General features: G+C 37.9%; 5 protein-coding genes, 1 long non-coding RNA gene and 1 pseudogene across 6 annotated transcripts; 5 read left to right on the top strand and 2 right to left on the bottom strand.

The window, feature by feature from the left end:
- Positions 1–33744: 33744 nt before the first annotated feature.
- Positions 33745–36847, top strand: LOC132616750 (uncharacterized). Its single transcript, XM_060331395.1, has 2 exons — positions 33745–34979; positions 35655–36847. Exons 1-2 carry the CDS (start codon positions 33897–33899, stop codon positions 36705–36707), a joined length of 2136 nt encoding a protein of 711 aa, XP_060187378.1. The 5' UTR covers positions 33745–33896; the 3' UTR covers positions 36708–36847.
- Positions 36848–40344: 3497 nt separating this feature from the next.
- Positions 40345–44719, bottom strand: LOC132618923 (uncharacterized). Its single transcript, XR_009574385.1, has 3 exons — positions 42992–44719; positions 41745–41811; positions 40345–40665 (listed from the first exon to the last, which is right to left on the bottom strand). It is a non-coding gene; the product is annotated as an uncharacterized LOC132618923 (long non-coding RNA).
- Positions 44720–45480: 761 nt separating this feature from the next.
- Positions 45481–46497, top strand: LOC132619789 (uncharacterized protein PB18E9.04c-like). The gene has a single exon (XM_060334583.1). The coding sequence runs from the start codon at positions 45481–45483 to the stop codon at positions 46495–46497; it is 1017 nt and encodes a 338-aa protein (XP_060190566.1).
- Positions 46498–46533: 36 nt separating this feature from the next.
- On the top strand, positions 46534–47373 carry LOC132619787 (uncharacterized). Its single transcript, XM_060334582.1, has one exon. The coding sequence runs from the start codon at positions 46534–46536 to the stop codon at positions 47371–47373; it is 840 nt and encodes a 279-aa protein (XP_060190565.1).
- Positions 47374–49057: 1684 nt separating this feature from the next.
- Positions 49058–50803, top strand: LOC132619169 (uncharacterized). Its single transcript, XM_060334127.1, has 4 exons — positions 49058–49252; positions 49333–49445; positions 49546–49658; positions 50566–50803. Exons 1-4 carry the CDS (start codon positions 49201–49203, stop codon positions 50669–50671), a joined length of 384 nt encoding a protein of 127 aa, XP_060190110.1. The 5' UTR covers positions 49058–49200; the 3' UTR covers positions 50672–50803.
- Positions 50804–51503: 700 nt separating this feature from the next.
- On the top strand, positions 51504–53420 carry LOC132619786 (phenylcoumaran benzylic ether reductase TP7-like; annotated as a pseudogene).
- A 1175-nt stretch (positions 53421–54595) lies between these two features.
- On the bottom strand, positions 54596–58869 carry LOC132619785 (uncharacterized). The gene is made up of 7 exons (XM_060334581.1): positions 58305–58869; positions 57407–58070; positions 56833–57280; positions 56078–56462; positions 55365–56011; positions 55042–55271; positions 54596–54608 (listed from the first exon to the last, which is right to left on the bottom strand). The coding sequence occupies exons 1-7, from the start codon at positions 58867–58869 to the stop codon at positions 54596–54598; spliced, it is 2952 nt and encodes a 983-aa protein (XP_060190564.1).
- Positions 58870–72089: the final 13220 nt, after the last annotated feature.

Raw genomic sequence — 72089 nt, 5'->3', positions numbered from 1 at the left:
TTTGAGAAGGTTTTTCTTGAAAACCTTAGGATTGTATAGTAGAATCTTCTTTATAATCTGTACATGGGTGTTACTCCTTGTTAATATGATGGAATAACACTTGGGGTTTGAGAAAGAACTCACCTTAGGAGATTCGGGGTAGTTCTAGTGTCTTTTCTCCTTAAAAAGTCGGCAAAAAATGAAGTGGAGTGAATAATTTTCAAAAAAATCACGATCTGTACTTTATAGCCATGTCACCACCTGCGACACAACCTGTGAGATGCAGGTGTGACCTGACGGACACAGTCCCACTGCAAGTTTTGCCAGAGAGGCACAACTTTGGGCATTCAACTTGCGACACGACATGCAAAACACAAATCGGTAAAACGGTCATAACTTTTTACTCGTAAGTCTGTTTGAACTCCACCTTTTAGCGTTGGAAAGTTATTTGAAAAACCTACAACCTTCATATTTAATATTTCTCAAATTCCCAACGGATTTTCACGAAATCAGGCTGGAAGACAGACCTATCGAAAACTTAGTCGATTCTATCGAATCTTATGCACCTCACTATCCGTCTTGATTTCAAAACAACTATTTCCACCCAAGCTTATCCTGATGGAACTTCATATGGATAAAATGTCATATTAATACTCATTTAACATATTCACACCTAACTCGAATTTGCGGAGTGTTACATTATCTCCTCCTTGGGATCATTCATCCTCTAATGATAGGTCATGGTTCTCATGGACGAACATACATGCCTTAAGGACATGGCTGCGTGAATTCTGGACTGAATGTTCACTGAACTGAATGAATTACTAGACTGAATAAATACTGAACTGAATAAGTAAGCTGAATGAGTACTGAACTGAATGAATACTGAACTGATTGAGTACTGTGGACTTGAAGATTATAGCTTAAAGTCTGAATACAGAGCTGACATGAATATATGAGTGATGAACTGACATAAATATCTGAGTACTAGAAACATGAATGTTATAGCATGAGATCTGAACACTAGAAACGTGAATGTCTTGACATGAGATCTGAAGACTAGAGACGTGAATGTTATAACATGACACTGAATGTACGGCGACCAACTCTGGTGGAAATTTTAGCTCGTAAGCCACTTGACCGGTCCTTCATAGGATCCTGTATGGTCTAATATATATGGGACTAAGCTTCCCTTTCTTCTCAAATCGCTTGATACTTTTCATAGGAAAAACTTTGAAGAAACTCCCAATCGCTAACATGAAACTCTGAATCTCTACACCACATATCTGCATAGGACTTCTGGCGACTCTAAGCCCCTTTCAAACGCTCCTGAATCAATTTAACTTTTTTTTTCCTAGACTGATGGACCAAGTCTGTCCCTAGCAAGTCTATTTTGCCAACTTCATACCAACCAATAGGTGATCTACAACCTCACCCATACAAGGCTTCAAATTATGCCATCTTGATATCGGCATGATATCTATAATTAGAAATAAACTCAATGAGAGGCAAATGATCATCCTAATTACCTTTAAAGTCTAGGACATATGCTCTAAACATGTCTTCGAGCATCTAGATATACGCTCTGCCTGACCATATGTCCGAGGATGAAAAGCAGTATTGAGATGTACCTTGGTACCCAAACCTTTCTAAAGGGACTTCCAAAAATTTGTTGTGAACTGGACACCTCGATCAGAAACAATGGACACTGGAATCCCATGCAATCTGACAATTTCTTGAAGATACAATATGGTGTAATCTTCTGCTGAACCAGTAGTCCTTGCCTGCATAAAGTGGGCTGACTTAGTAAGTCGGTCCACAATCACCCAAATCGAATCATGTTTCTGAAATGAGAGAGATAACCCTATTATAAATCCTATATTTATCATCCCCACTCAAGAATATCTGTATTATGTGCTAAACCACTGGGCTTCTGATGCTCGGCTTTCACTTGCCTATAATTGGACAATTAGTCGAATAATCTGCTACCATTTTTCATCCCACCAATAAATCTTCTCAAGATCATGATACCCTTTCATGGAACATGGGTAGATAGAGTACCTAGAATTTTGTGCTTCTGACATGATCCTCTCTCTAAGTCCATCGACATCTGGGACACATAATCTGCCTCGGTACCTCAAAGTACCATCATCTTCCTCTTGTTTGAAAGTCATTGTCTTATGCTTGTGAATCCCTTCTTTCAGCTACTGTAAGTAGGGATCAGTAATCTTTCACTTCGGCTACTAAAAAGGATTCAGCTCTGTTCTAAACAACAACTCGACCATTTTCTGAGTCTAAGAGTAAAACTCCTAGGTTTGATAAATGGCGAACTTCTCTCACCATGATTCTCTTGTCTGACTCAACCAGAGCTAAACTCCCCATACTTGATTTGTTTTTGAGGTACTTCCTAAAATATTCATAGGACTGTTGTGTGCTAAGTCTTTGACCAGCATCTTGAAGAATAGAGTCTCGTGCAATGGCACTACCCTGGTGACACATAATTGGGCATGACCTTATAGTTTTTATGTGATCGCTAAATTGAATATAACTGGTCTTGCCACAAGTCGATCGACGATCATTCTATTCACTTTGAGTTTCTTTGTACAGGTGAGGCACATTCCTTGCGGCGACTATGTTGTTATGCCCTCATTACTGAACTGAGGTTCTTCATATCTTATGCTAACCCTTCGGGTTTTCAAATATTCAACTAGACCTGCTAATGATGCACACATCTCTCTCTTAGATGAATGGTTAAGGTCTTATAAAGGTTAAAGGTCTTATACTTGCAAATCCTTCTCTCTTGTTAGGATCCGACCAACTTTCCTTATCTTTTGCAATTCTTTGTACTTTACGTCTCTGATGACTCATCTTTCGACTCACTTCTGAGCAACCTTCCTTACTAGGAAAAACTGAATTACTTAGATGGACTGGGAACTAATGTATTATTAACTGGCATATTCAATCTTAACGACTTAACTTTGCTCCTATTGTCAGTCTTAGGGAGAATCCCTTTTTTCTTATAACTCTTTAAGACTATTCTTCTGTGGTTTTCTCTCTTACTGCTTAGCTAATTTTCTTGTTCGACTCTCATGGTACTTCGGGTTTAACTTAAACTCATTGGGTTTTAACACACATTCGGTGTATATAAACTGTTAACCACTCACTAGTGTTAACCTGACTAAGGATATCAAATCGTACCTCTACTAGCTGTGTTGAAATTTCTAATTCATTGTATCTACTCAAAACTCACTATTCTTCTACTAACCACCTGCTAGCATTATGTTCTCTAATTTTGCTCTTAATACCAAAGTGAAGCATAATGTTATTTCTAACTTCCCGGATCATCCGACCCTATTTTACGGTCATATACTATCTTTCCTCAATGATAGATATGGAACAAGCTTAGGGAAATTACGTCTCTCTTAAATGAAAGATTGAAATACCTACCCCCAAACTTTCTATAAACTTTAAAATCATGTCAAACTATACACATCTGGGTAAACACTTAATCACATAACCTAAGAGGGAACTACTAGATCTTCTTATCTTATAGTAATACCTACTTGTTGTTGTAACTTACTTACGTAGTACTTTCTAGTTCTGATCTCAATAAACTTGAACAAATTAAAATTATTACCTGAAATTCAATATTGTCTGCTCTTAGTTCTCATGTCGTACACAATCTCTTCTTAGTCATGTGCATAGGCTGTACGACAAAATATACATTTTTGAAAAACAAATCGAGACATTCTCGAATCATAGGTGATTTTCCCTTAGGCTCTATTCTGCTCAAAACCATAATGATCAATTTATGCCTGCTGCAGATAAATTCATAACGGGCTTCCTCGTGGGTTTTTACATTAGGGTGATCATCATTATACTTGTGGCGACAAATGGGGATACGTCTGAGTCCTAACGACCTTCTAAAACATACAAGCAGTTCTGACTTCCACCTATATTACCAGACTTAGCTACATTCCCGTCTTGGACTTGAGAATTATGGGGAGCTGCTGAATTTGCTGACTGAGCCACATTACCTCGGATGCCCTTGTCTCACTGATCAGAAGTCTCTCAAATAGTGACCCCGCTAGCCACACCCAAAACACATATCCATGCCTGAAGGATACACCCCTTGGTGTCTCCTATCACATTTGTTGTACATAGGATTCTAAAAATCTCTGTGGCCCACACTGGTCTGTGACTGAGAGTTTGGTGCTCTGAAACTCCATTTCTAGCTTAACTGACCTTTCTGATCATATCGGGACCTCGGGACTGGTGCACTGGCTGTAGATGGAGTGGGTCTTGATGACCTCCTATCGAAAAATTATCTACCTCCACCTCGCTGAGATCCTCCATGGCTAATGTTTCCTGTAGACTTAGCTTTTTTGCTAATTTCTCTATCTTTCTCTTCTTGCAATTTCTCATTCTCCTTCCTTAAGTATGTTGCTATTATTCGACTTTCACATCCATGATACAATTGCCCCTTCTCGGGTGACATGCACTTTATTCCACTTTCAATACCATCTCAAGTCCCATTCGTTACTATCTGACACTTAACAAGTTTACCCCAATGGTAATCATCCTCACTTGGACCTTAGATTTCTTACTCATTGTTTGCGCATTCGGTACATACGAAATTCAATAGAAAGAGAAAGTTGCTTAATGATCTAAGCTTCATGGCACGATCTAGAGTAGAAAGAACTGAGACAATCCTGAATGTCTTGGTAGTTAACCATTTATATGTCTAGACGGCACCCACATATAAAGGAAACTCCACTGGACACGGTTTCATAGACTCCCTAAGACACTTGAACCTAGGCTCTGATACCATGCTTTGTCACGCTCTCAACCATGACTTGGGCGTAACACAGCACTCGGTGCCTTGCTGCATGTGACTGAGCGAGCCACATGGCTTGCTGAATCAAAATGGGACATGTACTAATGCGAAATATAAGTTAAAATGTGAAAATCTGAATAAAGCATGGGGTTTGAATAAAATACTGAATATTGTCTGAAAATGTAAGGACGAAATAAATCTAAAAACATAATAAGTACTGAGCCAACACGGGCTATACGACTCTGAACATCTGACATGACATGCTAGACCAGTCCACGAAACCTCTGAACATGAATCTGAATGCTAAACTATTTACCGGGACAAGGCACCCAACATACCTCTACTACATGACATGGCTTGACCATAAAATAAAGAGAACACCCTGAATGAAATGGGGCTCACCAATAGTTGATACGAGAAATCCTAGCGTGCAGATCCGTCGTTATGTAAATCAATGCCTGCATCGTGAAATGCAGGCCCCGAGCAAAAGGGACGTAAGTCATTAGAATTGTACTTGTATGTAAAGCAACTGAATGAAAGAACCTAAGTAGGGTGCTCGGGGAATGGGCAGCCCAACTCAATAACATGGATACATGAACTAATCTGAAACTGAAACTGTAACTGTATACTGAAACTGTCACTGTAAACTGAGTCTGTAATATAAACTGAATTTATACTGTAAGCTGTAATTGAAGCAGTAAACAGTAAGTTGTAACTGAAACAGTAAACAGTAAGCTGTAACTGAAACTTAGACATGACCATGATCTGTATGATCAAGTTGTAAACTATGTAAAATATTTTTAAGTATATATATATCAGTGGGAGAGCCTTAGTAAAAATTACATGTAACCACCACGTGAGCACGTGGCGTCTGATCTATGCCCGATCAGCTAAACCACTGCATACCTTGTCGGGGTATAAGACATGAACATGACATGAATGGATCCATACAATAATTTCACAATGGGTAACAGGAGGGAATCGTCCTTACTGGGCAGAACGATCTTTATACTATGCTGGCATACATAGTTTCAGGCTGTCTGAGCCTTCTTGGTAATCTGTACTACTCCCAAAACATGAACATGGATAATAGGTGGCTTCTGAGCCCATGGTTTTCAAAACATAAGTTATAATATAGTTCATAACATGTATACAGAATATAGTTTTCATGAGAAATGGGATTCATGGAATATAGCAATAATTGTTCATATACATTTTCGTGTTACATGCCTGAAGACTCATGGAAATCAAGGTATGAGTATTCATGGATTACATAATGAATTCATGATGCTCAGAAATCAATTCATTAACGAAATATGAAGTTTGTTATTTGAACTATAATAACATTTAAGCTTTTCATAAAACTAGGGCATAATACTCATAAGGATGAGACATTCGTGGAAACATGAACGAACATGGTGTGGAGAAGAACAAGGGTATTCCCACACGTAGATAGAAGCCCTACAAACCTCAATTCTGGCCTTTAAGTGTACCACAACTTTCGTCACGCCTTTCGACCTTAATCAATAGCAATAAATGTAAAAGGGAATCAATGTTAGTAATAGCACTCATGTTTTGGTCATCTAAGCATTTTATCAAACACTTGATGGGCATGAAGCTCCGCAACTCTCATCAATGTTGTTTCTACAACCGACAACCTATTCTCTTACTCCTAGATGATTCTACAATCTCATATAGATTCAATTTACATCATTCTTCATCACCCATAAGATAAAAACAACCCTAAGTCAACAATTGAAATATATAATCGGTCATACTTTTCTTCTATCATACATATCAACGTATATGTCAAGAACTTATATTCCATAATCACCAATTCAAAGCTATAATTGATTGTAATAGGGAAGTCTTACATACCTTAATTTCTCCCAACACTCAAAGAAGAACCCAACTTTGGAGAAGAATCCCAAAAATTAGGAACTTGAATCCTTGAAAAGGGTTTTCTTGAAAACCTTAGGCTTGTAGAGTAGAATCTTGTTAATAATATGTACATAGGTGTTACTCCTTCTTAATATGATGGAATAATACTTAGGGTTTGAGAAAGAACTCACGTTAGAAGGTTTGGGAAGTTCTAGGGTCTTTTCTCCTCAAAAAGTCAGCCAAAAATGAAATGGAATGAATAATTTTTGAAAAATTCACGATCTGTACTTTTATTGTTACACCTCAAAATAATTCACGTCGTTTGCGTTGTAAGTAAACTAACGTAAGCCTAGATAGGTTATGGGACCATTATAAGGTTAAGGAATACTTTTAACAAGTGTTAAGCAAGTGTCTAAAGGTGCCGAGATCAAGCGAATCGAAGAAATAAAGTCTGTTGAAAATTTGGAAAAACTTAGCAGAATTTTGGACAGAAATTGTTAGTCCAACTTGAGAGAGATATATCTCCTAGAATATGAGAAGTTATGGAATGAATAACCTATGTAAATTAAAGTTCAGTGAGTCTTCTTTCCAATGCAACTGAAAAATCACAATTTTGAAGTACAGGATGAAAGTATGGGACGTACTTTGAAGGACGGCCCGCACTTTTTGCCAGTCCAGAAAGTTGAAAAACGGTGGAAACTTCCTATAAATTGATTTTCAAGACTTGGGGTCATTTTATTTAATCAAAACATATCCCTAATGTCTCTCTAAGCTCTCTCTAACACCTATAAACACCCCAAATAATTTCAAGAGAAGATAAAACTCCAAAATCCGCAACTAGTTCATGAAAAGTGATTGTTCTTGCTTCTACTTAATGTTGTGGTGAGTTTGATCATGAAGAAAGTTGTGTGAGCTGAAGTTCTTCAAGTATAAGGTATTTTCTACATCTTATCTCTTATGCTGAGTTGATTTAAAGGTTTAGCAAGTCTTAAAAGTGAAAATAGTTATAGAGGAAAGGTCATAAAGTGTTCTGTTGTAGTTGTTGAGTTCATGAACTATTTTGAGCATGTTGTGGATGTGTTGTTGAGTTAATTTCCATGTATATGGATGGTATCTAATGTTGTTGGTGTGTTGATGAGATTATTCTCCTTGATTGGGAAGAAAAGAAGTGTATATTATTATTGTATATTGGTATACTGTGGTTTGTTTGGTGTATATTCTTTGTATAGGCAGTGAAAGGAGGACTTTTGTAAGCTTTTTATTGTTATTGTGGTTTGTTGTATATGTTGAGGTGATCGGAGAGTAAGGGGAAATGCTGCCTGTTTTACTTTGGAATCAAGTTATTGTTGATATACGTGATATACTAGCACCATCTAAGTTTATATATGTATTCCTGGTTATAGGATTGGCGTGCTAGTTGTGATTAGCCTGATTGTTGGATTGCTTGGGCGACTTAAGGTATGTTAATGTTGTCCCTTTCTTTCTTTTTGGCATGATCCTTTTGGATAAGAGGTACACGTAACGTTAATCCATAATGATTCTAGTCTTGGAGTTAGGAATGATCCACTTGTTTCATGTTTCATGACGATATCTTCAGAAAGTCTTTCTTTAGATCCAGTATGGTCTCCAGAGTCACTTGTACTCCTATCACGTATATATATATATATATATATATATATATATATATATATATATATATATATATATATATGTGTGTGTGTGTGTGTGTGTGTGTGTGTGTGTGTGTGTGTGTGTAGGGGTAAGGGAAAGGTGACGGCGTTATATACGCACTACCACCTGATCAGCTGGTTATATGATAATACGATGATACGATGATGATGATGATGATGATGATGATGATGATACCCACAGAGTCCAATACGATATGATGGGATGCCCACAGAGGCTTGACAGGTTTGACCTCATGCATGCATGCACAGTATTCATGCATATCATTAGCCCTCAAAGGCAATTCAGATGCACAGTATTTATGCATATTATTAGTCCTCAGAAGTAGTTAAGATGTACAGGTTTATTCACTCTCATGTTTCATGTTACTCGCATGTCTCTAGTATGCTGTTTTTTATGTCTTACATACTCAGTACATTGTCCGTACAGACATCCTTTTCTGGGGGCACTGCATTTCATGCCCGCAGGTCTTGATATACAAACTGACGGATCTCTCAATAGGATATCAGCTCAGCAGACAGTGTTGTGGCACTCCACTTGCTCCGAAGTTGCTTTGTGAGTAAGCATGATTGCATATGCATTTGCACGGGCATGGCGGGGCCCTATCCCGGCCACATTATGTCATGTACTCCAGTAGAGGCTTGCAGACAGTGTTTTCAGTTAGATGTATGTGACAGCCTTGTCGACTTGTATATCATGGATCAGTACGGTTATGCATGTGTACATATATCTTTTGGGCTTGTGTCATTTACAGCTTATGATATCTATGAGTTAGTATTATGGCCCACTCAGATATGACTATTAGTTGCATGTATGTTCTGTGGTTCTCGGTAGGTTAGCTCTGGGAGCCTGTTATGGCCCTCCAGTTGGGTCGTGACAAAAGTGGTATCAGAGCAGTACGTCCTAGGGTTGTCTACGAGCAGTATCCAGTAGAGTCTTTTTTATAGGTGTGTAGCGCGCCACACTTATAAACAGGAGGCTGCAGGGCATTTAGGATGGTTACCCTTCTTTGTATTCTAGATCGTGCCATAGAGCTGAGTCATAGGGTGTAAAATCTTCAACCCTAACTTCTGTTGTTTTACAGTTTCACGACAACTTCTTCAGAAAGGACTACGGGTGATTCGAGAATTGTAATGATGATAGGGGAGGATTAATTTACTCTTTAGGGGAGGACCCAAGTGAGGATGTATCCTCCATTGAGATGGACCCATCTGAGATCATGTCTTCTATGGAAACAGACCCGTCGGAGATTCAGGATGAATCAGCGTTACAGGTATCATCGATTTTGATAAATGTAAAAGAGCCAGGAAAATCTCCAATGTTGCTAGATTCATTTTTGGCTATAGTCGGGCAAGGAAGGGAAAGGCCAATACTGGGAGTTGATTCCCATGCTTTGAATTATGGTAGACTAGAGGAGAGTGCAGGGCCTTCCGAGAAACCAATGAGTTTGCAGCCTGAGGACCCTATTAACTAAGACTTGACGGTATCTTCGGAGCAAGATTCAAATGAAGGTGGTGGCCAGACTGGACAGGTTAGTATAGTTGGTACATTTGTAGAAGTTTCGGGTGGCGGTGAACAACCGATAGAGAGACAACAGGAAGAGGAATTTTCCCATCCTATATTAGAGTGATTCATGCCAGATCAGGGTTCTAAAGTAGGGCCATGGAAAGTCCCATATCCGTCGGAGTTTCAGGACTAGAGCAACCAATGATGGAAGGAATATTTGTCGCGTTGATAAAGTGTTAAAATTAAGCAAGTATGATTTTGAAATGTTTTATGTTATGCAACGACAATAAGTCGTAAAACCCCAATGATTATGTTAGGGAAAGGGAAAAGAGTAATATTAAAGAGGAACCTAGAGTGAAAATTATGGTCAGATGATAGGTTAAGAGTACGACTGGTAACATGGCAATGGTATAATTAGACAGGAGAAGTATATATAAGACATGGTTCGACGGAGAAATTATATCCACAAAATTCCAAATAATGGATGTCAAGAGGAATCCGCAAGACATGAATGACTTGTAAGTAAGAGAAGATAATATAGTATGAGGGGATGAGTGATGACGCCAGGTACAATTGATATTGTAGTAATGTTCATACACCTTTGAGGATGGTATTGATATATCACATGAAATTTTGTTAAGATAACTTCTGAAGTATTATCGATAAGACCTAAAAAGGAGAAAAGTTTGATGGATTTTTCAGTTGGGCGATAGCAAATGACTGAGGCTATATTGTGAGTGCTTAGCAACCTTAGAAGTGTTTTATTAATGAGACATCGGTATGATCAGATGGGAGTTGTAACTTTCCCTCGAGGTAACATATGGAAAGAATACGTATGTGTTAAATATGACCCTTGAGTGTAAATATGCCAACGATTTATAAGCAGAAAGAGATAAAGCAGGAATTACGGAAACGGAAAAGAGTATCAGTTATAAGGATGATGCCAAATGTCTAAAGGGGATATGATACGGAATGTAAGATTTGCCAAGGATAGTTATTGTTCGAACGTTAAAAAGGGTTGTGATTGGTTAGAAAAGGTAAAAGAATGATGTATATCACTCAATGAGTTAGATATTGACGAGGGCCTTCTTATCGTATAGAGTATATTGGCACGACGTTATACAAAGGTACGAGTATAAGGATATATGAAACATGAGTTGTTTTGCAGGAATGCATAAGACAAAGGTAGGATTAAGGTACGAAAAATTTTCCTCCGGAAGTTTTAACACCATAGGATTATTAAGTTAGTAATACAAGGCTGACTAGCTAATGAAGAAAGTGAGTGATGTTTTGAAAGAATTAGTTGTATGATGGGAAATGAATGAATTTAAAGTCACAAGTTGATGCAAAATACACACTTCATTGAGGATACGAACTTGCAGTCTAAAAGAGACCTGCTAAAGAATGGGCGTGTATGTAACGAAGAAAAGGAGGAATACTAACAATCAGGGCAGATTTTTTAGAACAGAATTTTGTGCTAGATGCCATTACAGTGATGAAATGGGGGAGCGATTAATATGAGAAAGATGATTTTTGGAAGGACGGTAAGGAAAATTATGAAGATCTCTTCGATGAAAGATTATGACTATCCAGGGCCAGTGCGTCTATGAGAATATGTGACCCTTTACATGTATGTTCGACTGACCATATACACTCAGACGATGAACACTTACGGTTAAGATTGGTTGCGGACTCGGTAGGAGTATGTATTTATAGAAAAAAAAATAATGGGATATTAAGTATAGAGAATTGGGTTACTACCATAAGGGGGGAAGACGAGACGATGAGTATTGAATCAGAAGTATGCCTTGTAAAGATGGAAAGATTATGACAAAGGAATAGGGAACTACCTCAAAGGGATATTATGCTAGCAGGCCGATAAGGTCTAAGGACGATTTGATGGTAAACATAACCAGTTAGTCATATGTATGACTAAATAAAGATTGGGAGACAGCACTTTAAGGAGGGAATTACTTAAAGGATTGAATGTGATGGCACTCGAAGTAAATAATGAACTAAGATAAGAGGTTAGGTGAAATGGCCACCGCGAGCTAATTGCGTGGATAAAAAGTTCCAGCATCGCATACCGGTTGGGAAAGCACTATACAAGGAAAGCCTTAAAGGCAAAAGCATTCGAGTCAGAATCTAGTAACGTCTTTGTTGAGGGAAGAATACGGAGTTAACGATAGAAGAAGGCTGAAATGAGAATGAACTAGTCGATACTTGACAGTAACAGCCTGAGATGAAAAAGAATAAGTGTGTATGATTATATGGGAGCAGAAGTTTATAGATGATATGGGAATTCCAGGCATAGAATATTCAAGAAGTAAGAGAATTAAAGTCGCGTTGTAAGTAAATGGAATAAGATGGACCTAAATGAGGAACTAAAGGCCGGTGACGGTAGTAAGAGGATAATGAAGAGTAAGTTCATGTAAGACAGCTTCATTGCATTACAATAAATAAGGACAGAACTAGCACCGAAATGGACACATTTATTCTGGAAGGTAGCAGCAGGGTGTGAAATTATATACCGCAGAGATGATATAAGCATATGAGAGGCTTGCTAAGATCACTATAGAGCTTCAACTGGTGAAGCGTAGCGTAGCCGAGGATAGCAATAGTAAGATATGGTATATGTTGGGAAACCTGAGTAAAGACATAGTATCTTAGATTTAATATATCTCTTAAACCAAAGCTTGAAAGAGGTTTTAGGAAGGAGTATCTCAGCAAGATAGATTCCTAAGATATCAAAACTGACTTTGTGTTAAAAATAGCAAGGGTAGATAGTTTGTTCAGAGGCAACAAAGATGTATCTTGACCTTGTGGGATCGATAAAAAGAAAATATTACAGAGTTCGTGGTTTGTTAATAAATAAACAGAAGCCTGAAAGACTGAGGTAACAAATAGATATGTCGTTGAGGAAAGAAGGAATGATCAGTATGGATTTTATAATTGTAAGGGATCATGTAAGCTATATATGAACTTATCCGGTTTCCTAGCATTTCTGTTTATTCGGTTAAGATGCTCAGTTCTCCACTAGCGCCTGAGGAATCAGTACATTCAGGGAAACCTGAAGAACATAGATTACCCCAGTTTTTCCCTCCACCTTGAGATAGATGAGTAGTTAGAGCAAACTTTTCAGACGTCTCGGGATATATTATGAACATGTATGCTAAACCTTTAAGAAAGTTGGGATGACCAGTTAGTGTGGCTTGAATCTTCATATCCAGTCTTTTACACGTCTATGCTCCGCAAGTGTATTGATAAATCCCCTACAGTTCTACCAATTGATGATATTTGGAGTACAGAACAATTATCGTATGAGAAAGCTCCTACTACCCTCTCAGATCGCCAAAGTTCTAGGGTTCTTGATTGAGAACCAGAGATGTAGCCTCAGTAATAGTACTATGAAAGAATGTGAAGGTGGAAGAGATGACTTAAGAAGCTAATAAAGATATGAGATCCAGTTATCCGCATTTTTTTCCATTACCAAAGGATATCCAGACCGAGATATCATAACCTTCAGGGATGTATATGTTGTTAGTTACTGTCATTGGTCGTGTGGGTCCATTGTTATTACTGATTGTTGTAGCACTGGGTGGCATTGTGTTGTTAGGTTGCTATGTGGTAGGTTGGTAGTGGTACAATTATAGGGGAGACTCTGCAAAAAAATTGTACCCCTAAGAGTCTAACATTCAAGGACGAATGTTCCTAAGGGGGGAAGGATGTTACACCTCAAAATAATTCGCGTCGTTTGCGTTGTAAGTAAACAAACGTAAGCCCGAAGAGGTTATGGGACCATTATAAGGTTAAGGAATACTTTGAACAAGTGTTAATAAAGTGTCTAAATGTTCCAGGATCAAGCGAATCGAAGAAATTAAGTCTGTTGAAAATTTGGGAAAACTTGGCAGAATTTTGGACAGAAATTTTTTGTCCAAATTGAGAGAGGTATATCTCCTAGAATACAAGGAGTTATGGAATGCATAAACTATGTAAATTCAATTTCAGCGAGTCTTCTTTCCAATGCAACTGAAAAATCACAATTATGAAGTACGGCATGAAAGTACGGGACATACTTTGAAGTACGGCCCGTACTTTGCCCGAAATTTCCAGAAAGTTGAAAGTCAGTGGAAACTTCCTATAAATTGATTTTCACGACTTGGGGTCATTTTATTTAATCAAAACAGATCCATAATGTCTCTCTAAGCTCTCTCTAACACCTATAAACACCCCAAATCATTTCAAGAGAAGATCAAACTCCAAAATTCTCAACTAGTTCATGAAAAGTAATTGTTCTTGCTTCTACTTGATGTTGTGGTAAGTTTGGTCTTGAATAAAGTTGTGTGAGTTAAAGTTATTCAAGTATAAGGTATGTTCTTTATCTTATCTCTTATGTTGAGTTGATTTGAAGGGTTATCAAGTCTTAAAAGTGAAAATAGTTATGGAGGAAAGGTCATAAAGTGTTGTGTTGTAGTTGTTGAGTTCATGAACTATTTTGAGCATGTTGTGGCTGTGTTGTTGAGCTAATTTCCATGTATATGGAAGGTATCTAATGTTGTTGGTGTATTGATGAGATTATGCTCCTTGATTGGGAAGAAAGGAAATGTATATTATTATTGTATATTGGTATACTTTGGGTTGTTTGGTGTATATTCTTTGTATGGGCAGTGAAAGGAGTATTTAAGGACTTTTGTAAGCTTGTTGTTGTTATTGTAGGTTGTTTTATATGTTGAGATGATTGGAGAGTAAGGGGAAATGCTGCCCGTTTTACTTTAGAATCAAGTTATTGTTGATATACGTGATATACTAGCACCGTCTAAGTTTATATATGTATTCCTTGTTATAGGATTGGCGTGCTAGTTGTGATTAGCCCGATTGTTGGATTGCTTAGGCGACTTGAGGTATGTTAAGGTTGTCCCTTTCTTTCTTTTTGGCATGATCCTTATGAACAAGACGTACACGTAACGTTAATCCATAATGATTCTACTCTTAGAGTTAGGAATTATCCATTTGTTTCATGTTTCATAACGATATCTTCAGAAAGTCTTTCTTTAGATCCAGTATGGTCTCTAGAGTCACTTGTACTCCTATCATATTTATGCATTGCATTAAATTGCATATATACATATATATATATATATATATATATATATATACACATATACATATGCATTGTTTCACCACGAAAAATTTTGCGTCGTTTGCATTGTAAGTAAACTAACGTAAGCTCAGAGAGGTCATGGAACCCTTACAAGGTTAAGGAATACTTTTAACAAGTGCCAAGCAAGTGTCTAAAGGTTCCGGGATCAAGTGAATCGAAGAAATTAAGTTTATCGAAATTTTGGAAAACTTGGAAGAATTTTGGATAGGAAATTCTGGTCCAACTTGAGGGAGGTGTATCTCCTAGAATATGAAGAGTTACGGAATTCATAACCTATGTAAATTGAAGTTCATTGAGTCTGGTTTCCAATGCAACAAACCGTTCGTAAATACAACATTGGAGTAGAAAGTTATGAGCGTTTCAAAATGGGATGCCAGAGGCTTCTCCGAGAACGCAAGCAAAAGGCCTCGCGAACGCGAAGGCCAAACTTGGAGTCAGTGAAACCGAGTTTAAAGGGGTATAAATACTCTCATCAGCCCCATTTTTTCATCATTCTATACTTCCAAGAGCTCTAGAAACCTCTCAACACACCCCTTAAGCACTTATATCCCAATTGATCAAGAATTCAACAAGTTTACGCTAAACTAGTTCGTGAAAAGTGATTGTTCTTGCTTCTACTTGATGTTCTGGTGAGTTTGATCTTGAAGCAAGTTGTGTGAGTTGAAGTTCTTCAAATATAAGGTATGTTCTTCATCTTGACTTTGATATTGAGTTAATTTTGGAGGATTTTAATGGTTTAAAGTAAAGGAAAACATGGCATAAAGGTCGTAATTTGATATGTTGATGTTGTTGCCCTATGGACTGATTTTCGAAGGAAGTTTCAGACGGATTTGTATATGTTTGTCATGTAGTATCTTGACTATGTTGTTGTTATTGATATTTGGGAGCAGTTTTGGAAATTGGAGGAAGTAGATGATATAGGGGAAATGTTGTCTGATTTTTGTTAGCTTACCAATTAAAGTAGTTTGATCTTATAAGCGTTTCAACGACTTAACCTTGGTGCGAATCATCTTAAATGTAGATTTGCAAGTTCAGGAGGATAAGCATAAGTATTTAAGGAGACCACAAGGTATGTTAAGGTTGTCCCTTTCTTTCGTAAGGCATAGTCCTATTGTTATGAACTTTCATAAATGATGTCCATAATGATTCCTCTCATAGAAATGCTAGAATCTTACATTCTTGATGTTCTTACGATGTTATTGATGTTGGTCTCACCTTATGATTATTGTTCCTTCAAGGTGAGATATGCCAATGATGTTAGCTCCATAATGGAAATCGGAGGGGTAACGACCTTACGTCACTCCGATGAATTTAGAAATGTGTTCTCAAGGAATGTTTTGTAAGACATGAATAGTATGCTAGTTATGAGATCCCTAATGAGGTATTTAATGCTAGAAAAGAGGTTTATGATGTATCTCAGGATTTGGTTAAGGCTTAGTTAATCGATAAGAAGTCCTAATGGCCCAGAAATGTGCTTATAAGTCTTATGTGATCATGTAGGCATTAACGGATAAGTGATGACCATGAGAAGAGCTTAGAAGCTAATAGGTAAAGAATGAGAACTAAAAGTATATAAAGGGTACATACAGGGGATATTTGGATCGGGTTGCACGTTCCGCAGCATATGTATTCATATTTGGATCGGGCTGCACGTTCCGCAGCACATGCATTCATATTTACCACTGGTCTGCAGCCAGTTGGGCAGTTATTACCACCATGCTACGGCCGGTCGGGCAGATATGTATTTACCACCATACTGGTTGGGCAGTTATTACCACCGTGCTATGGCCGGTTGGGCAGCTATGTACTTACCACCATGCTACGGCTGTTGGGCAGTTATTACCACCGAGCTACGGCCGGTTAGGCAGTTACCACTAATCAGTCGGGCAGTTGCGCTCTACCATCGGGCGATAATCGGATGGGCAGTTACCACCATGCTACGGCCGGTCGGGCAGTTACCACTGATCAGTTGGGCAGTTAGCACTAGGATGATAAGTAATTTAGAGACACAGTATTGTACATAGATGTAGCTAAGCATAGGAGAGTATAGAGAGACATAGATGCTAGATTCTCATTTGAAAGTAAGAAACGCCAGGTTGATTCTTATCCTTCTTCCCTTCAGTATATGATTATTTTGTTACATTTTCCGCCTTACATACTCGGTACATTATTTGTACACACATCCCTTTGCTGGGGGCGCTACGTTTCATGCCCGTAGGTCTTGAGATACAGGTTGACTGATCTTTCAGTAGGATACCAGCTCAGTAGGCAGAGTCGTGGCACTCCACTTGCTTCGGAGTTGCTCTGTGAGTCAGCATGGTTGCATATGCATTTGCATGGGTATGTCGGGCCCTGTTCCGACCACCTTATGTCATGTACTCCGGTAGAGGCTCGTAGACAGATATACACAGTTAGATATATTATGATCATCTCGATTTATATTCTGTTGTATCATTATTATGGATAGCCTTACCGGCATATGTACTTGGGATTAGCTCGATGATGTAAGTATATTATCTTTTGGGCTTGTGTCCCTTACAGTTTATGATATTTATGAGTTAGCATGATGGCCCACTCAGGTATGACTAAGAGATGCATGTATGTGGTGCTCAGTAGGTTAGCTCCGGGTGCCCGTTATGGCCCTCCGGTTAGGTCGTGACATGCATATACAAACCTGAGATCCCTCAGGCGCTATATGCGTGTATATTATGTATTATATATATATGTATGGGGTATGGTAAAGGTGGCGGCGTTATATACGCACTACCACCTAATCAACTGGTCATATCATGATACGATGATGATGATGATGCCCACAGAGGCCGATACGATACGATAAGATGCCCACAGAGGCTTGACAGGCGTTATATATATATATATATATATATATATATATATATGTTACGCATATCTTAGCCCTCAGAGGCAATTCAAATGCACAGTATTTATGCATATCATTAGTCCTCAGAAGTAGTTCGGATGTACAGGTTTATTCTCTCTCATATTTCATGTTAATCTCATGTCTCTAGTATGCTGTTTTTCATGCCTTAAATACTCAGTACATTATCTGTACTGACGTCCCTTTCTGGGGGCACTGCGTTTCATGCCCGCAGATCTTGATATACAGATAGACGAATCTCTCAATAGGATATCAGCTCAGCAGACAGTGTTGTGTCTCTCCATTTGCTCCGGAGTTGCTTTGTGAGTCAGCATGATTGCATATGCATTTGCATGGGCATGGCGGGGCCCTATCCCGGCCACGTTATGTCATGTACTCCAGTAGAGGCTCGCAGACAGTATGTTCAATTAGATGTATGTGACAGCTTTGTCAGCTTGTATATCATGGATCAGTACGATTATGCATGTGTACATATATCTTTTGGGCTTGTGTCCTTTACAGTTTATGATATCTATGAGTTAGTATTATGGCCCATCCAGATATGAATATGAGATGCATGTATGTTCTATAGTGCTCGATAGGTTAGCTTCGGGTGTCCGTCATGGCCCTCCGGTTAGGTCGTGACATAGGAGGATGGAAGGTAGAGCGTGGAGCATTTTTTTATTATGTACTTCTTTTTGGCTAAGTCTTTTTTGTTTTCGAATTAGAATTCCTGCATTGGAATCTCTCTTTCTTCTTCAACCTTTGTCATCCCGCTTCCTTTATTAGTGATTTCTCTTCCTTCTTCCTGCTTTTTATAGTCGCGTCACCACCTGTGACACAACCTGCGAGATGCAGGTGTGACCTGCGGGATGCAGCCCCACCGCAAGTTGTGCCAGAGAGGCACAACTTTAGGCGTTCAACTTGCGAAACACAAATCGATAATACGGTCATAACTTCTTACTCGCAGATCCGTTTGATCTCCACCTTATATCGTTGGAAAGGTATTTCAAAGAGCTACAACTTTCATGCTTTAAGTGTTCTCAAATTCCCAATGGATTTTCACGAAATCAGGCTGGAAGACAGACCTATCGAAAAATTAGTCGATTCTATCGAATCTTATGCACCTCACTATTCGTCTTGATTTCAAAACAACTATTTCCACCCAAACTCATCCCGATGGGACTTCATATGGATAAAATGTCATACAATACTCATTTAACATATTCACACCTAATTCGAATTTGCGGAGTGTTACATTAGGAGTATCCCTTAACTCGTGAACCACCAACTCGAATAAGTCTAAGATAGCACCATGTATTGGTTCGGAATGGAGTTTATGAGACACCAAGAAAAGGACTAGAAAAAGCAACAGACAAGAGTGCAACGAGAAAAGCACAAAATGAATTTGTACGAAAGAAATACGGACTCAAGAACTAACTAACAGCCAAGTAAGGACAATTACTAGTGTCAATTAGTTTGGAAGATCAAAGAAAAAAAGTTGTCCAAAAAAAATGAGGAAATATATCCCTCACATTCAGCTACGTGGGTGACTGCATGGGTGGCTGCGTGGGTGAGGCCATCTACGTGGACGTGGGTGACTGCGTGGCTGCGTGGGCTACGTGGGTGAGTTATGTGGGTAAGCGACGTGGGCCACGTAGCTCACTTGGGTGATTCTAGACCGTAAATTTTTTTCTCCTTGGATGCGTGGGTGAGGCCAACTACGTGGGTGGCCACGTGGCCCACTCAGATTTCTCTATTTTGCACCCAAAAACACTTTTGTCCAATTTTTCACTTGGTTTTTTGGATCAAACTCTATTTTTGCACCTTCTTCCTTATGAACTTATGAAGGTCTTCAAGAACACTTAGAACACCCAAATTTGCAAGTGCTTCAATTTCAATTCAAATTGATCCTAATATTCAAATCTAGCTTCCCCTCAACTTAGAGAACAATGCCTACTCCAAACTGAAATCAATTGATCACCAAATCTCAAAGACCCACTCGCTTGTTCTTCAAAACCTTCAAGTCTAATAATAGTGAAACACCCAATTCAACTCCAAACAACTTGAAACTTTGATATTTAATAGATTTGACCTCAAGGAACTCAAATCTAACAACAATTTCGCCCAAATAACAACAAGGGATTATTTTATTTTATTTGAATTTTTTCAAATTTTTTGTATTTTTCAAAATAAGAAGAACCAAGGATTAAGAATTGTAGAAACAATCCTTTAACCTAGGCTCTGATACCAAATGATGCGATCTAACTTGGGAAAGTATGAAAACAACAATAAATACGCGAAAATTAAGATAGGAGAAATAGATAGATAAGATAGAAGAAATAGGAGATGAGAATATAAGAAGGAAATGATCTAATTCACCTAGAATTGTAATTAATCAATAATCAAAGAAGAACTTAATCCATGGGGGAAGGGAACTTGAACTCATACATGGAAATCTAATCCTAGATTATCCAAGAGATGATCAAGATAAAGAGCTAAGGGAATCCTCCCACTACCTAACACTAGTTAATCATAGCTTAACCTAAAGTCCATAGAAGGTGAACTACTCTCAAATGAGTTTCTTCATCAATCAACGACTAACTAATGAAAATAGGCTAAGGCAAGCTTATATAGTTTTGTATTTACATGCCTAGCCACAATTATTTAGCTAATAGCCACATTTGGTATTTAACTACCCAAACCTGCAATTGTAGCCACACATCAAATGTTTGAGCTTCTTTAAGAGGCAAGCTTTGGGCCTTGGAATCTGTGACTCTTGGACTCTTGTAGTCTTCCTCCATGTTATTTTCCATAGCTTGAAGGCCCTCCAATGGTTGTCTTCAAGTGCTTCCATAGCTTCATTCTCCATGAGCTTGGCTTGTGAAGCTTGAAAGTCCTTGACTTGACTTCTAGTATGAGGCCTTATCGAAGGTTGAGCAATTGAGACATCCGATATTGTATCACCTTCGAATTTACATCCATTAATTATCCCAAACATCTTCTTATAACACCTTGCCCGACATCGTAATGAGTAAGAGTAGCTTTTGGCTTGAGAAAAACCTGCGGACGAGCGAGAATATATGAATATTTTTGTTAGATGACTTTGTCTAACCGTCTTGTTTTTGCCATTAAGTTTTACTAAAAATTCTAAAAATTGATCTTAAATATCTTTGTGTGGTTCTACCTTAAACTATTAAAATATGTAAATAACTTAGTTATTGTGATTCTACCTTAAGCTATTACAACAGGTAAATTACTTATTTAACTTGTAAAACTACAGTAATAATTAATAAAATTTGCACCTGAATTATGCGAAATGGAACAGATTTGCGCTTCGTTACTAGTTGGAATCAAATATGCCCTCGTCGTTACTAGTAGGGGTCAAATATGCCCTCGCTATTACTAGTTGGAGAGTCAAATTTTCCCTTGAATATGCAAAGTGGAACGAATTTGTCCTTATTTTTAAACTGTGGAAGCTTAGCACCTGGTGATGCCACGTGTCACGCAATTAAGGATTTTTTTTTAAACAGAGAGTAAATTTAAACTTTTGGCATAGTGCAAGGGGAAATTTGTCCCTTTAGCATAATTCAAAGGCAAATTTGATCCTTCCCTCTAATTTTAAGTTTTTAAATATTTTTGTTTCTACTTTTTCTCTTCCCGCCACTACCTCAACCACCAATCACTCTTTCTTCCTCCTTCCTCCTTGTCTCTTCCTACCACCATTGTCATCATCACCTCCACCATCATTTTCTCTTCCCCTTTCCTTTCTCATTCTCTCCCCCTGTCAGCCCACCACCACCTACACCACTAGGAGGAAATGCGCTAAACGATTTGAACATGCAATAATAGAATAGTACTATTTTAATGCAGGTGTATAGCATATGCGTCAAATGAAGAAGAAATGGTGATTGGCAGTAGAGGTAATGACACGGAGAGAGAAAATATTCAATTTCTAGTGCTATTATAACTAAGAATTTAACCAAGAAATGAAATTAACCAACAATTTTTAATACGAGGACTATTTTGATTGGTTAAATCCTTGCAAGGGTGACTCCGTTGGTTGAGCATGAAACTTCCATAATGGAGGTATCAGGTTCGAAACCCCCTGCCTACAACAACAGGGGATTTGCCTTTTGGGTCGAGCTCGTCGCATGGGGCTTGCCTAGCGTGGGTTATCTCTTATGTGTGCTTTGCGGGCTATTGCACAGGAGCGGGGCTTACCCTGTGCGCATCGAAAGGATAGCGGCTACGGTTCCCTTGTCATTAAAAAAAAAATATCCTCAAAGCTTCACTCGCATTAAACAATTGAAAAATCTACAAGCTGTTAAATAGAGAAGTTCAATTATTTTCGCATGTAATACGTGTTTTAATCAAGGTAATAATTCTGGAGTAGCCTCCCATTTTTAACCAATTAAATGTTAAATCATGTTTCGATGCAAAGTAGCTAATAATTCTGTTCGTTCCAAATTTCCCTTTTCAATTTTGAAGGATTAACTTTTAAAATTTGTCCTTTATTGTAAAAAAGAAAAAATGGTGTTAGAACTTAGAATATGACTAGATATTGGATCCCGTGCCAGCACGGGCCTAATATATATTTATAATTTTTCTCGGGCAATTAGCAGGAATACCCTTATTACGGGGTGGTCTTTAAGTTTTGTCCTTCAAAATGGTGGTCTTTAAAGTTTGTCCTTCGCTAGGGACCGCTTGGTCATGGTTTCAAACCCCCACTCGCGCGAAAATTAAAAAAAAAAAAATCGCCAGGCATAAGTTTAGAATTTTTTTTTTTTACAACTTCTACCTTGCGAAAAAAAATTAAATTTTCACTGAGCGGGGATTTGAACCCGTGACCAAGGGGTCCCTAGCGAAGGGCAAACCTTAAAGACCACCAATTTGAAGGGCAAAACTTAAAGACCACCCCAAACGAAGGGCAATCCACGCAAAAAATAGATTTTTCTCTATGCAATTTTAAGAAATTTTCAACATATTTTACGATGTTTTAATTTAGTTCTAGTGATATTTGATTTATTGACCTTCAATTAATAGAAACATGTACTTTGACATCTTTGCTTGTGATATTCGCAATGCTACCATGATTGTTACTTCTTCTGCCACTTAATTAGCCATGTATTATGTTAAGCTGAAATTGTTATTCTATGTTCAACAGTAACATTAATTTAAAATAGTCTAAAGATAACCTATTTCCTATCTAAAGAAACAAAAACACACATTTTGATCAATTAACGATTAGGTATCCTTAGTAAGATTACAAGAATTAAAATGGAAAATTATCAATAGTTAAGGGACCAAAGATGATATTAATCCTTGAGCAAGTATTAAGGGAAAATCAGCAAAAACTCTTGGCAAGTAGAAGTGTAGAATATTAATGTGTTCTGAGATTACTTACAATTAGTGCTAGCATATGATTGGTAGGAAAAGTATTTACAAAAATGGGATAAATACTCAATTAATCCATACCAGTATGGTAGGAGCACGTCTCTATATTATAAGTTGGAAACAAAAGTCCAGTGGGGCCTACTTTATACAGCTGAATGGTTTCAAACAGCTTGCAAATGCAGCGCGTGAGTTGAAAAATTCAAGTGGGATCCAACTTTTTATGCAGAAAAGCGATAGTGCTTCAAAATACTCCATTAGTCCCAAAAATATTATTTTAGTTTGACTTGATACAAAATTTAAAAAATAAAGGAAGACTTTTGAAATATGTAATCCAAAATAAGCATTAGATATTTTTGTGATGTGCTAATCTTTTTGAGACAGACTAAAAAGGAAAGGAAGACAATCTTCTATTGAGCCGAGGGTCTCTCGGAAACAGCCATCCTACCTTGGTAGGAGTAAGGTCTGCGTACATTATACCCTCCCCAGACCCCAAGATGTGGGATTTCACTGGGTTGTTGTTGTTGTTGTTGTTGTAGGGAGGGAGTGGCTGATACTGAGGGGCAATTCACAGAATTGCCCTTCTTTTGGGGTGGTCTTTAAATTTTTCCCCTCATAGTTATGATCTTTAAATTTTGCCCTTCGGCTAAAATCCATGGGTTCCCGGTTCGAACACTCATTCAGTCAAAAAATTTAAAAAACTTCGCAAGACAGAGTTTGAATTTCGCTATGCCCCCTCCGGCAGACTTTTAGTTATGTTTAACTAAAAGTCTGCCGGAGGGGGCAGACTCATGCATAACTAAAAGTTTGTCTTATAAGGCAAAATCTATACCTTAAGGAAAAGTTCTTGCCCTATGGGGCATACTTTTGGTTATGTCTTAACTAAAAATCTGTCTCATAAGGCATAACTAAACTATGTCTTAAGGAAAAGTTTTGCCTTATGGGGCATAATTAAAAGTCTGCTATGCCTGAGTAGAGGGAGGGAGTGGCTGATACTGAGGGGCAATTCACAGAATTGCCCTTCTTTTGGGGTGGTCTTTAAATTTCCCCCCTCATAGTTATGATCTTTAAATTTTGCCCTTCGGCTAAAATCCATGGGTTCCCGGTTCGAACACTCATTCAGTCAAAAAATTTAAAAAACTTCGCAAGACAGAGTTTGAATTTCGCTATGCCCCCTCCGGCAGACTTTTAGTTATGTTTAACTAAAAGTTTGTCGGAGGGGGCACACTCATGTATAACTAAAAGTTTGCCTTATAAGGCAAAATCTATACCTTAAGAAAAAGTTCTTGCCTTATGGGGCATACTTTTGGTTATGTCTTAACTAAAAATCTGTCTCATAAGGCATAACTAAACTATGTCTTAAGGAAAAGTTTTGTCTTATGGGGCATAATTAAAAGTCTGCTATGCCTGAGTAGAGGTTCGAACCCAGAACCTGAGTTCTTCACTCACCATTTCAAGCTAAGGGCAAAACTTAAAGACCACTAATATGAGGGGCAAAATTTAAAGACCATCCCAAAAGAAGGGCAATCCGCGCAAAAAAATGATACTGAGCGCGTGGATTGAATATTTAGGTGCGACAGAACAAGTCAGTTAAAAGAATAGAAACGGAATAAGCAAAAGATAGCTTGGTTTTCTTGGCCAAAGGAGAAACAATACAGGTACCAAAGCACAACGGCTGGAAAGGACATAACTTTGAAATCCCATAAATGACCCTGCGTTGGCAAGCACACATCTGTGTACTTCTAGCCTCCTCTGCATATTAGTAAAGTACTAATACATAAATTTAAAATGTTTAAATAAAAGGAGAAACTGTTATAAAATAAATACTAACTTAATTCATAAAGTACAAAAGGTACTAAATGATGAATAGATGAGACAGTGCGCGTATCTATTGCTTTGTATTAATATTACTTCTTTTCTCTCAATATTGCATATGTGCTTCCTATTTATAGGAGCAACATACAAAGGATTAGTCACCAAGTAAACTCATAAAACTTACACGTATGAATTCCAAGATGAGCACAAGATAGTTAGTGGACATCCACTACTTGGGATATTTATAACACTCCCCCTTGGATGTCCATTAATAGATGATATACCTCGTTAAAACCTTATTAGGAAGAAAAAAAAACCCGTGGGAAAAAGTCCTAATGAAGGAAAAAAAAATACACATATCTAGTAATACGCTTTGAGGGCTGCCTCATTAAAAACCTTGTCAAGAAAACCCAATGGGACAAAAACCTTGGCATAGGGAAAAAGAGTGCAGCGCGTATTCTACTCCCCCTGATCAAGACCACGATTCAGATGTTGGAGTCTTCGCATTCCAATCTTGAATATCATCTTCTCAAAAGTTGAAGTTGGCAAAGATTTGGTGAACAAATCTGCAGGATTGTCACTTGAACGGATTTGTTGTACATCAATATCACCATTCTTCTGGAGATCATGTGTGAAGAATAACTTTGGTGAAATGTGCTTCGTTCTATCTTCTTTTATGAAGCCCTCTTTTAGTTGAGCTATGCATGCAGCATTGTCTTCATATATTATCGTGGATATTTTGGTATCACATTTCAAGCCACATCTTTCTCTAATGAAATGTATCACTGATCGTAACCACACACATTCTCTGCTTGCTTCATGTATAGTTATTATTTCAGCATGATTTGATGAAGTAGCTACAATAGACTGCTTTGTAGATCGCCACGATATGGCAGTACCTCCGCACGTAAACAGATAGCCCGTTTGAGATCGAGTTTTATGTGGATCAGATAAATAACCTGCATCTGCATAACCAATTAGATCTGTACTACTATTGTTAGCATAAAACAGACTCATATCGCTAGTTCCTTTCAGATATCGCAATATATGCTTAATCCCATTCCAATGTCTCCGTGTAGGAGAAGAGCTATATCTTGCTAGCAAATTAACAGAAAACGCTATGTCAGGTCTTGTAGCTGTCACGACCCAACCCCGTGGGCCGCGACCAGTGCCCGAGCTGGGCACCTATACGTACCCGATACCCCAAATTAGCATATTAACAGAATAATAATAATATAATAATAATATTAGTGGTCGCTACAGAATTTAGCAGAAAAGCAGACTTGGCACACATAGGCCGATAAGGCCATCACAGAACAGAATATCCCAAACATAGGTACAGAACCCACACAGATGTATCCACAGACCTCTACAGAACATATCATAATCATAAGACGGGACAGGGCCCCGTCATACCCTGAACAAAGTACATATCCAGATAGCAGTGACAGACTGTACCAAAAGATGGGCTCTGTAGAAGAGAGCGCCCCAAATAGCAGAAATAGGATCCTAAACGTGTGGATCAGCGAACCTGTCGTCAGTACCTGCGCGGCATGAAAACGCAGCCCCCGAAGAAAGGGGGTCAGTACGAAATATGTACTGAATATGTAAAGCGGAATCACAGAAGTCAAATCATAATGATTACAGAAAATGGGTACAAAATCCAGAGTGTCAAATGCATATTTCCAAATCAGACAGAATGTGTACAGAAACATATGTCATATCATATCCGATCCCTGCCACGGGACTCGGCAGACAGAACGTGGTCACCCTCCCGACACTGGTGCCACAATACAGAGGAATCAGAAAAGGGGGCGTGGCCCCGTATCATAAAATGTCATATCAGAATGGCCATAACAGATCAGATCAGAATAGGCGGACATGGCACATCATACTCCACAGACCCATGTACGCGTATACCTGCCCCCTCACATCGGGGCGCGGCGAACAATGCAGAGAATTACGCTTGACAACATATCCTGGCCCGGGCTCAGTGTGGGAAACATTGGGACATCCACGAATGGAGTAGTGAGAGACTAATGCAATTTAAAAATATCATAAATGTTTTCAAAGACTCGATGAAGCGTATCAAAGACAAACCAATCCAATGGAGTCGGACGGAATCATAATAAATGTATTTCGGATATCATAATAAATTACAGAAGTATAACTTTCCCGAAGTCATTCCGAGTGTCAAAATAATTTATAATATTTAACAGAATATTTAAAATAATATTCGTTAAGCGATTAGTAGGGTAATTAAAACATTTCTTTCAAAAATCGCTTAAAAAGGAAGCTTTAACACATTAGGGGCAAAACCGTAAATAGCGGGCCCGCCTTGGGACAAACAAGGCGGCGGGCTCAAATTGTGCCCTCTAAGCATATAGTATCACCTAAAAAGGTTATACAAACATTCTATGATTTTCTGAATAATTTAGAGCAAAATTGCATAATTTCAGAAAAAAAGCGTATCAAAATGGTTCAATTCTACTGAAGGAAAAACTGAAATTTTGTCTTGCGGATTCCGAGGGCCAAGAGGTCCTTCGAGGCCCGGATCCGACCCTAACACACTAGGGGCATGCCAAGGGAAGAATTGGGGTTGCTTTACATACCTTTCGCGCTCCTTAAGCCTTTCCAAACTCACTTCCCGTTTCGTCGAAAAACTGCAATTGGTCAAGTTTACCAATTGTGAATTATTAATGCCATTATTTCAACTTTAAGCATATTTGGCTACTGAAATTTCGGCAGCACTTCCCCTATACATATGACACCCCGAGAATTCAACTCGGTTATAAATCATCAACAACAACCCAAACGACAACAACAATATCAACAATGAACATTAAAACACAAATATCCTTCAACTAGTCATTTTTCTCACAAGTTGACATAATCTTCAATTCAACCCAACTTTCAACTAAGATCAATAATTTCATATTCAACAACCATCATGATCATCACCATATAGTTCTAGAAACATTTCATATCGTTTTCCTTAAGATATACACTCGATATACATGATATACAATCTTCCGCCAAAATCATAACTTATGCAAAACATCAAATCTTTGGCATACAACTTCATAACAAGTTTCCAACTTCCAAATTCATCAACCATAATCATAATTCACATCTTAACAACTTCATTTCCATAATATCACAAAATTATTCTAAAGTGACATAATCATCTACATTCCAACTTCAACCAAAATTCATTCAACTTTCATTCCCAATATAATTTCCATCATAACCACAACTAGAATGCAACATAAAATTCAACTCATATATGTATACAACATATATACACCCATGGCTACATATATATATACATACCCACTTTGCAAACTTCCTTATTTCCATAATTTCTACTCATTTCCACATACCACAACATAAACAAACCTTCATAACATAAGAAAAAGGAATTGATTCTTACCTTTTTCTACAAACTTCTTCACTTGAACAAGTTGTCAACTTGAAGAAATAAGTGCTCCTTCTTCCAAAACAATTACACCAAGTTGTAGAGGACACTTAATTTAGTAGGAATTCAACAAGAAAATAATTTTAGAGGCAAGATTTTGAGGGGTGATTTTTCTATGGCCAAACCCCAAATGCCCTCTTTTTGTTCTTGTTTTTCTCTTGTTTTTCCTCCTATTCTTTCTCTTGAAAGTTCTATGGAATTTGGATGATTAAGTGGTCTTTTATTCATTGACCACATGACTTAATTCCATGGGCTTGGATCCTTTTTATGGACCATGGCCGAATGGCTCCTCACTTGGGCCTGAATTTTTTTTTCATTTTTTTTGGGCCAACTCGGTTGGTCCCGAGTTGGGCCTAGCCCACTGACCTTTCGACCTTAAAACGTTCATATCTCCTTGTACCGACGTCACCTGGGAACCCACGACCTATGGATGGAAAGCTAATTCAATTATCTACAACTTCTATTTCAAGGTATTTTCGAAATTCCAAACTTACAATACAGTTTTTGCCCCCCAAAGTCAGGTCACCCGAAAACGTTTTCTTAAAAATATTCGTTTGGAGGGTTTCCACTTTGATTTGGTCCAAAGGTACTTCATGAGTTGTGTTTAACTTTACATATGTGATTCATATGACTTTTCAGATGTTCCAAAAAAAATCTCGGTATGTGGGCCCCACCCCAGCAGATGCTCCGAGGTTCAAAAATACGGGATATAACAGTAGCATTAGCAAGATACATAAGTGCACCTATTGCACTAAGATATGATACTTCAGGACCAAGTAGCTCTTCGTTTTCTTCCTGAGGTCGGAACGGATCTTTGCTCACTTCAAGTGAGCGAACAACTATAGGAGTACTTAAAGGATGCGCATTGTCCATGTAAAACCGATTTAAAACTTTCTCAGTATAGGCAGATTGATGGATAAAGATCCCTTTTGCGAAATGTTCAATTTGCAGACCAAGACAGAGTTGTGTCTTTCCGAGATCTTTCATCTCAAATTCTTTCTTCAAATATTCAATCGCCTTTTGGAGCTCTTCTTGAGTTCCAATGAGGTTTATGTCATCAACATAAACAGCAAGTATAATGAACCCTGATTTTGTTTTCTTAATAAAAACACATGGACAAATGACATCATTTATATATCCTTCATTTATCAAGTACTCACTTAGGCGATTATACCACATACGCCCTGATTGTTTTAAACCATATAGTGATCTTTGTAATCTGATTGAATACATTTCCCGAGACTTTAAACCAAATGCTTCAGGAATTTTATATCCTTCAGGAATTTTCATATAAATTTCATTATCAAGTGAACCATAAAGATAAGTTGTAACCACATCCATAAGATGTATTTCAAGGGTTTCATAGACAGCTAAACCCATGAGGTATCGAAATGTTATAGCTTCCATAACTGGTGAATATGTTTCTTCATAGTCGACGCCGGGTCTTTGAGAGAATCCTTGTGCAACAAGGCGTGCTTTGTATCGCACAATTTCATTTCTCTCATTTCTTTTCCGTACAAAGACCCATTTGTGACCAACTGGTTTTACACCATTAGGCGTTTGGACTACAGGTCCAAAAACCTCACGTTTGGCAAGTGAATTCAATTCTGATTGAATTGCTTCTTGCCATTTTGGCCAATCATATCTTCGTCGACATTCTTCGACAGATTGAGGCTCCTGATCCTCACTGCCTTTTATAATATTTAGTGCAACATTATATGCAAAAACACTATTCACCATAATTTTCGAACGATTCAAGTTGCCCTCATCACCAGTAAAACTTAATGATAGTTCTTTACTCACTGGAGTCTCGGGTTTGCTGATTTCTTCAGGAATATCAGAATTAATCAGATCTTGAATCTCTTCATGAGATCCTTTCATAGTGTCATTCTGATCATTGTTTGTATTTCTTTTTCTTGGATTTTTATCCTTGGAGCCCAATGGCCTACCACGCTTCAGGCGTGGATGAGATTCAGAGGCTATGACACTAGTAGATTGTCCCTTTGGAACATCAATTCGAATAGGCACATTTTCTGCAGGGATATGCGACTTAGTTATTCTTTTCAAATCAGTAAATCCGTCTGGCATTTGATTTGCTATTTTTTGTAAGTGGATGATCTTTTGGATCTCCTGCTCACATATAGGGGTACGTGGATCAAAATGAGATAGTGATGAAACTCTCCACGCAATTTCTCTTTTGATATCTTTTCTCTCTCCCCCTAATTGTGAAAATTTTATTTCATCAAATCGACAATCTGCAAATCGGGCAGTGAATAAATCTCCCGTCAATGGCTCAAGATAGCGAATAATGGAGGGTGATTCAAACCCAACATATATACCTAACCTTCTTTGGGGGCCCATCTTAGTGCGCTGTGGTGGTGCTACAGGCACATATACAGCACAGCCAAAGATTCGGAGATGAGCAATATTTGGTTCATAACCAAATACTAATTGTGACGGGGAGTATTTATTATAATGAGTCGGTCTAAGACGAATAAGAGATGTTGCATGTAAAATAGCATGACCCCAGACGGTTGTAGGCAACCGTGTTTTCATAAGTAATGGTCTTGCTATCAATTGCACACGCTTAATAAATGATTCAGCAAGGCCATTTTGGGTATGAACATGTGCTACAGGATGTTCAACCTTTATCCCAACTGATAAACAATAATCATCAAAAGCTTGGGATATAAATTCTCCAGCATTATCAAGACGTATAGCCTTTATAGGATAATCTGGGAAGTGTGCCCTTAAGCGTATTATTTGTGCCAATAATTTCGCAAACGCCAGGTTGCGAGACGATATGAGGCACACATGAGATCATCTCGAAGACGCATCTATTAGAACCTTAAAATATCTGAATGACCTACAAGATGGGTGAATAGGTCCACATATATCCCCATGTATACGATCTAGAAAAGCAGGGGATTCAATGTCAACTTTCATTGGTGATGGCCTGGTTATCAATTTGCCCTGATGACAAGCGACACATGAAAATTCACTACTTTCAAGAATCTTCAGGTTCTTAAGTGGATGCCCTTTTGAATTTTCAATAATTCGTCTCATCATTATTGATCCAGGATGACCCATTCGGTCATGCCAAAGCACAAAAGTTCCTGAATCGTTAAACTTCTGGTTTACGATTGAGTGTGCTTCCACTGTATTAATTTCTGCATAGTACAGGCCAGAAGACAAAGTTGGTAATTTCTCCAAAACATATTTCTGGCCGGAGACATTCTTTGTAATGATAAGATATTCATCATTTGTTTCATTTAATGTCTCGACGTGATACCCATTACGGCGGATATCTTTGAAACTCAACAAGTTTCTTGGGGATCTAGAAGAGAATAATGCATCTTCTATAACAAGTTTCGTCCCCTTAGGTAGAAATATAGTAGCTCTTCCGGAGCCTTCAATTAATTTCGAATTGCCAGAAATTGTATTAATATTTCCCCTTTTTCTACGCAAGTGAGAAAAGTATTTCTCATCTTTGAATATAGTATGCGTTGTTCCACTATCAATCACACAAATATCTTCATGATTGGTCATTGATCCAAATAATATTTGAGGATTTTCCATATATTCTTCAAAACGAAAGAATAGGCAAAGTAAACATCGAAGTAGATATTTTGATTAGACAAAGTATTACACACACTTTATTACTTATATATGGAAACATAACCACATTAGCTAATACAAACGACATGTATGAAATATCTAAGTTAATACAGATCCATGACTGATCAGATGATCTATTTTCCCTTCAGGGATTTCAAAGAAATCTGCCACATCTAGATGCATGGGCTCAACATTATCTTCAGAAATAAAATTTGCTTCGGCATCCTTTTCTGCCTTTTTGAGGGAGGCTTGATATATCTCAACAAGGTGCTTTGGCGTACGACAGGTACGTGACCAGTGCCCTTTTCCTCCACATCGGAAGCATTTATTTTCTAAATTTTTCTTTTGCACAGATTCATGCTTTTCATCCTTCCTTTTACACTGCTGGTGGTGAAGGGTATTATATGGTGCAAAACGAGAATCGTGATTAAAATTCCTTCCTCGACCATGACTGGGGCCACGACCTCTTCCACGCCTAAAATGGCGAAAATTTGCCTCATTCACTTCAGGGAATGGGGCAGTACCAGTGGGTTGGCTTTCATGATTTTCATTAATAATTCATTATGTTGTTCAACCACTAAAAGATGTGAGATTAGATCGTAATATTTTTTGAACTTCATCTCTCGGTATTGCTGCTGCAGGAGCATACTCGAGGCAGGAAAAGTGGAGAATGTTTTCCCCAGCATATCATCATCAGTAATATTTCACCACATAATTTCAGTTGAGAAATAATTTTAAACATTGTAGAATTATATGCCTTAACAGATTTAAAATCTTGGAACCTTAAATGGAACCAATCAAAACGTGCTTGTGGAAGTATGACCATCTTCAGGTGATCATATCTATCTTTCAGATCATTCCACAGCGTAAGAGGATTTTTAACCGTGAGATATTCCATTTTCAAATTCTCATCAAGATGATGGCAGAGGAATATCATTGCCTTAGCACAGTTTTGATTTGATGCCTTATTTTCATCTTTGATGGTGTCTTCCAGACCCATCGCATTAAGGTGAATCTCGGCATCAAGAATCCAAGACATATAGCTATTGCCGGATATATCTAAGGCTACAAATTCACGTCTAGAAAGATTTGCCATTAGTAAAGGAAAACAAAGAAATCAATACCTTCGAGGCTTGTAAAGTATTTGCTCGAGATGACAGAGTCTCATGCTGATAACGTGTTATAAAATAAATACTAACTTAATTCATAAAGTACAAAAGGTACTAAATGATGAATAGGTAAGACACTAAATGATGAATAGGTGAGACAGTGCGTATCTATTGTTTTGTATTAATATTACTTCTGCTCTCTCAACATTGCATATGTGCTTCCTATTTATAGAAGCAACATACAAAGGATTAGTCACCAAGTAAACTCATAAAACTTACACGTATGAATTCCAAGATGAGCACAAGATAGTTAGTGGACATCCACTACTTGGGATATTTATAATTTAATGGACATCCACTACTTGTGATATTTATAACAGAAACTTATTTTCCTATCTAGTTGTGCTGTGCATATATCAATTTAATTAAGGGGCCTCAAAACTTGCGATATTTACCAAATAGAAGCCGCCCAAACACTTCTTCTTCCTATCAGGTTTGGCATTTCATAAACCCTAATTCTCAGTTCCTCAATACACTTGTGAGAATCAGAAATGAATCTGAAGCACTTAGTTTCCAAGCAAACAATCAACAAATTATCAAATCTTAACACTACAAGAATTCTATCTCAATACCCACATTTTCACCAAAAATCCACAATCTTTACATGCTCCATTTCGCCCTTCACCTGTTCGACGAAATGTCACAATGAATTTTTCCACAATAATCGAAAAATTGAAACTTGGGGTATTAAAAGATTCATTCACACAGCTGAAGAAATACTAAGTGAGTCAGAAACCGAATCAGAAGATGATTCCACAATGAATGAGTTCTTATCAAGATTCGTTTGGATAATGCGCGGTAAACTCATACAAGTGTATCCTGATTTTGATAAGAAAACAATTGATGGTATGCTTTTGGTTATTGTTGGTAAGGTTATTGAGGAGTTGGAAAAAGGTGGTTTTGATCAGATAGTTGGAGGTGATTTTACTGATGTTTCGGGGGATTTTAGTGAGGATTTGTGGAAGACAGTGTGGGAAGTGAGTAATGTGGTGTTGGAAGATATGGAGAAAGCGAAAAGAAAGGAGAAAATGAAGAATTTCCTTCAAGCTGAGGAAGTTAAGGAGATGTGTAGGTTTGCTGGTGAAGTCGGTATACGTGGAGAGATGCTTAGAGAGTATAGGTTCAAATGGGCACGCGAGAAGATGGAGGAGAGTGAGTTTTATCAGAGTCTTGAACGTCTTAAGGAAGAAAAAGAAGAAAAAGCGGAAGAAGGGATTGGGGCTGTGGAGGAGGATAGTGTCGGAGAAAGTGGCGTTGAGGAGCCTAAAGTAGTGACTCTTCCGAAAAGGCGTGGGAAGATTAACTACAAGATTTATGGACTTGATTTGTCCGATTCGAAATGGTCTGAAGTGGCTGATAAGGTTCATGAGGCTGAGAAAATCATATGGCCTCAAGAACCGAAACCAATAGCTGGCAAGTGCCAAATTATTACTGACAAAATCCTTTCGTCGCAAGTGGAAGGTAATCCTTCTTCACTTATAGCAGAATGGGTAGAACTTCTCCAACCTAGCAGGGTAGACTGGATAAATTTACTTGATAGATTGAAGGAACAAAATGCTCGTCTATATTTGAAGGTATTCTGTCTCCAGTTTAAGCATTTTCTTATTAGCATTACTTTGAATTATTTTTTTATTTTAACTTTCATTTGTCCAATTGTTTTAGTGTCAACTGTGGTCCACGGAACAAATCTGAATAGCCCTACAAAATGTAGGAGACTTTAAGTTAATATCCTTAGAATTACTTGTTCTTGAATGCTTGTTCTTCTTACTGATAATGTTTATAAGTATAGGAATCTATTAAGCAAATCAGGTTTCTTCTAGCTTTTTTTGGTTGTTATATTCTCATGTTGAACAATTTATTTTCCTTTGTGTTTTTTGAAATGGTAAGTTTTTATTCACATGTTGGACAAATTATTTTGAGAGAAAAAGTACCTGTCGACTTGCCATCTTATGTACTGGTTTAGTGCTGCAATCTAAATGTTTCTATTGTTTTCTTTTCATCCTGCGAGGAACTTAAACATAGAGTTAGATTAGTTAGTGAAATGCTTGCAAAAAAAGTTAGTGAAATTATAACTTTTGCTTCGAAAAGAATATTTTAACTTTTGCCAATGTAGAAATCTTTCACCAACTGTTCCTTTCAGTAACCAAATGTTGTGAAAAATCTGAATTTAAATCTCCACCTATCAAAAAGAATCTGAATTTAAATTGTTTCAAGTATAGGCTAACTCTGACTTTTAGTAAACATGTTAGATTGCAGAACACGTGCTTGGTGAAGAGTCCTTCCAAACAAACATACGTGACTACTCAAAGCTCATTGATGCCCATTCTAGAGATAACCGGCTAGAAGATGCTGAGAGAATTATCAGAAAGATGAGTGAAAATGGAATTGTACCTGATATTCTCACATCAACAACCATGGTTCACATGTACAGCAAAGCAGGTGATATGGATCGAGCAAAAGCTGCATTTGAGAGTCTGAGAACTCAAGGATTCCTACCAGACGTGGAGGTTTACAATTCCATGATCCTAGCCTATGTAAATGCTGGTGAGCCAAAGTTGGGTGAATCATTGATGAGGGAAATGGAGGCAAGAGACATCAAGCCCTCTAAGGAGATCTTTATGGCTCTCCTAAGGTCATTTGCTCAGCATGGTGATGTTAATGGAGCCCAAAGAATAGCAAATACGATGCAGTTTTCAGGATTTCAGCCCACTTTAGAGTCATGCACGTTACTTGTTGAGGCATATGGAAAAGCTGGTGACCCTGATCAGGCAAGGCATAATTTTGATTACATGATCAAACTTGGACACAAGCCAGATGATAGATGCACTGCTAGCATGATAGCAGCTTATGAGAAGAAGAACCTGCTGGATAAAGCCTTAAATCTTCTATTGGAGCTTGAGAAAGATGGCTTTGAGCCTGGGGTGGCTACTTACTCGGTTTTGGTGGATTGGATGGGTAAAATGCAGCTAATTGATGAGGCTGAACAGCTCTTGGATAAAATTGCCGAGCAGGGTGAGGCTCCTCCATTTAACGTTCATATTAGCCTATGTGACATGTATGCAAGAGCTAATGTTGAGAAAAAGGCTCTTCAAGCTCTTGGAGTTTTGGAGGCCAAAAACGAGCAGTTGGGACCAGAAGAATTCGAGAGGATTATACGGTCACTTATAGCTGGTGGATTTGTACAGGATGCTCAAAAGTTCCAAGGATTGATGGAAGCTCAGGGATTTACAGTATCCGAGCAACTTCAAGTAAAACTAAAGGCGTCTCAAACTTTTCTTCGCAGGAGACCATCTGTAAGATAATGTTCCAGAGCATTTTACGGCCATGTGGCCCATGCCTTTCTGAATTTGTAGCTGTTTGTCAACACAGAATAGCTAATAAGTTTTTGACTTATAAATGTCCCCTCCATTGTCAGATTGCATCAATTGTGGTTGTTCTGATGTTGCAGCTCTTTCATTTTTTTTTAAACCCTGTTTGCATAGCCTTGTTACTTCTGAGAGTTGAATTGCTATACAATTTAGATTTACTTCGGGAAAAAAAAATTAGGACTGTGATAAGCTGAGAATTTGCTCGTCCACTAAAACTGCATTTGGTTTAAGTAAAAATTTATTTCTTTGAGGCTACAGTGCTGAGTGTTTTAGGCTTTTAGCAACATCCAGGCAATAGTAGCAGGCTAGCAGCGTTTATCATCTGGTCATGTATCTGTGGATTTCAATCAGCTAAATTTGCAGATTCTCAATCATTTATAAGAGGAGTCTAATTGCAAGAAAGCATGTCAGGGTCAAAAAAATGTAAATTGGAATGCCAAAGTACCAAACACGAGCAGCACCTTTCTGAATTGGATTCTTATTAAGTCTCAGAAGTTTCTTTCCTCGCAGCTATTTCTGGATCAGTTGAGAGACAACACAATCTTATGCTACATGTGATACCGTTGTTGCTGAATTTGTTTGTTAGAACAATCTTATCATGATAGTGAATGGTTGCTAGCCATAGATTTGAAAATGACTGCAGCATTAACCAGTTCCAAATAAGAACCAGACTTTGTAACGTCATCTGGTTTGAGAAAATTTCTGGACCATGAGCAGATGAGAAATGAGAACAAAAGAGAAAAGGTACAAATGCCCGGGCAATCTTAATTGGATCTTTGAAACCTGAGAAATTGAAAATAAAAAACAAAATCTTAGGCGCCACGTATCCGTTTGGAATCCATCAACTGGATCCTTTTCACTCAGAATACATAATTGATATTTAGTAGCATGACCTTGGATATTTTGAAGATTCCTAGACTTGCTTGTTCTTGAATACTTATCATCTTACATGCAGAAGGATGCCTACAACTATTATGTTGCAAGTGGCTGCAACCAAGAGTGATTCTAAGTTGCAACCAAAACTTCTCAAGCTATGTGGCTTGTTTTGCTTTTCGCTACTCTAGTTTTTTCACTGTGCTTAAAAGGAAGAAATGGTAAACTTTTTAATTGCTGACATATAGGGCTTAGGTCCAGTTGGGAACATCTTGAGAAGTTTCTGTCATTCTGAAAATGAAACACTTCTCTGTCAATGTGATTGACTATTAATGTTCTCAAAGTCTCCTAAAACTACCATAGCATCCCACTTCAGACAACTTGCAACTTGAGATCTTTTGCTTTTGAAATACTACCTGCTCGCAAGCCGGAGGAAGAGGAGCAGTGCAGTCAAATTGCATAGGTAATTGATCTGTGTTGAAATACAATTAGTCCTGATTCCTTAAATCCTTTTTATCTGAAATTCTTTCCAAATTATTGTATGGAGGTTTCCCGACTCCCCCGCCCCCTAAAAATTATGTTTATTGGCTCAGATTTCCTCCTTTCCTATATTAGTAATTATGGAACTGAAAAGTACGATAAAAACTAAAGTAATGTCTAATTAAAGCTTCTTTGCTATGGAAAACTATTTGCTAGACCAGATGTAAAACGTCAACAATTGAACCCTGCACAATCAAATATTTCGTTTCAATTATCGTGTAGGAAGTAGATCTAATGGTGAAGATAAACCAGTTATGTTAGACCGATGCCTTATCTAGGCCTAGACCGACTTTGATCATAGAAGATACAGACATTTTTAACATTTGCCAAGGATGTGCTTGTAAAAGCTTGAGAAGTATAGTATGGATGGAATCTATTTATAGAAGCTATAAAGGAAACTTCACTTTTATAAAGAAAGATCTCTAGGGGTTGAATCAATATCTAAGAGGAATATATCAGGTTCTTCTAAATTTGTGGGTGATGAAATGTTCCAAAAGATGAGATAGATGCATTAGGCAAATGAAAACACATCAGATATATTCTTGACCAGATTGGATATCAATTTAAGTATAATCTTTTTCTCATACTTTGAATCATAAGATAAAGGATCTCAGCTAATGCAAGATCAGTGGATAAAGCTGCAGTTGTAAGCATTCTTAATCGAAGCAGGACCAAAAAAATTTCAAGCTATGTGGACTGTTTTGCTTTTCGTCATACACACTAATTTTCCTCATGTGCTTATAAGGAAAAAGTTGGTCTTGGTCACTACCCAGTGTAATCCCACAATAGTGGGGTCTGGGGAGGGTAAGATGTACGCAGCCTTACCCCTACCTGGGTAGGGAGGCTGTTTCCGATTGACCCTCGGCAACCCTCCTCCTTTATCCGGGCTTGGGACCGGCAATGTGAGCGAGCTCACACAGGCGGAGTTTTATAAGGAAAAAGTTAAAACTTATAATTTCTGGTGTAGAAGCTATGGTCCACTTGTGACTATCTTGACAAGTTTCTATCATTCCGAAAATGAAACACTTCTGCTTCAATATAGTTGACTGTTAATGTTCTGAAAGCCTCATAAAATTACCATAACCTCCCATTTCAGACAACGTGCATGAGAATCTTTTTGCTTTTGAGATACTACCTGCCCACATGGAGGAGAGGAGCAGGTGCAGCAGTGGCGAATTCAGGATCTGGAGTCGACGGGTTCAGCATGATTATGATCTTATTATATATATATATATATATATATATATATATGCATTTTAAGTTTTTCCTGTGTGTGTATACGTAGTTCGAGCCAAAGCAACGGTTCAGTTGAACCAAAACCCACACTAGATCTGCTTATGAGGAGCCAGGCTATCAAATCTCCAAGGTAATTAATCTGTTTTAACATACAACAAAAGTCCTGATTTCCAAGAATCCTTGTTATCTGAAATCCCCTTAAATTATACTCCTTTATTACAGATAGAGTTTCCCCTACTTTATCCCTTAGAAACTGTGTTTATTGGCTCAGAGTTTCTCCTTTATTATATTAGAAATCATGGAGCATGTCTAGCCTTTTATGGAACATTGTAGTCTAAAAGACAGGCTGTGAAGCCAAAAGCAAGATAAAAAACTAACTGAAGCATAATTAATGTTTAAATTATCTTTTTTTTATGGAGAACTCTTTGCTAGAGAAGATTTAAGACATCCGCCACTGAACCCTAGACATTCTAATACTAGTGACTAGATTTAAAAACTAACTGAAGCATGATTAATGTTTAAATCGTCTTTGCTATGGTGTACGCTTTGCTAGGGCAGATTTAAGACATAAACAATTGAAGCGTAGACAATTAATAGTATTCCAATTTTAATCATCCGGAAGCAAGTAGAACTGACGATGAAGACGAAACAGTTTATCTAGCCTAGATGACTTTGATAAGAGGACATACAGACATTTTTAACATTTGTCCGTATGTCACGACCCAACCCCGTAGGCCGTGATTAGTGCCGGATCTGGGCACCCAAACACATCTATCAAATGCTATCTCAAATTTTTATCAAACGCATTCAAGTATATAGCAGAAGCCGACAAGGCTATATTTCAAATTTAGATAATTTCCAGAAAAATTTCGGCAGAGTTTCCTTTATTTTACAGACTATCCAAATTAACCCTGCGCACAGATAATACCAACAATGACCGCCCAGGGCCAACAAAGCAACATTTACACATATGCGGACCGGCCGCCGCGGCGAATGGGATCGCCCAAACACAACATATACACGCATCCGTACAGAAAGACCCCAACCCACAAACATGTCTACAGACCTCTAAATAGACCGACAGAATCATATGATGGGACAGGGCCCCGCCGTACCCATGAACGAGAATATATAAATACAGTAGTGACAGACTGTACCAAAAGATGGGCTCTGAATAAAAGAGCGCTCCAAATGGCAGAAAAGATATCCTAGACGGACGGATCAGCAAACCTGTCGTCGGTACCTGCGCGGCATGAAAACGCAGCCCCCGAAGAAAGGGGGTCAGTACGAAATATGTACTGAATATGTAAAGCCTGAATTACAGAAACAAAATCATAACTGGTACAGAACGTACAGAAAAAGTGAGTAGAAAATCCAAAGTATCAAATACATATTTTCAAAACATGCGGAGTGTGTACAGAAACATATGTCATATCAAATCCGGCCCCTGCCAAGGGACTCGGCAGACAGAACGTGGCCACCCTCCCGACGCTGGTGCCACAACACAGAAGAATCAGAATAGGGACATAACCCCGTAACATAGTATATCATATCAGATGGCCATGGCAAATCATATCAGAACATGTGTACATGGCACAGCATACTCCACAAACCCATGTACACGTATACCTGCCCCCTCACATCGAGGCACGGCGAACAATGCAGAGGATTACGCTTGACAACATATCCTGGCCCGGGCTCAGTGTGGGAAACATTGGGGCATCCACGATTAGAGTAGTGAGAAACTAAATGCAGTTAAAATATCATAAATATTTTCAGAGACTCGATGAGGCATATCAATGACAAACCAATTCAATGAAGTCAGACGGGATCATAATAAGTGAGTTTCGGATGTCATAATGAATTACAGAAGCATAACCTTTCTGAAGTCGTTCCGAGTGCCAAAACAATTTATAAGACTTAATGAATTATTTAAAAAAAAAATTTTGTTTAGTAGTTAAAAGAGTAGTCAGAACATTTCTTTCCAAAAACTGCTCGAAAGCGAGCCTTAAGTACAATAAGGGTAAAATCGGGACTAGTGGGCCCACCTTGGGACAAGCAAGGCGGTGGGCTCAAATTACGCATTTTAAGCTTATAAAGTCACCTACGGAGGTTCTGGGGACATTCCATAATTTTCTAAACAATTTGCGGAAGTTTGCACAATTCTTTCAATAAAGCATACTTATAGGGTTCAATTCCATTGAATGAAAAAGGGGTATTTTCAAATGCGGATTCCGATGAGCAGAATACTTTCCGAGGCTCAAATCCGATCCTAGTACACCTAGGACATGCCAAAAGAAGAATCGGGATAGCTTTACATACCTCGAACGCACTTCCAAGATAGCCAATCTAAAGCTAATCCAAATCTACGCCTCGGGCTCCCCAAGGTCTACAATTACGCCAACGAATACCAATCATTAGCTAAGGGCACTTAAGCCATTCATTCCAAACTAATCATTAAATTCTACAGAAAATTCGGCAGCACTTCCCCTGTAAATAGGCCATCCCGAGAATTTATCTCGCTCAAAATCAACAACAACAACCACAATAACCAACCTAGTAACATTGATAACCAATTCGAAAGGCAAAATAATAATAGTAACTCTCTTTTACATCATTCAACAACTTTCATAAATTCAACTCGACGACTTACCTTCAAGCCAACATCGATGCTTATATATTTAAATACTAACCCGAATCCATACCAACAATACTTAAAGACATTCTAAGCAATTCATACAACATTTCCAACAATCCAAAATTTTTCCCTTCCTTTCCACATAATGTAACTCTTCCATTCTAACTTCACACCACCCAACTAATATCAACATTTTTCCATATTCATTAACTAACTCAAGATTACCCAAACATATTTCAATAACATTTTAAACAATATCCAAGGATTCGAACCATTCCGCCCATTTCCATATTCCATTCGAAACTTCTACAATTGCAACGAAACTACCAAATCGCATTGTTTTCTTCCAAATTCATTAATAACAACCATAGTTCACATTTAACATCTTACTTTCATAATTTCATAAAAATTATATAAAAATTACATAATTTCTCATAACAACATACAACCAATTTCAACACCAACTCAACTCGTTAACCCTTTATCTACGTCATCAATGTCACAACGACACCTCTAACAAGCTAAATAAATTTTAATTCACCATTCTCTTTCATTACTATGGCTCACGGCCACACTCCCCTTCACACACCCACACGACCTCTATAAAGTTTCTAACCATTAATTTCCTTCATTCTCATCACATAACCCATGATAACAACAACAATAATCATATGAACATAATCATACCCTCAATCCTTTCAATTTAGCAAAGATAGCAATATGTCCATAACACAACTTTAAATTTAACCATTTAATTCCTACATGATGCTACTAAAATCAATTCCTCATTCTTACTCAAAACACCCCCCTTACACGGCTCAATTTATAATTTAACATCAACATACATAACCCGTTTGTATTCAACACACATCTACCAAGCTATACAAGTCTAAACTACCTCCAAAACATGTAGAAAAGAATTAAATCTTACCTTAGAGACAAGCTCTAATTTTTCACCATGAAATGTCTTCAAGAAAGCCATGGCCGTGAGTTGCCATGGCTACCATGAGCTCCATCTTTTTCCTCCTCTTGATCTTCAAATCTCTCCAATTAATTGTGTAGAAGGGGGCAAAAATGGGCTGGCCGTGAACAGTAGCGCCGCTGTGAACAGTCGCCGTGAACAGTGCCCGAACCCCTCTCTCTCTCTCTAGGCTTGAGAGCCCCTCTCTCTAAAACCTAATTTGCAAGATTAATTGTAGTGTAGTCATCCACTTATGCTCATTTATATAATCTTTACAAAGTGGACATGTGTCAATTTTCATGACATGTGTCCATCTTTATTCAAGGCCAACCAAATCTCGCCACGTGTCGTGGGGCCCACTTTTGATAATTAAATTAATTCCTAATCTTCAATATTAATATTTTTATGCTAAATAAAATTTATAAGCAATTTTTGTGATAATCAAAGTTGAAAATTAAAAGCTCTTATTTCATGTCCGAAAATAATTCCGCCTTTAACTTGAGTCGATTTGCTTGCGGATAATTCGTCGTATAAATGTACGGGGTATAACAGTGTAAAAGATTGAAAAGTACAGTAAGAATGGAATCTATGGATAAAGTCATAAAGGAGATTTCGTTTTGTTTAAAGGAAGGATCTCTATTGGTTGAATCAACAGGAAAGAGGAATATATCAGGTTCTTTTGAATTTGTGGGTGATGAAATGTTCCAAAAGATGAGAGATGCATTAGGCCAATGAAAACATATCAGATATATTCTTGACCAGATTGGACATCAGCTCAAAGTATACTTCTTCTCATACTTAGAATGAAAAGATAAAGGACCTCATAATGCAAGATTAGTGGTCATATAATATTCTAGTCTGGATATGTCTCATCTTTCAAAAGTCAAATGTGTTTGATTTGCTGAGAATTGGAACATTTTGTATTCTCAGATAAGTATTCAACAGTGTTATCAAATACGCAAATTTTGATCAGAATGGAATTTTCTGTTCTTTTCCCTTCTTTTTATTGGTTGTGAAAAGCAAATGGATAGCAAAAGAAAAATTCAAACAGAGAATTGGAGGTATGCAGAATCTGCTTCTTTTTTCTTTTTTTATTTTAAAAGGAAGATGTTTCTGCAGTTTTGATGGTATATAATTGTACTACGGGAGTCGATGGTCAGAAATTAAAGACAAATTCCTCTGGATCTTCATGGAATTTTTTGTTTATCAGAATCAAAATTCTTGCTTTCTTCGATGACATAATCCATGTTTGTGATATTGCTACTTGAATGATGCAAAATGCCCTTGTTGTGGTCAAAATACCCTGTATTGGAAGTTCAAGATGCACCTGTTTGATGCCATCATGCATTGTGTTGTTTGTCTGACAAAATACATGCATGGCCTTTTCTCTGTCCTTCATTCCGTGACTGTTATATTCTCTTAACTTTTTTTTTTGATAAGTTAATAATTTATTTTTAAAAAATGAAAAAAAGTACCAAGATGGTACAGGATACAAAAGTCCGACTACCATCTCTGACACGACAAAACTACTAATCTCCTATCTCTGGCTGTAATGGATGTTCTATTGCTGTGTCTGTAAGAAATGATTAGGTATTTTCTAAGTTGCTCGGACTCGGTTGCGGTTGCGGATGTCCAATCAGGTTCCGGATCTAGCGGTCGGATCCTTCATGATCAAAACTTTAAGATGTGGGGATATAAATCCAGGTACGGATACGGGTGCGGGGATTCGACATGTGGAAGCGCTTTTCGAGTGCAAATACACTGGTTAGTTTGGTCTCTACTGACGAAAGATTTATGTACTACTTGAGAGAATATTCTCCCTTCGTTGGTTCGTCGTGCGTTATATTCTTGTGGTGTTTTTTGCTTAAACAACTAGGTCAGGAAAGACAATCTCTTCCTATGAATTTTGCTGTTGTGCTTTGCTTCTTGGAGAGGGTATCTTAGACCTGATAGCATACAGTTGAACTTAACAAATTTAGGGGTCTCTTGTTTTTCTTTTTACCTTTTCCTTTCTTTTCAACATCTCTTTATGATGATCTTTGACAAAGAAATATGGTTTGCCCGAAATGTGGTTTGCCCTGTTGTAAGGTTGGCTGGCTAAGGCAAGTGTGTTCTGCTGGTCGCATTGCTGTGCAATTCAACTTTCGCTAGGACAAGAATATTAAGCGGAAAACGTGTAGGAGATGAAGTTAGAAATTGTTTATAACATCATAGAGCTGGACAATGGCCAAAAGGCTAGAAAGTATACTTTAATGGTAGATCTTCTAAAGAAACTGTCATCGTACACTTCCAGAAAACGTTTATTCCTCGAGAGGGGTAAAGAAGCAAAGTAATGTCAGAAATGTTCCAAGGTTTCAAAAGGAAACCTATTTATATTAGTGTCTATGGTCATTTCATATCAAAACCATAGAATCGAAGTAACAAATATCCATTTCCTACACAAACAACATTCTTGTTAAATGGCAACACGGAGGTCATCATTTCGCTTTCGCCCTCCCTGGTCTCAAGATGAACCAGCTTCACCTGCAGCACCAGCAACCCAACCATCTACTCGACCCAACGCCAGCACGGCTCCCTCTCCAGCAACTCGCCCGGCTGCACCGACCACCAGCACGACCAATCTGTCCACAGCTGAAACACCAACTAGTAACCAGCCAACCGACTCCATGAAAAACACCACCCCTGGAATTCCTACTTCACCAACTCAAGCTGGAACCAAGAAGAACAATCAGCTTCCCAACACAAGCCTTACTCCACCTCGCCCTATCGAACCCTCCACTACAAGCACGAGCCTGACTCCTGCTACTCCTACCACTGCTGAAACCCAAACCCCTCTCCAACCCTCGAATATGAACTCTACATCCACAAATTCTCCAGCGAGGTCTACGCCTCAAACTACTACCAGTAACCCCTCTACACCGAAGAGGCCACCATTTAGGCCTGCAGGGGCAGCTCCCTCTCCCAAGAATCGGGCATCCAGGAGCGAGTCTCAACCCACATCACCACCTCAATCAACTAATAAGTCCCGTATCTCATCTCCACTAGCTTCACCATCTGATTCAGCAACTAAGTCTCACGTGTCTCAATCTCCGTCTTCATCTCGCCCAGCTCCTCAATCACCAGCTATCACTCCAACATCCTCCCCTACACACAAGGTTCCCCAGGTCCTTTCAACTAAAACAAGCCAAGAGTCTTCAAAGCCATCTGTTGTAAAAACTCAAATGCAAGAAAAGAATCAGGCAGCTAGTCTGCCAACATCGCCACCCAAATCATTGCAAGAGATCCTAGGGCCTTCTTCCAAATCCAAACAAGTACGGTCACGCATGCTGGATAAGAAAGAACCAGCAGAACAAATGGAGCTTCAAACTAAGAAAGCAACCATGTCAGATGAAGCAAAAGCAAGTTTCATAGACAAGGCAATGCAACCTTCGGAAGTATCAGTGCTGAAATCCGGCACTACAGAAGGGCCGTCTTAGAAATCACATTCTTCCAGTGTCACTGGTGAATCTAAGATGCTCAAAGAGTCAGCTGGTAACATTCAGGAAACCAAGGAAGTGGTGCACGAGACAAGAGGTAAGGCCTATGGTGCTGGAGCAGATATAGTGAAGCAAGAGGAGGCTACTGGAGATCACATTTTAGTTTGTAATGGAAGAGAAACGAGAGGAAGTGCATCTCAGACGAGGAACAAAACTATAGCCACTGGTTCTAATCAGAAAACTGCAGCATCCAGTGATCCAAATATTCCTCTACGTAAAGAGATGAAAGATAACATCTCAAAGGTTCTTAATAGAGTAGCAGTTGGAGATGGCACGCAGGAAACTGGGAAAACACCGGTGAATGTGATCACTCTCGCAGGTGATAATAGAGGAGCATCTATGCAACTTGGTTCCGACTCATCCACGAAAGGAGGGCGAATCCACATTCATAGAGGATACAAAATCAACCCTGATGAAAGTGCTGATACAACTACAGATGGGGAGGGAAGTTCAAAGAGAAGAAGATCAAAAGATGCAAAGGCTATGGAGGATCAAACGGTAGCTGCGTACGTGAATTGCAATGCACAGGGCGTCAACAACTCTATTTCATTTAACAGTTCCATTACACAAAGAAATCCAGGTGTACATATGTCGATCCCACGTATGCCTTCAGAACCTGTACATTCAGGTGAGGAAACAGGACAATTTGAGGCACACAAGGCAGAATCCATTGTTACACCTGCCAGAACAATCAGAAGAAGATGTCTCAAAGGCCTTTTCCTTGAATCAAGTGATTCTGATCCAGATAAACCTGAAAAACCTCGGCGACATGGTTGTCGTGTTGGCTGCAATGAGAAGAAGAAAATAACAAGATAAATGTTCTATTACAGTTGTTCTTGGCAAGGTGGAAGGAAAAGAGTTCCTTGTATACATATCTAATACTAATTTGTGTGTCAAGCAGATGTAATAACATGCGAGTGATCCATTAAATTTGCCTGTTTGCTCTACTTCAGCAGATTTTGTCACAAAGGGAATAGGTAGAAATCTGAATAAAAGCTACCTGAGCTAGAAACCGAACAAATAAAGAGCAAAAAGAATACCCTTTGTGATTTAAAGGGCAATGGTATTTCTTTCTTGTTGACAAAATGTAAAAGTAATTAAACATTCTACAAAACACTGTTTTTGCAACTTGAAAGAGTACTGCAACTTACATAGAAGACAAAAGCCTATACATTAAAATATATGCAATTTACATAGAAGACAATAGCGCGGATAGGTATTAGTAACAATTATGCTTCTAACCCAAAATTTAACCCTTTCTTACCAAATGGATAAGTGTGGTGGCTTCTAATTTCCCGAAAGAGAAACCATTAAAAAGATGGAGTAACTGTTAGACTAATACTGAAACTTCACCTTTTTTTTTTTTTTTTTTAAGTACATAGGGGTAGGGGAAGGGAAAATGGGGGAGGGGATTATAACGTGGGGATTCGAATCCTCACCAACAAGGTGAAAAGTTCAGGTAGTCAACCAACTGAGCTACTAGATTCCTGCAAACTTCACCTTTCTAGTTATCATGGAAAAGGAAAAAAGAAGAAACGAACTTTAATGGAATGGCTGTGAAAATATTAATGATTACTGTTAATTCTCCTTTCTCTTTGTTTCTTCCAATAAAGTCTTATTTACATTGTTAAACTTAGTGCGACTAAGATATATAAAATGATGTTTTTGTTGATAAATAGTATGTAATTTATATTTATATTCATATTTATACTATAAAAGAAACAACAGTAAGGGATCACTGATAAGAAGTATTCACTGATAAAAAGCCGGTGTTGAACAAACGAAAAAATGGTAAACTTTCCATTATTATTTAGTTAATTTCTTTTCTTATACTTACAAGAAGAATACCTATCTGATATGCTAAAACCGTACCTTAATACAAAATCTGACTTTGACTTGTAGGAAAGAATCCAAATTCAGAAGTTACTAGCTAGTATTCCCTCCGCCTCAATTTAAGTGTCTTACTTCTTCTTTTTCTATCAACGTAATTGAAATATGCACCTGGAATTCAATCACATTGGTATAAAGAGCCGGAAAGTTCAAAAGAATGTTTCTTTCTATATTTATATTTAGTAAGTTGACAATTCAAACATCTTACATGGTAAATTTAAAATCACAAGATTCAAATAACTTTTTGCTGCTTTACACATTTTTAATTTATGAACACAAAATTAAAAAAAAATCTCTTATTTCTTAAATTTCGTGTCAGATAAAATTAAGACACTTAAGTTGGGACGGAGAGAGTATTAGATAAGCTTGGCTTCCTCACTCTGTCACGTGAAGGTTGTTATATACGTAGCAATTTTTTTAGCGTGAGAGTTTACATGACGTGACGACCTATAGGACATCCATTTGTAAATTACATCTTTTTTCTTTTCATTTATTGGTACTTATCTTCCAAATTTCAGCTCGATCGTCACCCTGCCCTGCATGCATATCTACGTGCTGCTCTAGACAGTTCCACACATATTATATATTCAATGTTTGTTTAGAGATAACATTAGGAATCAAGCAAGTGCCCATAATAAAAATATTAATTTGTCTTCTAGTAGCTTTATAATACAGATTCTTTTTAGTAGGATTCACAAAGAAACTGAGTACACCACCATCAACTGCTTCAAAGAAACAAGCAAATAAGTAAAAATGGGTTCCCTTCTGGCAGGTTGGGACTCTAATATTCTTGATCCCCAAGTTGGTAAGTTACTTTAATCTTCCTCTTATACCTTATAGTTTTGTGACTTTTAGTTGCGAAATAATTCGTTTTTTCCTTTGCAGTGAAATATAAGAGAAACAAGTCATTAACAAAAGAAGAGATAGAGGCATTCTGGAGATCCAAAAAACATAAAGAGGAAGATACTTCTGCGCTATCCCCTCGAAGCCAAATTCAGGTAGCAGTGGAGTTTTATTTTACTTTTCTAATTTATAAAGGATGTATATATGGTGTGATATTAATTTGTAGTGGCTTATACTGTGGCTGTTATGGGACAGGCAAATAGTAGCTTTGAAGATGCTGCTAAGACATCGTTCGAAACATCAAACTCCGGGGAGATTTTGGGTATGGACAATGAGGACACCGAGAAACTAATCAAGAAACATGGCTGGTATGTATGCATATATATATATATATATATTTTTTAGTTATTTTTCAAGTATATAACTTTCTAGTTTTTAATTTAAGTAGATGTATATTATAAGTATATTCTTAGTATATTTTAGGTATATTCCTAACTTAATATAAGTAAAAATATGAACACATGTAAATAGATCTATCTATTATATATATATATATATATATGTGTGTGTGTAGTGTATATATACACACACACATATATATATATATATATTATTATAAACATATTTTAGGTATATTCCTAACTTAATATAAGTAAAAATATGAATACAAGTAAATAGAAGAAAGCTCAATGAGTCATATATTTTATTCATTCATGGATAACAATATATATATAAAGTTATATGCTTAAGTTATACTACATATACCTAAAATATACTAAAAATATACTTTTATATATATATATATATATATATCACTTTGAAAGTTTGGAACTTTGGTGAATGAGTTTATGAGAAGAAGTAGGATCAATAGTTTAATTAGTAGTATCTAGGCTGTAACAATTAGCAACAAATTAAAAATATGTTTCACCTCACAAGTGCTCTCTGAACCAGGCTAGATAGTCTCCTATAACTAGGCTAACTTATAGATATAGTTTTTTCTGCAGAGTATCATAACCTGTAAAAGATGCACTTCAATCTTCATATTTCCTTGAGTTCGCTCCCAAAAATATAGCCATCCCTGCCCTCTTATATCAGTCCAAAAGTAAACTTGTTCATATATATATGGTGAAAAGTATTTGCGCAATCATGTCTCTTAATAAATTATAGTATAATTTAAGGTATATACACTGACAGTAAACAAATATAACTTATTGATAAATTGTAGCAAGTCCCGATCGAATATGTGTAAATTAATGTTGGATTTTATGGCTGTAGGTGGGTAAGTAGCAAATGGGCACATTTGAATGAACCGCCAGTGCTACCATCAGATGAGGCTACTTACAAGCATCTCTCACGCTTCAAACAACCCCAAACTGGATAATCAACTCATCATCGATCGTTTGGCGTTGGGAAAATACTACTTTCTTTTAATATTTTGTAACCTAAATAGTTAAATTTTGATACAATAGTTTGAAAGGAGAAGTATGTATATATCTTGGTTGTTTTAGGTGTTTCTTGAGCTTGTAAAACTAAGACAAAGAGTACTGCGCGAGGTTTTGAGGAGTGATTAGTAAGTTTTTTTTTTTTTTTTTGTCCTTCTGTTGGTTTTCGTTTTTGTCCATATTGTTTACTCCCAACTAATTCAATTTCGATATGATGGGGCCTGGAAGGTGGCGAGAATAATACTCTTTCCTTTCTTGTGTGTAATTTGATGTAAAGATGCTTGTGAATCAAGTGTGACAACGACAATATTGTATAAATTGGCATATTGTCTTTTAACATATTTTAACAGCAAAGAAACTTAATATTAGCAGTAATATAATAAATCATTGTTATACTATGTGTCTAAAGTCACCGACTCTTATAACTACTACTCTATTAATCACCTATTGCAGCGATTAGGTTCGTTTTCGTGTTGTCCTCACCTCACTCAGTGTCAACATCAACAATGTTCATCCGTAATTTGAAAAACAATATCTGCATGAATCATATAAGTACTTTGCTTATCCGGCATGCCTCTATTTTCAAGCAAACCCTGATTACGTATTACCAAACCAGCTAGCAACTCCATATATACATAATGACCTTCCCCTGGCCACCCATTTGTTTCCTTCGTGGAGGAGCTAAGTTTTCCTACTGGCCTGAACCTGAAAGAGGGGACCATAAGGAAAGAAATTTGTGTTTGAATTGCTTCATTTTATTTGCTGATGTTAACGTGTCTCATTTTTCCAGAACCCATCTCATTGCAGCCCTCTCCAGCTCTAATTTTATTAAATTGAAAACATAATGTGATACATATACTCCATAGACAGTAGCTAAAACCTTCCATAATACACAGTTTTTGACCCAAAGGATTCTTCATGTAAAGGGTTCCTTTGTAGCATGGAGTTGCGGAGAAGTGTTATGCTCACCTTTATTATTGTAGCTACAAGATAAATGGTCCAAACTAAATTAAAAAAAAAAAAAAAATATATATATATATATATATAGGCACAGAGAGTCAACATTTCTTCCAAAATTATATCCAAACATGAAATTGGACAAGACTGGTTTGCAACCGAAATGCTGCCTAATAATCAGCAAAACTTGGATTTATGGGGGAATTAGTTGGTGCAAAAGGTTCATATTGGTAAATTGAACCTCCGGCCAGCAAGTGTATAAATTGATAAATTGCTGCATCAATGCATGCTAGATGCCCCAAACCAAAATAAACTTCTCCAGCTTGCTTACTGCTAGTGTCAATGGCTGAGGAGAGCAAAGTTGTGATCATTGGAGGAACTGATTATATCGGAAAATTCATAGTGGAAGCAAGTGCAAAATCTGGGCACCCACCTTTGCATTGTAAACATGTTGAGAGTTTCAAGAATTCTGGTGCCACTTACTTTATGTAAGTTTACTGCAATCTATCTACCTTTAAGGCAAACCAATTAAAGGAATGAATTTGAGGCAAAATTCTTGCTCCTTCAGGGTGATTTATAGGATCATGAGAGCTTGGTGAAAGCTGTAAAGCGCAAGTGGTAATAGCAACAGTGGGATGGCTGATCAAGTTGAGATCATTACTCCAATCAAAGAAGCTGGCAATATTAGGGTTGGTTTAATTTCTAGTGTTCATTTCCCATAAACTCATTGGCGAATGCAGGATTAAGAGTCAGTGGGTTCTGCTCTTCATGTATGTGCCATATTTTTTGCATCTAGTCTATAAACTGAGTATAAACATCTTCCATAAGTTGGCATTTGTTCATTTTTTTCTGTTCCACTTAATAGTTAGAATTCTATGTGAAAACAGAACTCAAGATTTCTTGAATCCGAAATCATATATAGTTGTGAATGTGGCCAACAGGACATTTTGATATATATTAATACATTAAATACTAGGAAATATGTTCAAATCCTGGCTGGAAAATGGCCGAAGCCCTAGGATTAGGAAAGAGACCAATCTTAACTTTAGGCAGCAGGTGTCCTTATCTCCTTGATTTAGCTTTCTAACATTGAATAAGAACTTTTATGGCACATGGTGAATTATTGACATATCATATAAGGAAGGCATGATATACTTGTAGCATTTTTCTCATGTTGTTATCTTAAAATCTCAAGAGATTCTTGCCTTCAGAGTTTGGGACTGAAGTGGATAAGACTAATGGTGTTGACTGTTGAGCCAGCAAAGTCTACATTGGCTGTAAAGCCCAGATAAGGAGAGCTATTGAGGCTAAAGGAATACCTTATACCTATGTCTCCGCAAACTGCTTTTCTGGTTATTATCTCCCAATATTGGCCCAGCCAGGAGCCACTGCTCCCCCGAGAGATAAAGTCGTCATTGTTGGTGATGGAAATACTAAAGGTATGCAGATTCTTGTCTTCATCATTGAAAAAACAGAACAAGTTCATTGCCAAAAGTTTAAAATTTATACTTATCCTGCTTTCCTTTTGCGTGCAGCTGTGTTCAATGAAGAACATGACATTGGAACCTACACAATAAAGCTGTTGATTACCCGAGAAGGATGAACAGGACCCTCTACATCAAACCCCCTAAGAACACCTATTCATTCAATGAGCATGTTGCTTTGTGGGAGAAGAAGATTGGTAAAACTCTCAAGAATATTTACATTCCAGTGGAACAAATTAAATTCTGAAACACGTCCAACGTCAGTAAAAACTTATTTATCCCTTTATGAATCCTTAATCAATATTGTACTTTCAATCGGTAATCCTGAGATGTCTCTATTTCTTTGTTCTTTGTGGTAGCAGAATGTCCAGTTCCAATCAATGTTGCATTCACTAATTAGCGTCTCATAATGATGCTACCTCTTAGTCTGCAATGTAAGCTACGTATGTTGATTGCTTATTCCCTAGTTATATGAACAATACAATCTTTTTTTTTATTTTAACTCTTTTTTTTTATTAATAGTAGGACCAGGTCCAGAAGTACTATAATAGGGATAAAGAGTGACATAATAATTACCCATAATTACAACCACCAAACATTCCTTTTGCCATGATGTTCTTTCCTGTTGAGTGACAAGATTTCTGTATGTATCTTCTCTTTCTACTTTGTGTAGAGTAGTAGTGAAGCGGGAAGCAGAAAGAAGAGCGCTCTCCATGGCAATTTCTCTGTTTCTGCTTTGAAATGAGTGGTGAGAGGTTGTAACTGATTTCACTTAATTTTGTCATTTCAACTCCTATCAGCTTCCTTCCATTTCAAGCCACGGATTGTTTGCTGTTTTGAGCTGACGGTATAATCAGTGATGCGTAAAGAAGCTGGTTCCAAGTATCAGGTAGTCCGGGAACCACCGCTGCTGAAGTTGTTGTTTCGATTTCAGCTCGTTTGTGATGCTGAGATTGCTGTATGAACACTGAGCTTGTTGTTGCCTTTCTCCTATTCGATCTGGTATGTCCCTTCCTCTCTCTTTGCTATATTTACCTTCTCTGTATCTCTACATTTGATTCTTGCTTGTTTTGTAATCTCCATTGTTCTGTCTCCTCTATGTTTCGATTGAAAAGCTTGGCTGAGCAAATATGTATCTTCCTCTTTGTGATTTAACCCATATAAAATTGACTTTTGTCCATTCGATTGAGCACAACTTGGTGCTAATACCACGAATTGAACATCGATCAACCTTATATTAATTAAAATCCCCTTTGAGGCTTTCCTGAGTTGGATCTTGATCATATTTGGTATGCATCTGTATTCTTTTTTGTTTTTTTCACGTTTCCTGTATCCTGATTACACTGTGTTTCGCTGCTTGTTGGTATTCCTTCAGTGTGGTTGTTCTGTGGTGCCTGTTGAATTAAAAATCCTCCATTTATGTTAGATTGTGTACCTGCAACCATTAGCAAACAATTACTATAAACCAAATCCTTCACATTCTCCTCCCAAAGGATTTGAGTGTGAGGACCTCCTTTTCTCCCACCTTTCCCTATATTCAGTCTCCTTAATATGATCTGATTCTTAGATAGGGCAGCTGTAATTTGTCACTGTTCACAATTCTTTTACAGTGGCTCTCCATGTCATGAAAGGAATTGAATTGTATGTCCCCTGTGTCCAAAGCTAAATTAGCCAAGTGATCTGCTAATTTGTTTCCTTCCCTATAAGTATGCTCTATCACCACCACTTTTTCCTCAATTATTCTCCAAATTTATTCCACCATATTAATGATTTGCCAAGGAATTTCCCATGTCCTTTGAATAATGTTCTTCAGCAATAGTGAATCTGTCTCTATCATTATTTGATCCCATTGATTGTCTTTTAAATACCTGAGAGCCTGTAAAATGGCCAGGGCCTCTGCCTCGGTGTTGGTGCTTTGAGGATCCTCTGTTTCTCTGGCCTGTGCTTGTATCACATCTCCCCTTTCATCCCTTACACAAAAGGCCCATGAACTCCTACCCGAGTTTCCTCTTGAGGCTCCATCAGTATTGACTTTTATCCATCCAATATCTGGAGTTCTCCAGGTCACTGGTGTTACTCTTATCTTTGGAGAATATCTCTGTAGTGACTCCACAATCACACTCCAATTATATGGTGCATATCTAAAAAAAATTCTTCTCACCTTCATGAATTAAATCAAAGTATGCATCACCTGGTAAATGAGTTTTGTGATTGACACATTCCCTTCATGTCTCATAGTGTTTCTCCTCTTCCAAAGTTCCCAAATAATAATAGCAGGGATAGCTTGGTTGATGCATTTGACATGTAGTCTACTAGGCATATCCCACCATCTGTTAATTATTTGGGTAACTTGCAAATACTCAATATTTATTCCCACTGGTCCACAAAAATACTTCCAGATGGCTTGAGCTGTTGGTGAGTGTAAAAAAACATGGGAGGTATCTTCCACTTCTGGATGTTGACAACAATAGCATCTGGAAGGGAATTGGTGTCCCCATTTCTTCAACTTATCATCCAGTGGTAGCTTGAACTTCCAAAATCTCCACATAAAAAAAGATATCTTTATTGGTAGTCCTTTAATCCACATCTGCTTATACAAATTACTGGGATCTTTTCTTTGTCTGAGCAATTGAAATGCAGACCCAACTGTGAATTTCCCCCTCGAATCTAACTTCCAGAAAGCCTTATCTGCTTGGTCATTTTCATTTGGTGGATTAATGTGCTGCACAATATGGTCTGCTAGATCCTCAGGAAGGATTCTTCTTAGCAACTGTTCATCCCATTGCCCCACTTCTGCAATTTCTTTTACAAGGATGAATGTGGGATCACACTCAAAATCTGGTGGAGTAATATGGTATAGGGCTCCCAGTCCTGTCCAATTATCAAACCAAAAATAAGAATTACCTTGTTGAAGCTTCCACCATATCTCATGTTCCATCTCATCTCTGTGTTTAATCATCTTCTTCCACACATAAGTACCCGATCCGCTAAGGGCTATCACAGCATGAAACTTCTTTAAGTACTTATTACTCATGAAAGTTCTCCATAAGGATTGTTTGGTTCTCATGTTCCACCACAGTTTAGCAAAGAGGGCTTTAGATATATCTTGTAGGCTTCTGAACCCCATGCCACCTTCTTCTTGTGGATGACATAAGGTTGTCCAAGTTTCCCAGTGCTTACTTGAGTTTCCCACAGAGTTGCTCCAAAAGAACTTAGCAAACAATCTATGAATCTGAGCAAGTACACCACTAGGGGGGTCACAAGCGGATAGTAGGTGTATAGGCATGCTCTGTAAAACATGTTTAATCAAGGTTTTCCTTCCTCCAATAGATAACAGCTTACCAGTCCACGAGCTCAGTCTATTCTGAATCTTTTTCTATTATCTCCTTGTAGTGAATGTTCATTCTTCTCCCATAGTAAATTGGTACACCCAAATATGTGAATGGAAAATCCTTTTCAGGAATCTGAGTGACAGAAAATACCAACTCCTTAATGTTATGAGATGTCAAATGATGCATATAAACAACACTTTTCTGCTTGTTGATCTTCTAACCACTCACCTTCTCATAATTACTCTAAGTCTTCATCACTAATCTCACAGACTGTTCATTAGCAGAGGTGAAAATGATAGTATCATCTGCATATGCCAAATGATTGACATATGGACTCCATTTTGGCATCCCATATTCCTTGTAATCAGCCTCAGTATGCAGTGCATTCAGAGCCCTAGACAAACATTCTGCAGCCAAGATGAATAAAGTAGGGGACAATGGATCTCCTTGCTTTACTCCTCTAGATGATTTGAAAAAACCATGAGGTTGCCCATTAATCAGAATGGAATACCAATTATTTGAGATAACTCTAAACACCAGATCAATAGTAAATTCACCAAACCCCATTCTCCTCAGGACTTTAGTTAGAAATAACCATGATACCCTGTCATAAGCCTTTGCCATATCAAGCTTAATGATAACATTTGCAGGATTTCCTCTAATCCTAATATCATGTACAATTTCCTGAGCCAACAGAATGTTTTCTACAATACTCCTGCCTTTAACAAATCCTGATTGCTGAGGTGAAATGATCTCAGGCAGCAGATATATCAACCTTTCATGAATGATTCTTGAGATAACTTTGCTAGTGATGTTACTCAAGCTGATTGGCCTCATATCAGAAAATGTATTAATTTCTTTCTTCTTTGGTATCAAAACCAAATTGGTACAAGTTACATACCTTGGGAGTTCATGCCCACAGAAGAAAGATCTCACCATGTTCACCAATTCATTTGCAATAATTTCCCAACAAGCTTGGAAAAATCTTCCTATGAAACCATCAGGACCCCCTGCACTGTCTCCATTTAAACCAAAAACTGCTCTTTTCACCTTTGCTTCATCTGGCATTTCATAGAGCTGTTGATTTTGTTCTGCTGTAACCATTTTAGGAATCTTATCAAGCATAGAGAAATCTGTAGGGATATTTTCCTCTTTGAATTGGTCTGAGAAAAATCTGATTGCTTCCTGCGCAATCTCCTCTTCAGTGTCCAGCCATGTACCTGTATGATCTTGAATTCTTTGTAACTGTAGCTTTCTTCTCTTTCCATTGACATGAGCATGAAATAATTTTGTGCTCCTATCTCCATCCTGAAACCACTGCATCCCTGCTTTTTGTCTCCAAAATTTTTCTTCAATAGCATAAAACCTGATCAGATCAGTTTGTACCCTTTGTAGCCTTTCCCTGTTAAGCCCTGTAGGATTCTGTTCAAATTCCTGCTCATGCACCTGCACCACTTCCTCCAGAGTTGCAATTTTCTTGAAGATATCACCATAAGTGTCCCTACTCCACTTAGAGAGAGCTCTTCCCACCTTTTTTAACTTATTATGAAAGTTAAAGAAGGGGTCTGAGCCATAAGATTCCACCCAATTTTATTTGACTACATCTAGAAAAGATTCATGCTCCACCCAAAAATTAAGAAACCTGAAAGATTTCCTAATTGGTCTACTGTCTGCTCTCATATTTACCAGCAAATGAGAGTGGTCAGAACCTTGTTTAATGAGATGCTCTACCTCCAAATTAGGAAAACAATTCTACAGAGCCTGATTTCCCAAGCATCTGTCCAATCTTTTAAATATACAAGCCTCATCAGATCTCCCATTCCACCATATGAACATACTTCTAGTAAAACCAAGATCCATCAGTTGGCAAGTGTCTATACATTGTCTAAAATCCTCTGTTTCTGCAAACTGTACAGGAAGACCCCCAAATTTCTCACTGTCGTCTGTAATGACATTAAAATCCCCACCCACAAGCCATGGGATGGTGATGTGTGAAGACATGTCATATAGATCCTCCCATAGAGTTATTCTCCCACTTCTATCAGTACTCGCAAAAACAACTGTAAGCACCAACTCTTGCCCATCACCCAAATGAGTGAATCTACAAGATAACAGTTGTTCTGTATCTCTCATTATTTCTACTTGAATTTCTGCATCCACAAAAATCCAAATCTTCCCATTCACATTATGCCATGCTGTCCCCATATTTAGCCACAATTTGTACATGTCAATATGTCTAACATGCTGGAAAGGCTCCAGTAAGGCAACATAATTAAAAAGTTTTTGTCTATGCAATAGTACTACCCTCTCAAAGGCCTGTTGAGTGTTGACAGACCTTATATTCCATATTAATGAGCTATTCATTGAGAAACTCCTTTAGAATAGGCCTTCCTTGTTTGTACTGTTATATCCCACATTTTTGCATGTTCGGAAAAATTCGAAATGATTTCGACTTGTAAGAAATAAGGCCATAAATTGATTTCTAATTAATATATGTGTGTTGACCATGAAATGTTGATGTGGAAATATCGAGGAAGGTTAAGGGCAAAAATTTGGAATTTCGGAAATTAGTTTCGCGGATCACAAAATATGGACCATAACGAATTGGGCTAAACAAAAAAAAAAAAAAAGGCCCATAAGTAGTAGGGGCCGGTTATGGAGGAGAAGAAATGGGCCAAGCCCAAGTGCCATAAAAATTCAAGACAAATAAGTAGCAAAAGGGCCACAAAATTCTTCATTCACCATTTGGAAGATTCAAGAACAAAAAAAAAAAAAAAAGAGAGAGAGAGAGAGAGAGCACCAAAGAAGGCATTCGGACACTTCAAGAAAAAATAAAATTAAATTGTGGAGCTCAAATCTTTGGTTCAAACTCATCTCTTTTGAATTCCTATTAAGTTGGAAACCCTCTTCAATGTGATACAAATTTGGAGGCAAGAAAGTACTTTTTTTATCAAGTGGGAATTCTTGAAAAAGGTAAGAATTCTACTCTTTTTATCTTGGAATAATTTTATATATATGTTGTAGTATATGGAAGTGAATGTAAAGTATGAGAATTTTGTGTTATGGGTATGTGGGTGTGTGGCCGAAAATGGGTAAATGGAGAGGGATGATCAAAATTTTATTTATTATGTTAATTGTGTTGTAATGGCCTTTTGATGCAATGGAAGAATTCTAGTTCTAGTTGGCATGAAAAATTTGTTGTTAAGTTGTTGTCGGAAAGTATGTGATGTTATTATAGATTATGTAATTATGGGAATGGAATTGTTAAAGTGCAAATTTCGGTTGTTGTTGATGAAATTGGAAGATGAAAAATGTGTTGTGAATGTTGCGTCGAAGGTTGGAGATTTCGAATGAATTCTAGTCTTGGTGGTGTCATACCCCATTTTAACCGGGTTGATTTAAGGAGTATGACGTATTGGTGATTCCTATTTATTTTATTTGAGGAGTCGCCACCTAATTAATTTAACGGTGAATTAGGACACCTAGATGCTAACTAAGGCAAAGTTAAAACTAAACCTCAATTAATAGTCTGCTTAACCAGTGTGATTCTAGGTAAGGGCTCTATATTATCCTAAAGGGAAGGGGTTATGCATCCTTTAGAATCCGTTAACTTACGGTTATCCGACTAACTTAGGTTAATTAATTAAGTTTTAAATATAGTGTTTGAATTTTAAGAAATAACTTGTAAAATATAGTAGTGCCATTTGAACTAACTTGTAGGAAGATATAATAACTTGCATAACGGGAATGTTTCTTTTTAAAATGAGACTTATAAATACTGTTGAAACTTTGAATGAAAATAGTAATGTTATCTGAAAATAAGACTTACGAAGTATAATGTTTTGCGTAAAGAGGGGTTTCAAATGCTATTTATAATAGGACTTGTAAAAGATTTCAAATAATGACACTACTCAAAACGAGACTAACAATTTGTATAAAAGGATATTCTAAAATGCTATAAAGTTATGAGTGTTACTAATGGTTTAAATGGAAGTGGAATAATGCTATTCAAAATTAGTTTTACGAAATATGATAATTTGCATATGAAATAGAAGAAGATGCGGGGCAACGTTTTAATATATATTTGAAACAAACCAAACGATGAGGTATGAATTGACTTTGCATTTTAGAAAGATAAATGAAATACAAAATCGCTAATGAATTTACTTTATCCCTTTTATTGTTCCTTATTAAATACTTAGCCAAATATGTGTGGTTAATTCGACTTGAAGAATTTAAAATATACTGAAATTTATATTGGCACATTAATGACGTTTGAAATGTTTAGGATAAAAATATGATTCCCTTTTTACTTAAAATATATAGTCGTGCCATTTTGTAGTTCAATTATTCCAGTGAAAAATAAACATTATAAGTATTATAAATAATTTTAACGTAAAATAAAACAAGAATGAACCTATTAATTATTGGTTTATTACCCGTTATTAAGTAACTTCACTAAAGTTCATCTAAATTAACAGGTGTTAGTCACGCAATACAAATTAAATGCATAAAAAAAAAAGTAGATATAGTTTAAACGGGCTCAGCCCATTTAGGACTGCTACAATCGAGAATGGATTCAGCCCATTTTTGGGGCTGTTTGCGATCTGCAGTTGTTATTGGGCCTCGACCCAATTTCTTCTTCTTTTGCAGGTGGGTTGACTCGAGAGCTGAGTTGGGCTTTTAGCCCAACAGCGAATGCAGGAATGACGAGTCTCTTGGACTCGTACACGATGGTCATGCACAAGAATCAAAGGAAAAGAATTAGTATCTAACCAATGGATAAGCCAAACATAAGAATATACATCGAAAAAAAGATCAGTAAGTTGTGTATATTCCGGGTATATGTGAGATATGTCCCATGTTTCAATCAATAACAGACTCGAGGCGTTGAACTAATTACCAGTTTAATCACTTGCAAAGACAAACGAACAGGATACAAAAGTATTTCGGATTATCAATATGCAAGCAATACGAACCAAATCAAGATATTTTTTACAAAAATATAGTTCTCTCAGACATAACAAACATAACAGATATTGCAACAAGCACTCAAAAGAGACAACACACAGCAGACGAACAAACAGATTTGCACATTGGATTCACACTTATCGGAGGCATGAACTAACTACTTATAAACAGAGGGAAATATCAGGGAAGAAGGGGAAAGTGTACATGATAAGAATAAAAACAACTAGAGTCTCAAGTATTAAGCAGGAGGTCTAAATTAGATATACCACTAGATTGATGGTGATTCTGCATATGAATTAGGACACAAGGACCAGTTTAGAATGACATGTGCAAACTGGACTGGATTAGGCAAATTCCCCCACATTATTAAAGTTTAAACTGACCATGTTTTTCATAAATTATGAATCAACAATTCCATAGAATCCTGATTCAGTTAACAGAACCCAACACAGCATCCCAGGTTACTTCCATATCAAACAAAATCTACAGACTATACTAAAGCATATTTAATCATACTGATTTCATCTTTCAACAAATCATAGATGACTGAAACCAACTAATATTGAGCATAAACAAGTACCACTGAATCTGCAGGATTATGTTAAACTACCACAGACTTAAGCAATCAAATTTTGATTGAACATACAGACTTAACCTACAACAGACTTAACCTACATCAGGAGTTGTGTAAACATAAGTTTGGATTGAACAATACGCTGACTTTGAAATGTCAAAATCATCTTCGGCAAATGAATGAGCTATTCTAAACAGGCTCAAACAAACCTGATTGTGTCAGATTAGAGACCAAATCGAATCAGCGACCAACATTGACGTATAATCATTCTATCATATTTAAAACAAACAGATTTCGTTCATGTCAGAGTATATTACTCGAATAAACAGAGTGAGAGAGAGGCAACACTGAACTGTTTTATTCACATGCCAATATACCTAAGTCATACACACAGTGCTATGTATATTAGATGTATATCGAACACATACTTCCCTTTTTGCCTTGATATCCACTGTATATTCTATGTATATTTATCTTTGAACAGATTCTAACTCTCGAGAATTCAGTCTAAAGCCCCAAAATTACAATGTTCATCTTTCACAACTCATCTTAGTAATCAAAACACCTTGTTCTAACAGCATCTAAATATCAACAAACAAACGACGATAGGGACAAACTACACATTTGACTAACTAAAGCAAATGCTAAAGACCAAAAACAAGAGATGTATTAAGGTTTACCTTTTTGTCGTGCAGCGAACGGGATTCTAAATCTTCAATCTACCTCCGAACGCTTATCAAATTCAGCTCGCATATGTGCGGATTCGAACTGATATCGAGGGTAAACGAAATAAAATTGATTTAATATTTTTGACTTGGTAGAAATGACCCCTAAAGGACTGATGTTTAGGGAATCCTAGGAGACTTATGTTTTCTTAGGACGATTTTTTTTGTGCGACTCGAGAAACTCGGATCTTAGGGAGTTTTTCTCAATCCAAAAAACCCATCCTCTGTTTCGATGAATCCACCCCATTTTATAGGGTTTTGGGTTCAAGACCAAAATGACGAAAGGAACAGAGGGAGAAGTAACGTGGCGACAGGCGGGTGTGGGGGTGTCAGACGCGTGGGTGGTGAGGTAACGTGGGAAGTGGGAGACGAAGGGAGTTCAGTGGATGGAGGATACAATAAAATAGGAGGGGGGGACAAGGTGTGGTGGAGGTAGTGATGGCGGTAGTGGGGTGTCAGAGCAAATGGGGGGGGGGGGGGGAGTGTGTGTGGCAGAGATGTCGGGTGAGTGGAGGTGTCGGACGGTGGTGGAGTGTCAGAGATGTCGGGTGAAGTGGTGGGGTATGGGCGAAGTCAGAGGTGTGAGGGACAGGGGTAAGGTGAAGGTAGCGTGGGTGTGACAGGGGTAACGTGGGAACAAAAGAGGATGGGGTGGCGGCTAGGGTTTAGGGGTAAAGGGGAGGAAGATGAGAGGATGGCGAAAAGGAGGTGGTGGAGAGGTGAGCGCGGCGGAGATGGAGGTGGAGAGGCGACGATGTGAAGAAGAAGGAGAAAGAGGCGGAAGATCCGAAGAAGAAATGAAGGGGAACCCTTTTTAGGGTTTCCCTTATTTCTTTTGAAAATGGATCGGACCCGGTCCATAAACGGACTGGGTCAATTTTTAGACCGAGTATTAAGAGAATAGGCTAATAAATTAAAACACTAATTATTCTAAAAATTGAGATAAGAGATATGGGCTAGTCCAAAAATATTTAGGAGTTAATCGGACTTTGATTTGGGGTCCGGTAAGTCAAAATACGGACTAAGTGCAAAAAATAGTTTGGCTTCTAAATTTAAATAAAAGACATGTTTGAACAATTTGTGTTAAATATTGTTCAATATAAAATGTGCAATCATCAATCCTCGGATAAAAATTGGCGTTGTAATAGTCCTGCAATAATATTTAGAAAATTCGTACTGAAATAAATACTATTATTTAATTCTGCAAAGATAAATGCGATGTGTGTGCGTAAGCTAGTAAAATGCCAAAATAATAATAATAAATGGCAATAATAATAATAATAATAATTGTAATAGAATAATAAAGTGCGGTGTTGATAAGAGGCTAATAATTCAGTAAAAATAATTATATATATATTTTAATTTTCTAAAAATATTAGAAGCGTAAATGGGTATTTCGGAGGAGAAACGGGACAAAATTGGGTGTCAACAACTTGTCCCTCTTTGCCCGGTAATGATGAAAAGAGTTGTCGGGCAAAGACGTTGACTTAGTAGCCTATTTTGTCCCGGCTAAAGGAAACTTGAGAGGATTATGACCGGACTCCGGTCTCTGAGTTGCCTACATATCTCGGGCTATACGAGAATCAGGTCGAGTGTAGTTCTCGGACAATTACGACACTTGAACCCCAATCGGCGCGAAACTTGCAAAATATTGTCTCAGTGCTGAATTATGATAACACTAGGTATTGTGATAGAAACTTGAGAATTCTGAAGATTGAATTGCAAAAGAATACTTGTGATTAGAGACGAGTGTTCGAGGTAGATCTTTGACCCATGTCGAGAAGTCTGATTATCCTTCCCGACAAATTGCCCCAGTTCGCTGCCGAAGAAATAGTTCCACGATTTGATGTGTGATGCCAACTTTGATATTGTCAAAAGCCATCAGCTAAAAACAAATGTTAGCAATAAAGAAATATATGTAAATAAGCCAGGGTTGGAGAAATTACACTTGCAGCCCCTGTTTCAGAAGTTGAATCCATACTTGGAGGTGAGTGCCCGCATTCGGAGGTGGGTGCCTGGATTGAAATATAAGATACCCGCATTCGGAGGTGGGCGCCTGAACTGAAATATAAGATACCCGAATTCGGAGGTGGGTGCCTGAACTTGAAATATAAGATACCCGCATTCGGAGGTGGGCGCCTGAACTGAAATATAAGATACCCGCATTCGGAGGTGGGTGCCTGAACTTGAAATATAAGATACCCGCATTCGGAGGTGGGCGCCTGAACTTGAAATATAAGATACCCGCATTCGGAGGTGGGCGCCTGAACTTGAAATAGAAGATACCCGCATTCGGAGGTGGGCGCCTGAACTGAAATATAAGATACCCGCATTCGGAGGTGGGTGCCTGAACTTGAAATATAAGATACCCGCATTCGGAGGTGGGTGCCTGAACTTGAAATATAAGATACCCGCATTCGGAGGTGGGTGCCTGAACTGAACATTGAAATACCCGCATTCTAAGGTGGGTGCCTAAATTGAAAATTGACATACCCGCATTCTAAGGTGGGTGCCTAATTTGAACATTGAAATACCCGCATTCTAAGGTGGGTGCCTGAATTGAACATTGAAATACCCGCATTCTAAGGTGGGTGCCTAAATTGAAAATTGACATACCCGCATTCTAAGGTGGGTGCCTAATTTGAACATTGAAATACCCGCATTCTAAGGTGGGTGCCTGAATTGAACATTGAAATACCCGCATTCTAAGGTGGGTGCCTGGATTGAAATTGACATACCCGCATTCTAAGGTGGGTGCCTAAATTAAATTTTGAAATACCCGCATTCTAAGGTGGGTGCCTAATTTGAACATTGAAATACCCGCATTCTAAGGTGGGTGCCTAATTTGAACTTTGAAATACCCGCATTTTAAGGTGGGTGCCTATATCATGTCCACTTCCCATGGTGCAAAAAATGTAAATCCACATCCACTTTCAGGGTGCAGAAAAATAAATCCAAGTTCACTTTCACAGTTCAAAATATAAATCTACGTCCGCATTTCACGGTACAAAATATAAATCCACGTCGACTTTGACGTCCGTATTATACGGTACAACAGTAAATTTACATCTACTTTCACGTCTGCATTATACGGCGCAAAAATAAATTCACTTTTACTTTCAAAAACATAAATCTGTATCCACTTTCTACAATTATATGTATATTTTTTTTTGTAATATAATTCTATTTCCACTTCCATGCTCGCATCCACAATGTAAATGTAAATCCACGTCCACTTTAGAAATAGTATTGTAAAAAGATATCCACATCTTAATCCATGTCCCGTTGTGACGGAAGTTAATATATAATTAACCCCCACAATTTGATATACGATGCAATATTTCGATCTTGTTATCTTATTAACATACTTCATTCTAAAAGAATTTGATAATGATTTGAACATGTATGAAGTGATGACGAAACTGAGGAATTCTAACCAATAACAGGTGATCAAGGTCAGTGTCCATGATTATATGTATTCGATCCATCGATGAATGTCACGAGCTAAAACAACTGTTAGTGATAAGAATCAATAGCTGGGTCTAAAATAATTATACTTACAGCCCTTGGTTGAGAAGATGAACTTGTGTCCACTGTTGCAATTGAAATTTCGTGATGAGTGGAACGACGCCCATCGTTCGGCATAAGCTACCTTTGCATCCACGCTGAAGAGTATTTGCATTTTGAAGAAAGTTAACTTTTTGATCACGCCCATAATTTAATACATGCACCGTGTTCATGTTAATTGGACCTGTCTCAACAAAGAAAAATTGTGAGTTTAAAAGAAAATTGGTTGACTTGTGCATGTCGGGGAACTTGGCCCTTGAATTGACTTTTGTCTCGGTCGCGTCCACGTTCTTCGATGTCTCACCACATATCTTGCTTCGCCGGGGAGTTTCAGTTATAAAAAAAATGTATTTTGAAAATAAAAGTAATGAGATTTAGATGACTTTGAAAGGAAATACTTAGTGGCTCTAATATGTAACATGATTAAGAAGACTCGATTTTTGAATTTACTCACATTTTTAGAAATATGAATGGACTTTTATTTAAGACCACTTTTATGCTACTTCTAAAAATTTGTCCCAGTTTCAAGATACTAAAACACATGAATTTAAACGGTGGGAAGACCAAGTCTTGTATAAAAATCCTTATGTATTTTATAGGAACCAAAATGTTTGGACAAACTGAAGATAAAAATTTTAAGATAGAAGGGCCGAACCCGCCTCGGGTTGCCTACGTATCCCAAAGGAATCAGGCCAGACGTAGTTCGTGATGAACATAAAGATTTTTGAGTTTGTTTTGTTTTTTAATAAAGGGGCCGAACCCTATGTGGGTTGCCTACGTATCCAAAAGGAAATCAGGTCATACGTAGTTCCACTCATACAACAAAAACACTGAAATATTTTGAAAAAGTGGCCGAACCCGATGTGGGCTGCCTACGTATCCAACAGGAAGTCAGGCCAAACGTAGTTCCAACCATAAACAAAGATACTGAAATGATTTGAAAAGAGTGGCCGAACCCGATGTGGGCTGCCTACGTATCCAACAGGAAGTCAGGCCAAACGTAGTTCGTTACAAACAAAATGACAGAATCTTAATTTAAAAAGGCCGTAACAAAACATAGAGGCAACATGACAAAAGGAACTAAATGTTCTAGTTGATGCCTCCGGCCTACTACAAAAGGAAATTTAAACTGAAAAACTGAAACTCCCGACGAACCGGGGCTAAGATAGAAGTTCAATTTTGCAACTCAGGTCCTGGCTCAGCAGCCTATAAAGTCAATATTTCAGCAAAGTCTTTGATTATCGCAGCATGATCATCTTCATCTTCCACGAACAGGTTCTTGACTCCCTCCACGATATCATCATAGGCAACTTCATCAATCAGATCTGAAGGTTTTGAGAAAGTTTTATCGATGGTAGGAATAGGTTTTGGCAATGCAATCTCCTTCATTTTATTTTTTCGTGCTTTCTTCACTTCTTCCTCAGTTGGCTCATATCCCAAACCGAATGTAAACTGTTGCGTAGGGAGAACGACTGGCTCAACCCGCCCATTTAGTGTTTTCCCTAGCCCAAATCCAGGTTGGTACCCATTTCTCACCATTTCTTTTGCAACCATAATTGCGGCACATGATCTTTTGAACTCTTGAGTTTGACATACTTCACTCTCCTTAGTGACATTCACAACCTCCCAAGCGTGGTAAGCTGCTCCGTCGAACTCTCCTTCTGCCTCGACGAATGGGGTGGATTGCTCTAGATAGAAAGACGTGTCTCCTTCTCCGTGTATACATATTTGTTGCTGATCCCATTCGAATTTGACAGTTTGGTGTAAAGTGGATGGTACAGCCCCAGCCAGGTGGATCCACGGTCTACCTAACAGCATGTTGTATGTCGTGGAAATATCGAGTACTTGAAAATCCATGATGAATTCAACAGGGCCAATCAACACTTTCAACTCTATTTCCCCAATAGGGCGCCTTTGAGCCCCATCAAATGCTCGAATATTCATATCACTGGTCTTGAGCTCACTAACATTATATCCGATCTTCTTCAGACTTGCTAATGGACAGATGTTGAGTCCAGAACCCCCATCAATCAATACTTTAGCCACAAACATGTTACGACACTTGACAGTTATATAGAGCGCTTTGTTATGCATACATCCTTCTGGCGGCAGTTCTTCATTATCGAAGCTGATTCGATGGCTGTCAAGTACGCGCTCAATCATCCCAGCTAACGCCTCACTAGTTGTTTCGCTTGGGACATATGCTTCATTCAAGATCTTCAACAGTGCATTTCTGTGCATATCTGAACTCAAAAGCAAAGAGAGAATAGGAATTTGAGCATTGGTCTTTTTCAACTGATCCACAACTGAATACTCACTAGCCTTAATCTTCCTCAGAAATTCTTCTGCTTCGAATTCAGTCACGACCCTTTTGGGAGGTACATTGGTTTCCTTAACTTGCCCCAATCTAACTAGCTCTTCTGGAGAATAGCATCTTCCCGACCTTGTCATTCCTGATGTCTTAACCTTGTCAGTGATCGTGTCCTTTCCTCGACATTCCATCACAGTTTGTTGATAATTCCATGGTACGGCTTTTGTATCGAGCACTGGTAACTGATTTGGTGCTTGAACTACTTCCACAGGCGTTGATGAAGCTCCTAATATCTCGACAGGCACACAACCCCTTATCACTACAGCCGGAGAAGCAACGGCTACAAGATCATGATCCTCCACACGATCCACAGGCACTATAAATTCGGCTGGGTCATCAACATTTTCATCTATTCCAATCATATTTATCGTGGCCCCATCATGGGTCGGGAGTGGATTGTTAACCACATTTGGTGTTGGTGGTTTGACCGTGATCTGTTTTGCTTCAATAAGATCCTCAACCTTATGCTTCAATGCGTAACAACGATCAGTGGAATGGCCTTTTACCCCCGAATGATATGCACATGTCTTAGTGGGATCAAAGCTTCTGGGTAATGGATCTGGAATTCTACCTTCCACAGGATATACTAAGCCTGAAGCTTGCAGCCTTTCGAAAACAACGCTCAGTGGTTCTCCCAATGGTGTGAAATTGCGAAACGGTTTATTTGGGCGAGGTGCGGATGCATTGTTTGGATGATGAGGTTGTGATGGTGGAGCTGGATATGTTGGTGGTCGTGGAGCTCGATATGCTGGTTGTGTGTTGTAAACGGGGTAAGATATTTGTGGTGATTGAGGTTGGTAAGATGACAAAGTTTGGTCGTATGGATATGGAGAATATTGGAAATACTGTGAGTGAGGAGCGTTAGGCTGGTATCGTGGTGGTTGTTGATGGCGGTACGAGGTGTTTCCCAAAGCCATTACCGAGGCTGCTTCCTTTTCTTTTTTCTTTCCGTTTCCGAGAGTACCTGTTTGTATAGCCCTACTAGTAGACTGCAAAGCCGCAAGACTTGTTATTCTCCCTGTCTTAATGCCATCTTCGATCATGTCCCCAGCTTTGATCACTTCTGCAAAAGTTTTTCCACCCATTGTCACCAAACGTTCATAGTATTCCGGTTCTAGTGCTTGAATGAAGAAAATAACCATTTTTGTCTCCTCCATGGGTGGGTGTACCCTAGATGCTTCTTCTCTCCACCGTATAGCATATTCTCGAAATGATTCGATCGACTTTTTCTGCAACTTTGTAATTGAGATTCTATCAGGAGCGATCTCAACATGAAACTTGTAGTGATCCACAAAAGCATTTGCCAAATCATCCCAAGTACGCCATTTGGTTGTATCTTGCTTGGAATACCATTCCAAGGCTTTCCCACTCAAACTTTGATTGAATAGTTTGACTCTTATCCCTTCATTCTTTCCTACGCCAATCAACTTTTCACAATAAACTTTCAAATGAAAGAAAGGGTTTCCCGACCCATCAAACTTCTCAAATTTTGGGATCTTGTAACCTGGTGGCAATTCTACCTCAGGAAATGCACATAATTCTTCATATCTCACGCTTTGATTACTACCCAGTCCACGCAAACTTCTCATGGCATCTTCCAAACTTTTGAGCTTTCTATTTATCATTTCATCATTAACTGACCGTGCCTCATTTTCAACTTCGACATAATGATCAGCATCTGTGCGACATTGTCCTTGAATCTGTGTCATGGGTGGAGCTGTGGTATAAGTATACACTGGCGGAACTTGATGTGTATTGGTAACATCATGTGCCGGCGGTATGAACTGAGCTTTTGAAGAGGTGGCTGTAAATAAAAAAGGAGCATTTTGAGTGAGGTGTTCGGAGCGAACTGGCTGAGAAGTGGTAAAATAATTTGTTTGGTTAAATTCGTCCAAATTTGGAAATGGAGGTGGCACAGGCAAAGTCTGACGAACTCCTTGGGACGGAGTCATATGTGGTGGCGTTTGAGAAAATGACCGGTTGTGAAGTACCATGTGACTTAATTCAGCAACTCGTCGCTCCAGACGAGCAATGATCTCCAAATGTGTTTCTGGTTCATTAGAAGGTGTGGGATCACTCGTGATCGGTAAACTAAGAGATGGCTCAGATGAAGTGGTTAAATTGATCAAACTTTGATCCATTTTAGAACGAGTCTTTTTAGTTAACCAGATGATTAGTGATGAGTCAGAGTTTGATTTCTTGGCTCTAGACCGTGTGAAATATGGATGCTCCGCCAGTTCCTCTTTAGCACAAGTCAACCTTTTTGTTTTGAAAATTGAGTTTAAAAATAAAAAGATAAAAGAAAGAAAAAGAAAACGAGTCAGTATACGATAATGACATATTATTGCACATAAAACATATGATTTGCACATAATACATCGTGTTCTATAATGCAAGGGACCTCTTTAATGCCCGAGGTAGGCCATTTGAAGGACAAACATGTTTTTTATGTATCATTCCATAACTCTTCCTAAAACTAATTTGCAAGAATAATAAAAATTATTACATGTCAATAAATAATACATCTCAAAGTTAAACTACGATATCTAATACTTCAACTTCACTAATTTCTTTTGGTTGTCTTCAACCTCCAGCATTAATTTTAGATGCTCCACGTCAACCTGCAACAAAAGGTCAGTTTTTCTTGAAATATTTATCTATAGAGTACTAGGTCTACATATTCCACATATTTGTCCTTCAAATAATGCACATAGATAGTGAGTAGTATCACTTAGAGTCACAGACTCTTTTGGACATTTGGTAAGGTTGACTAATGAACTTAATACACCAAGGGTATTAAGCCTCCTAGGTTTAAAATGATGCATGTCCTTACAAGGTTTTGGCTTCGCTCTACCCTAAGTAGACTAAGAATGGGTTTACTAGACGCAAGGTTCCCAAGCGGACTGCTCGAGTGAGAAGGCTACGCGGTCCCCGTTACTCGGGCACCCCGCGCATACGCCAACTCTCCTAAAATTTGGATTCTACGAAAGAAATTTGCGGGTGCGCAAAACACACCTCGCGTGTACGTGTGATAGTGTGAGTTTCCAGAAGTGGAAGAAATATGAACGGAATGCCAATTTAAGGAAAGCAGTAATGTACATATTACATAGAAAAAAATGCACATAAGGAATGAAATACAAACATTTAGAAGTATATAAAGCAACAATATAAGGAAAACAAAGCAAAACAAACAAAATGTCCACAAATTAGTTATTAACCTAAGTTGTTATGGTTAGAGCCTAAATTCCCCAGCGGAGTCGCCAAGCTGTCATACCCCATTTTAACCGGGTTGATTTAAGGAGTATGACGTATTGGTGATTCCTATTTATTTTATTTGAGGAGTCGCCACCTAATTAATTTAACGGTGAATTAGGAC

Source organism: Lycium barbarum, chromosome 11 (assembly GCF_019175385.1).
Source record: "Lycium barbarum isolate Lr01 chromosome 11, ASM1917538v2, whole genome shotgun sequence".
Taxonomy (NCBI): domain Eukaryota; kingdom Viridiplantae; phylum Streptophyta; class Magnoliopsida; order Solanales; family Solanaceae; genus Lycium; species Lycium barbarum.
This window is presented reverse-complemented; position numbering and strand designations above follow the sequence as displayed.

Excerpts from the sequence above, each read along its gene's own strand:
- LOC132616750 (XM_060331395.1), top strand. The coding sequence starts at position 33,897 with ATGAATCTGAAGCACTTAGTTTCCAAGCAAACAATCAACAAATTATCA. Across the intron at positions 34,980-35,654 it reads ATGCTCGTCTATATTTGAAG|ATTGCAGAACACGTGCTTGG; the intron begins GTATTCTGTCTC and ends TAAACATGTTAG.
- LOC132619787 (XM_060334582.1), top strand. The coding sequence starts at position 46,534 with ATGCTCAAAGAGTCAGCTGGTAACATTCAGGAAACCAAGGAAGTGGTG.
- LOC132619169 (XM_060334127.1), top strand. The coding sequence starts at position 49,201 with ATGGGTTCCCTTCTGGCAGGTTGGGACTCTAATATTCTTGATCCCCAA. Across the intron at positions 49,446-49,545 it reads CCCCTCGAAGCCAAATTCAG|GCAAATAGTAGCTTTGAAGA; the intron begins GTAGCAGTGGAG and ends GTTATGGGACAG. Across the intron at positions 49,659-50,565 it reads CTAATCAAGAAACATGGCTG|GTGGGTAAGTAGCAAATGGG; the intron begins GTATGTATGCAT and ends TTATGGCTGTAG.
- LOC132619785 (XM_060334581.1), bottom strand. The coding sequence starts at position 58,869 with ATGAATAGCTCATTAATATGGAATATAAGGTCTGTCAACACTCAACAG. Across the intron at positions 57,281-57,406 it reads TGTGGGCATGAACTCCCAAG|GTTGATATATCTGCTGCCTG; the intron begins GTATGTAACTTG and ends CATTCATGAAAG. Across the intron at positions 56,012-56,077 it reads ATGGTGGAAGCTTCAACAAG|ATTTTGAGTGTGATCCCACA; the intron begins GTAATTCTTATT and ends TTACTCCACCAG.
- LOC132619789 (XM_060334583.1), top strand. The coding sequence starts at position 45,481 with ATGGCAACACGGAGGTCATCATTTCGCTTTCGCCCTCCCTGGTCTCAA.